Below are 72,089 nucleotides of genomic sequence, written 5' to 3'. Positions count from 1 at the left end.
CAAAGGGATGGGAAAGTTGCCTTGCAAGCTCTTTTTCTTGCTGCCATTTGTAATGAATCAATTAGAGTTTCTACCAATTCAGATTTGTTAAGTTCGATAATATAACCCCTCCCTCTCCCCCTTCCTTTCGGCTAAACTCATTCATCATGAGGAAAGGGAAATAATAGTAGTAGTAATAATAACAATGACTCACCCTATTACCCACTGCCTAACAAGTGGTCCTCCAGCTTTAAGCTCCAACATTGCATCCTGGTATGGAAAAAGGAAAAAATAACAGGGGGATAAATACAAAGAAGTCCTACTAGCTGATACATGTGGAATGAAACATCACAATAAATGTCACAGAAACTTCATTTCTGGAAAGTCCAATACATACCCACAACCTTTGAGGAAAGAGCTAAGAAGTTCACGTCTTTTCCACAAATCTATCCCTGCACCATTGAGCAATGGCAGCATCTGATTCTGACAATTCCTTCATTGAATATCTATTTATGTACCTTATGAATTAAAACATGACAAAAAGGTTTATATTTCTTCTAGGAGTTTTTTTATGGGGTAGTCTAAGACCATATATAGACATGATCACTAGACAACTAGCAGCAGCAATAACAACATTAAAAATGGTGAGGACGTGAATTGTTATAACCCTAGTTTGCTTAGAATAATTTATCAATACCTTTATAATCTACATTGTTATAATCAATTGTATCAAAGAAAACTATTTTTGGGGCACCAAACTATAATCAATATAGGTAGAATGCACAAAATTTCTCAAAACTGTACATGCTAATGATGAAGAAACTGGATATACCATATATGATGATGGTGGCAGTGGAGTCTTTTGGCATAAGCATTTCTTTCCCAACTGGTCCTGTAATCTTTACTTCAAATCCAGCTTTTAAGTCACCTGAAACAAATCTAACATTTAAGGTTGCGTTTGGATATTGAAGTGAGTTGAGTTGAGTTGAGTTGAGATAATAAAATATTGTTAGAATATTATTTATTATTATTATTATTATTTTAGAATTTGAAAAAATTGAATTGTTTATTATATTTTGTATTGAGATTTGAAAAAGTTGTAATGATGAGTTGAGATGAGTTGAGAGGATTTTTGGTTCCAAACGAAGCCTTAAATCTACTTGGGACCAAAATATTTTTTTTAAAACGAGTTGTCTCAACTCTCAACATCTATCTCATCCCAGATTTGCAGACAACTAATTTCTGCAAGTTTAATACACACTGGAGGAATATCTGAAAGTATTGAAATATATGCACATGGTCCTCACCTGATCCATCAACTCTTATCAATGTTCCACTAATTTTATTGGTCCCTGCACTCTATTCACTAGCATGCACCCTTGTGTTTTTTTTTTTTTATTAGAAATAGACTTCATTCATTCATGGCTTTACTCAACATTACAACATGACTCAACATTACTCATCATTACAACAGTAAGGAAAAACTCCTTACTCAACATTACTGGCTTTATTGAAGGTCATTTTCCTTTTAAATATTTGGGCATGCCTATTGTGGTTGGGAGACTTAAGGCCTCTGACTTTTGTGAGCTACTCAGAAAAGTTAAAAAGAAAATAGCGGGATGGAAAATGAAAATACTTTCTGCTGGTGGTAGAATTATTTTGATGAGAAGATTAAAATGGTGGGTATTCTCCCATTGCCTCTAAATGCAACTATTGTGCCACAGGTCACATTGAAGATCTTAATCATGTTCTTTGCACTGGTGACTTTGCTCGACAAATTTGGCCTCTGGCTGCGACTCATTTAGGGGTGCATATGGGTATGTTTCAAATTTGGCAAAAGCAAATAAATTTTTGGTTCTGTTGTGCTGGTAATATTCTCAATTATGAACAATTTTTGGTCTCCTCCCCTTGATAGTATCTTGGAAGCTTTGGCAGAGGCATTGTAAAGCCAGGTTTGAAGATAAGGCTAACACGATTGAGTCTGTTTGGCACGCTAAATTGAGGCTACCCAATCAGGATGTGGCTATTTTAAATTGGTTAGAGATCTCGATTGTACTTCCCAAACCTAGGAAGGTTCGTGTAGTTAGAAGGCACAAGCCCCAACAAGGTTGGATAAAACTTAACACAAATGGGAGTAGTTTTGGTAACCCTGGGCCGTCAGGAGCAAGGGGTGTTATTCGGGATGAAAATGAAAATTTGTGTGCGGCTTATTCTGTCTTCTTGGGTCAGAGCTCTAATAACTTTGCTGAAATGAGGAGTTTATTGGAAGGGGTTCGGAGGTGCTATCAACTTGGCTTTCACAGGGTTGAAATTGAGACTGGTTCCCAAACTCTTGTGGATAGGGTCACTAGGGGTAAATGTAATATTTGGTATTTAAAGGATTTCTAGGATGAGCTAATTGTTTATCTAGAGTCTTTGGAGTATAGCGTGAAACATACTTTTAGGGAAGGAAACGTCGTAGCTGATTCCCTTGCCAAGAGTCGAGCTAAGGGTTCAGAAATTGACTGGTTTGGAGATAATTACATGTTACCTAACACTTTCAGAGGCCTTCTTCACATGGACAAAATTGGCCTTCCTTATCTGTGGATCTCTTAATGTCGTTCCTGGTAGGTTATTCGTGCTCCTTTTTGTTTTGATAATCTCACTTGCTTGTGTCCTTTTTGCAGGTTCTTATATTGCTTATGTCACTTGCTTTGCCTTCTAGTTTTTCTTGTACTTTGTCTAGTTGCATTACGATTTTTTACGCCTGGCTTTTGGATTTTTATGCTTATTTGTATCCCCCAGGCATCTGGATGTAATCACGGTTTTCCTCTTCCACAAGTGAAGGCTATCAATAAACTTGGGATATCGTCATCTTCTTAAAAAAAAAAAAAAAGACTTTATTCATTCATGAAAGCGAAGTTACTGTTCTGACTGATAAAATAAGGAAAAACCCAGGTTACAAGCCAACTACTCATAGTTGAGGCTCCACTAGTACACAAATTTCTTTGTAAATGGTATGCTCTTAACTTCTATAACTCTCTGCAGACAAACCGTCTAAGAGACTACGCTCTGCCTAAAGTAGAGATTTCAAACCCCATCCTCCAGAAAAGGAGAGGACTTTCACTCTATGGATAAAATGTCCAAGAGATTATTTCTTTTTTATTATTAACCTAAAAAAAGGAAATAATAGAAAACATAAATGATACATGGAAAAATAGCGAAATACAACTTGGAAAGCTGTAGATCCGCATTTTCAACCTTAGAGGAAATAACAAAAGCAAACACTGAGACTGTGGTGGCGTTGATAGACACGCGCCACCCTGGAAGTACAGTGGACAATCGAGTCTGAAGAAACTAATGGCCCTGGTCATAGAAATGTTGCGTGTGGCGACAGTAGAGCTCCCGTTGCGGTGGAGCATGGATGTCACACTCGCAATTTGGACAGCGCGTGTGGCTCACTTGCTACTCCGTTCGACGAGATTCTTTACCCGTCTGAAGGATCAGGGCCTTGGGAATCTTGCGGTGGGATGCGTGGCGGTCACCCGGCTCTGGAGAACATTAGATCAACATTTCACCCTACTTTAAAAGAAAAACACAAAAAAAAAATCAGAAAAAATAAAAGAAAAAAAAATAGAGAGAAAAGGGAGGAGCCAAAGCCCCAACGGTTTCGACTGAGAGACCCATCATGCACCCTTGTTAAGATAATGAACCGCAACCAATTCCATGGCTAAAAATAGGAACACAGCTATGAGCTATGTATGCACCCTTGTTAGAGAGATATATAATTAAGACTTAAGGAACAAGACATTTTGGTACTTTACGCTTTTTTTTTTTTTTCTCTACCACAAATAGAACCCTGTTTTATTTTCTAGAGTAATTTTTTTCTCTCATGTACCCTTTTTATTTTCCTAGCAGATAGCTGCTTAGCATTTGTGCAATACAGTATAAAACCCACAGGCAAACCATAACCACCAAGGAACCCACAACAAACACGACATATCAAACACAGCAAGAAACATAAGCTAAGGATAAGGACGATAGAAAACATTAGGGCAACGTTAAAAATATAGAGCCAATCAGTATAGAAAAAACTAAGAAAACTATTTTCCAATTCGTGATAGCGTACGATTTAACTTATTAATTGTGTCCCTGAAATTTTATTTTTCCTCTCCTTTGCTATGTTCTTTGAGCTACAAACAAAGAAACCCACAACAAAATAAATAAAAACGAAAGCAAAAAACAGAAGAGAGGATAGAAATGAAAACATATAGCGCATCCCAGAAAAAATATATAATAGCCACTCACTGCATTCATCCAAAAGAAGAAGTACCCCTAGAGCTCTCTCTCTCTCTCGAACTGACTGCTTGATTTGAAGTATATTCCGTCTTAATCATCTTCCAGAAACTTATACTAATGGTCTAATTATCTATCTCTCATTAAAATTCACATAAAAATAAAAGAATACAAAAAAGAGAAATAGAAGAACCAAAACGTAAACCCTAAATACTTCATAAAAAAACCCATGTTTAACAAAAAATAGCAGATCTAGCAAGAGAACTCATACACTTCATACCCACATAAGATTTGTTCAAAGGCATTGCTCATAGATCGAGAGAGAGAGAGAAGAGAGAAGAGAAATCACACAGGGGGACTTAAGGCTTAGTTTGGATTGAGAAATACTCTCAACCCATCTCATCTTATCTAATCTCATCATTACAATTTTTACAAATTCTCACATAAAATACAATAAACCATTAAAATTTGTCAAATTTTAAAACAATAATAATATTAAAAAATAATATTATAACAATATTTTATTCAACTTTCAACTTTCATTACAACACATATCATCTCAACTTACTATCCAAATCTAACCTTAAAGTTAGATGGATTTTAATTTTTTTTTTATTTATAAAAACCAGGTACCGGGGTTAAAATTTGGTACCCGGGTGTAATACTCGTAACCAGCCCAGGTTGGGCCGGCTTGGGTGATGCGATTTTCAACTCGGGTTTTACCCGGGCTGGAACCAATAACCAGAACCCTGTTATTCAGGTTTCGAATAGTGCCGGATTTTTATTCGACCCGAATAAACACTCTTAATTGTTTATTCTACATTCCTAACCAAATATGGAAATGAACTTTTTCCATATTGCTCACAACCTAAGAACCTTGTTAAAGAGTACTAAAGAACTAAGAATTTCATTGGTTGGCTTCATCAATCACTTCCACAGTAGATCATTGCAAGATATAGAGTATTAGGAGAAATATGCCTTCTCTTTTTTTTATTTATTTCTAAAAATAATATATTGACATACTCTTATGACAACACTTAGTCCAACTAAATTGTAATGATACTAGGTAAAGTTCAGGTTGAAAATGGAGCAAAATTCGTAGAAATACCAAGTTTATTAGATTTAGTGATATAGACAAAGTCAAAGTAAAATAGTCATAATGTTGTCTAGTATTGGATGAAGATCATCTTGGTGTCATTGAAAAGTTCATCAAAGTCCTACAATTTGACATCATAAAGATAATAAAATTCTAATGTTTATTAGGTCAAAATGGCTTGTCAAGAGAACGTGATAGAATCTGAATTAAAACATGCTTCTGCAATCCGAATTTGGCCTAATCTTGACCCTAGCTATTTAAGCATAATAAGTGAAAGTACCCAAGTACTCCTGTAATGTAGCGAAAATATTTACCAATTCACTTAACAAATTGGTTAGTATTCAAGTATGCAATTAATTTAATAATTAAACAATAACATAAAATAAATTGCATAACGCTAAGATTGGTATCGAAGGGAAACCCTTTAAAAAACTATTTAAAGTTAAAACCCTACGGAGCAGCCAAACCCAGGACAGTCAATCTTATTATTTGAAAATCAATTACAAGTACTCATCAATTACAAAACCTTTGCAACTTGACTCTCTTACTTGCCTAGAAAAACGATCCGTTTGTCTTCTACCGCAGTAGCAGCCAGAACTTCTAACGATTTTCAAATATTGCCTTTCCTCTTAAAACTCTAGGGGCTAAAGTCCAATCACACGATCACACTCAAAGAGAGATCACAAATATGAAAATTTACGAAGGAATTTTCTCACCAAACAATGCACTAGAAAGTGTCTAGAACATATGTAGATCTAAATCGCTAAAAATCTTAACCAGTATAATTCCTTAAATAAACTATCTGGAAAGAGTTCCAATTTCAATAGGATTCTGCTGACGAATAGAATCTGTCGGATTGCTGACATGTCGCGATAACTCTTCTCTGTAGTAACTGATTTCTGTTCAACTTCTGTTCTGGATAACTTCTTAATAGTTCAAAATTTTTTCTGTTTGATATCTTCTTTTTGAATCTTCTATCCAGATCACTTGATATCTTCTATCTTTTCGAACATTCAATCTTAATCAAAAGTCTTTTGATCATTTATCTATTTAACCACTTATCTTAGAATTCAAATATTCATAGATAAAAATAAAGACAAACATTTATCTATTAATCTATTTATCTTTGAATTTAAATATTTATAGATAAAGATAAAGACAAATTACATTCATCTAAAAATTCAAATAGGTCATAGTCATCTAATCCTAGCCAGCAAACTTTTACATCAACAATAAGGCACGATTTACTTATGGGACTTCATCACTATTTCAAAGATCCTTACTTCTTGCCCTGAGAGAAAACCATTGTGAGTTACCGAGCCTAAAAACCAAACAACTTTCTCTACAATATATAGACCATCACCGTGTTGATCTTTAATCACCTTGTTCTTGGGTTATTGTTATTGAGTCTATTGGTGTGTACATGTTCATTGGCCAGAATGATTTTCGGAGCTGTCGTTACTATAAAGATCAAGTTGGTGCTCACGGTGAAAGTATAGAAAGGCCAAAAGGATTTCTGAGCTCCATTATTGTAGAAATCGTATGGGTATGTCACTCGTGGAATTACAAGACAAGTTTAGAGTCACCAAATGCAACATTTGATGATCCAAAAAACACGAGACATTGAAGACTTGAAAGAAATTAGTATTGTTTTGATGCTGAATTTGGAACTAAATTTAATATAATTTATTTCTTCTTATTATTGTTCAACTTTGTTAACAAATCAAAAGGTACTCATAAAGTTAAATGATATTGCTTTGGGACTTGAATGGGGTTTGGGATCTAAAACAGTCAATGCCCTTTCATGAGAAGTAGCGTCAACTGTAGTCATGAAGGCATATTTTCACTATCTATTTTTTTGTTGTAATTGAACTTTTTCAAGCTGCTATTTCTAAGCAATGGATGAAACCTCCCTACCATTGAATTCCTCCTCTTAGACCCTACAAAGCTCCACCTTCTTTGATTTTTCTTAACAAGTTATTCCTCTCGATCCCTAGTGCCTTTCCTTGAGAAACTTTGATTTATTACACCAAGAAAAATAATTCTCGTAGAAAATTATCATTTTAGTCGAAAATGTCTGGCCATGAATTTGATCGACTTGCACCAGAGCTAATAAAGTCAAGTAATTGTATATTATTTCCTCGCATATGCAAGTGTAAAATTGATGTGATATATACATAAAGCTCAAGAGAGTTGACCAAGCTATACTAGGAAAATAGATAGACATTGGTCTTGATTCACAGAGGCTAGTCTACATCATGTTGAGGCTTGATTTCAGGCATGTTATTGTGTTGTATGTTTACAGCTTGATCTTTTGACTTAGTGTCAATATTTGGTGCAGTTTCCGGGCTTCCTTCTTGGCTGCATTGATTGGTGCACTATTAGTCCCTCTCAAGCTCTATGGGGAGGAACAAATTACAATGAGTTTTTCTTGGAGTAGGGAAAATCTATGAGCTACCAAGGGTTTTGTGAGAATGTCAGCCGTTGATCCTTGCCGAAAATAAATTGAACTTTGGGAGAGCCATGAGTAACTCATTCCCGAACAGAGTGAAAGTAAATAGCTACGTGTTTAGTATGAGTTTGAAAAAATGGATTAACTGAGAGGTAGGTAGCCCCTATATTGTCGCACTAGAGAGTAGGAGCTTGGTGGAGAAAAATATCGAGTTCTTGAATGTGTCCTTGGAGCTGATTAGTTCAGCAATGGAGTTGTCGATTGCTTGATACTCACCCTCTGTACTAGAACGGGCAATAGTTTGTTGTTTACTTGCATTCCATAAAATGAGATTGTAGCCAAAGTAAATTAGATAGACACTAGTGGACCGGCAATCATCTGGACAGCTAGCCCAATCCATATCAAAAAAGACCTATAATGTGGGAGTATGGGCAGGAGTGATCAGCAAACCATGGTAAGAGGCGGCTTTAAGATAGTGAATAATTCGTGTGACAAAGGTTTAATGATTGACAGTGGTGCGGTCATGCATGTATTGACGAACACGATTGATGGCAAAAGACAGGTCGGGCCGAGTGAGCATAACATACTGGCGGGTCCAACAGTACTACGATAGAGTGGAATTGTAAAAAGGATCACTAAAAAAAAAGTTGGAGTGCATGGGCCGAACTCATGGGTTTGGAGACTCTTTTGGCATTGGACATGTTGGTTTTTTTAGTAGGTCCATGATATGTTTATGTTGAGAGAGGAAAACCACACCAGGTTGAAAATGGACTTCAATGCCCAAGAAAAAGTAAAGTTGCCCCAAGTCCTTAACAGGAAGGCTACTTCGTAGATGGTGGAGCAGAGTGTCAATGGTCGCTGAGGAGGAACTGATGACAAGAATATCCTCAACATAAATAAGATCAAAGAGTTCTAGAGAAGCTTGACGATAAATAAAGAGTGAACTATTTATAACGAAAAGAAAATAACTGGGTTAAACTCCCCTGCCTTGAATGGCTTCCGAGAGATAGTATTTATAGAGTAACAGCTTTACAAGATAGAGTTTGTTACAAGTTTGAATTTTACACAACAAATATTATCTCCTATAATCTTGGGCGAAGGCGTCAACATCCGAATGCTTTGGAGTAAAGTTGAACGTGGAGTAGGTGTCTTTTGAATTTGAAATTGTCTTATCCTTATCACGCCCCTGCAAGTTCAACGGAGGAGACCGTACGTTGAGCTTGTCTCGCAAATGAGAAAAATGAATAGAAACCAGAGGTTTAGTGAGGACATCGGCAATTTGATCTTTGCTGGACAAGAACCAGACATCCAATGATTTATTATGAACTTTTTCTCGGACAAAATGACAATCTATTTCCACGTGTTTTGTACGAGCGTGAAATACTGGATTAGCCGCCAAATAAGTTGCTCCTATGTTGTCACACCATAAGATCGGACGAGATGGAATAAAAATATGAAGTTCACGAAGCAAAGATAACAACCATAAGGTCTCAGCAGTAGCGTGAGCAACAGCACGATATTCGGCCTCAGTGCTTGAGCGAGCTACAGTGGGCTGCTTTTTGGAACTCCATGAAATAAGATTGTGGCCATAGTAGATACAATAGCCCGAAGTAGATTTACGATCATCAGGTGAGCCAGCCCAATCAGCATCGGAATAGACTGAGAGTTGTAGGGAGGGGCTCGGTTGGATGAATAAACCGAAATCAATGGAGAATTTAAGGTACCTTAGTATCTGTTTAACAGCAGTCCAGTGAATGTCCGTCGGCTTGTGCATGAATTGACACACTTTATTCACTGCAAAGGATATATCTGGACGAGTGAGAGATAAATACTGAAGTGCTCCTACCACACTGCGGAATAAAGTCTCACCAGGACACGGGTTACCATCAAACAGAGATAACTGATGGGAGGAGGACATGGGAAAGGAAACTGGTTTAGCCTCTAACATGTTGGTGCGTTTCAGGAGATTAAGGATGTATTGTCACTGAGAAAGAAGAAGACCCCCTGAAATCGAGATGACCTCCACGCCTAAGAAATAATTTAATGACACCAAGTCTTTTACGGCAAAATCACAGATGAGTTGAGCAAGAAGATGAGTGATGGCTGCTGCGTTTGAACCTGTGATTAAAATATCATCCACATATACGAGTACATACATGGTGAGTGAGTCTGAAACATAGATAAATAGAGAATTGTCGGACTGAGAATTAATAAATCCAAGATCCATCAGTTTGTCACTAAGACGTGAGAACCAAGCTCTCGGGGCCTGTTTTAATCCATATAACGCCTTGTTCAGCTTACAAACGTGCGTCGGAAATTCAAGATGCACATAACCCACTGGTTGTTGCATGTAGACAACTTCAGAAAGAAACCCATGGACAAAGGCGTTGCTTATGTCAATCTGATGAACAGGCCATTTGTGAGACACGGCGTGACTGAGAACAAGCCGAATGGTTGTAGGCTTGATGATTGGACTGAAAGTATCTTCATAGTCAAGCCATTGCTGTTGATGATAGCCCTTCGCAACTAGACGAGCCTTTCTTCGTTCAGGAGTGCCATCGGAGTTGATTTTTGTTTTGTAAACCCATTTGTTGCCAACTAAGTTCATGCCAGTTTCATAGGGGACCAAGGACCACGTACCTTGCTTCATAAGTGCAGAGAATTCGGCATCCATGGCCTCATGCCATTCTGAGAATTTCTGAGCTTCAGAGTAGCTTGTAGGGTCAGTGGGAATGGTGGAAATGGCAAGAAGTGCAGTGCGCAGGGGGTACCTGGTAGTGCCATCGAGATATTGCTTGGGCTTCACAATATTGTTCTGTGAGCGGGTCACCATCGGGTGAGAACGAGGCGGAGGTGGTTCAGTCAGCAAGGCAGCTGTAGATGACGCTGTAGGAGGCAGGGGACATGTCGGTGAGGAAGACGAAAACAGGGGAATGTGTGTCGGTGAGGAAGACAAATGCAGAGGAGAAGACTCGTTTGACGCAACAGGGGAGGAAGATAAATGAGTGGCTGTCGTTTCAGGAGGGTCCCCATGCGACGTCATACTCTGAAATGAAGGAGGGGCAAAAACGGTAGGACAAGTTTGGTCGTTTGAAGAAATGAGTAAAGGCAAGATTGCGGACGATGCTGGGCGAGGATTTTTGGCAAGAACGGAAGATGTTGTGAACAACGAAAACATAAACAAAGTCTCGTCAAAAATAACATGCCGAGACACAAACACTTTGCCAGAGTCAGGATCTAGACATTTATAACCCTTGTGGAGATTACTGATGCCAATAAAGACACATTTTTTTGATCTAAAATCCAACTTGTGTTTGTTAAAGGGTCGAAGATAGGGATAACAAGCACAACCGAAAATCTTAATTAGAGAAAAATCAGGTGCTTGATGAAATAATTTTTCAAAAGGAGAAATACTGAGAGGAGCAGTTGGAAGACGATTAATAAGATAAGTTGCCATGAGGAAAGCATCATCCCAAAAACAGTGAGGAGTTGAACTTTGAGATAATAAGGATAAACCAGTTTCAACAACATGACGATGTTTCCTCTCAACTGAGCCATTTTGCTGAGAGGTGTGAGGGCAAGAGACACGATGTTGAATTCCCACTTTGTGAAAATACCGATGAAGTGTTTGAAATTTACCACCCCAGTCTGTTTGGACACATTTTATTTGTCGACTAAATTGACGTTCAACCATTTTTTGAAATTGAGAAAAAATAGTTAAAACATCAGATTTATTTGCAAGAGGATAGAGCCAAACAAATTTACTGAAATGATCAACAAAATAAATATAATATTTATTGCCTTTGGTAGATAAAATAGGGGATGGACCCCATACATCAGAAAAAACTAAATCTAGGGGATGAGCGGAAATAGATTGAGAATCTGGGAATGGTAGACGATGGCTTTTTCCTTGTTGACATGCTGAACAAACACTCGGTATTTTATTTGAGGAAACTGGAAGGGAGAACTTAGACACAATACGCTTTACTGTTTGATAAGTGGGATGGCCCAGCCGGCAGTGCCATATTTCCAAAGGAACACGTTGACACAAAAAGGATTGGGATGATGATGAAGTCGTGTTGGAGGAGGGAAAAGGATAGAGTCCATCTTTAGGCTTGCCTTGCAGAAGGACCTTCTTCGTAACCTCGTCCTTCACAAAAAAATGAGATGAGTGAAACTCAACAAATACATTATTGTCTTTGGTAAATTGACTCACAGAGATAAGGTTCTTCTTAATTTGTGGAACATGTAAAACATTGTGAAGATTAAATGTAGAATTTGAAGATTTAATCTCAGATGAACCAATGTGAGTAATAGCCAAACCTGCCCCGTCCCCTACTTGAATTTGATCCACACCATTATAGGTATCGGCGTGAAGATTCAAGTTCTGAATATCGTTGGTAAGATGGTTGGTGGAGCCGGTGTCGGGATACCAATTGGTATCAGTTGGAGATTTTTGTGCTGCAAAAAATGCCGCCATGTTGTTTGGCATGTTTTGATAAGCCTGATCAAAACGATGGAAACATTTGATGGCGAGGTGACCAGCTTTGCCACAGATCTGGCACATTGGGCGATTTCCACTATATCGACCACCCCGGCCCCTGCCACGACCACGTGATCCTGAGTAAGATGGAGCACGAATTGGATATGGTGACTTACCATGAGTACCACGAGATTGATCAGTGCGGGTTGCAACATTGGCAGACCCGACAGTAGCTTCAAGGACTTGAGTATGTTGCTGTAGTCGTAATTCAAAATTGAGAAGATGACCAAATATATCTTCAAGTTCCATCGGAGCATCCCTTGTTTGAATAGACGTAACAATGGGATCATACGAGGAATCGAGGCCACCTAGCAAGCATGAGACAATCTCAGCATCTGGAAGCGGGTGTCCAATGGCTGCAAGAGTATCAACCAGGGACTTCACAGTTTGGAAATAATCTGAGACAGTCATGCCACCCTTTGTGACGGTAGAAAGTTGACGCCGAGTGGTTGATAGATGAGCTCGAGAGTGAGAGGAATACATTTTTTCCAGTGCAGACCAGACCTCCCGAGATGTAGTAGCACCAACCACTTTGGCAAGGATGCTTTCTGATAAAGAAGACATGAGGATACTCAATACAATCTGATCTTGATCAAACCAGTTAGTAAATTTTGGATTGAGAAGCAGAGGGGGGATTGTAGTTGACGTAGCAGCTGCTGGGTTTGAAATATATTGGGTGGGTTGATGGTGGCTCCCATCAACATACCCAAAAAGACGTTGGCCTCTCAGATATGGAGTGATTTGAGTTCTCCATAATAAGTAGTTTTCACTACTCAGCTTGATAGTAACCAAGCTTTGGATGCTAGGAGGTGTAATGGGTGTGTTTGAGAGAGACATTACAGAGGAATCGGAAGATGATGCCATTGACGTTAGTCACGATTGCTCTGATACCATATAACGAAAAGAAAATAACTGGGTTAAACTCCCCTGCCTTGAATGGCTTCCGAGAGATAGTATTTATAGAGTAACAGCTTTACAAGATAGAGTTTGTTACAAGTTTGAATTTTACACAACAAATATTATCTCCTATAATCTTGGGCGAAGGCGTCAACATCCGAATGCTTTGGAGTAGAGTTGAACGTGGAGTAGGTGTCTTTTGAATTTGAAATTGTCTTATCCTTATCACTATTTGCCATAGAGGATAAGAACCAAAGCTCGAGAAGTCGTGTACTGAGTTTGGAAAAACAAGATCGAGGCTCCTGATTTAGGCCATAGATGGTTTTGTGGAGATGGCAAACACGATGAGAATATTGTGGATGGACAAAACCTAGCGGTCGAGCCATGAATACTAATTTAGAGAGGTCTCCATGCAGGAAGACTTTTGTATGACTAACTAACAAATGGAGCAATGGCGGATTACGACAACGGAAACGATGAGCCAAATGGTCTGAGGTTTAGCACTGGTATTGTATGTTTCATCATAGTCAAGGCCAAGTTGCTGATGGAAGCCCTTGGCTACCAAGTAGGCCTTGAACGATGTCGTCAGCTTTATACTTCAGGCAGAAGACCCACATGTTACCGATGACATTCATATTAGAAGTCGCAGGGACCAGTGACCATGTGTTGTTCCAAAGAAGAGCATCAAGCTCCTCACTCATGGCGTGCCTCCAGGCAAGGCCTCTGTTAGCAGTAGTGACGCAAGTGGGTTCTAAGGGAGCAGTGATAGTGGTGGTTACCATGGCTTGGCTTGGATAAGGAACTGTCACATCAGTGCATTGCTTCGGATGCTGAATATTGTTCTACAGTCGAGTGTGCAGTGGCGGAGCAAGTGGTCCATTATAGGAAGCGGTTGGCATAGGCAATGGTGTAATAGGTGGTGAAGCTGATATATAATATTTGAGTGGCATTGGCATGGGAAGTTGAAGAAGATGAAGACATTGTGGGCTCATTTGGGAAAGCTGTTGAGGATGAGGGGGTTGCTGCCCGTACCTGTAAAACACAAGGGAAAGAGACACCAGATGGACTGGTCAAGTTAGAGGGCCTAGGTTCAATAGGTGGATATTCCCGAAATGGGAAAAGGGCTTCGTCAAACATGACATTGAGAAATATGTAGGTATTAGATATGGCCCGTTTCATGATAAAGGTACTTGTTGTTGAGGAATAATCCCACATTGACTGTGGACAAGGTCTTGGGCATGTTTATAAGCAATGAGCAATCCTCTCTTATACAACCGGTTTTATGAGATGAGTTAGGCCCATGAATTTCATCATGGTATCAGAGCCTGCCACAGGACGAATGTGGGCCTACACTACTTACCCCGTGACAAGGACCAGAAAAAATACTGGCCTGCACGTGAGGGAGGGTGTTGAGGAATAATCCCACATTGACTATGGACAAGGTCTTGGGCATGTTTATAAGCAATGAGCAATCCTCTCTTATACAACCGGTTTTATGAGATGAGTTAGGCCCATGAGTTTCATCACTTGTAGCCTTTATTAGGGCGAAACTGATTTCAACTAAGTGACAATGTTTTGGTTCAACCAATTCGTTTTGTTCGTGAGTGTGGCCAGGACAAATTAGATGGTGTGGTATAACATGATTTTTAAAATATTTATTCAGTGACCGAAACTCCGTACCCAATCAGTTTGGACTGCTTTGATTTTACACCCAAATTGACATTCAACAAAGCTTTGAAAATGATAAAATGTTGGTTCCACATCAAATTTGCTCACCAAAGTATATATCCGCCTACTAAATTTACTATAATCATCAAGAGAAATAGCATAATAACAGTCATCATCCACAGAGGAAATAGGTGCAGGGCCCCAAACATTAGAAAAGATAAGATCAAGAGGATGTTGGTGTGTCACAGTGGTGTCTGGATACCAACTTGAATCTGGATGATTTACTTTGATTTACAAAAGTGGTCATATTGGCTTGGAGACTGCTAGATGAGTCTGCTTGGTACGTAGGCAACCTCTGTTTGTCTGAGAAACTGTATTTGCAATACTGGCGTGAGCAAGCTGTAAAGATTGACACGAAATGAAGCCAGAAAAGTCGCACCAAATATTGACACAAAGTCAAAAGATCAAGTTGTAAAGATACAACACAATAACAAGCTTGAAATCAAGCCTCAAAGAGAGGTATGTTGTTGTTCCGAACGGAATTCAAAAGTTATTCTTATTATTATTATTATCATTATATATATATATATATATATAATATAATTTTTGAATGAGGTACCCTCATATATAATGAATTAGTGAGGTAGATATCAATTAAGATCTTTTTACCTGTTCATCTGGCCTCATTCATGCATAATACATGCAAAAAGAAAATCATTATTATTATTATGTATAATGTAGTTTGCGAACATGGCCAAATGAGCAGATGTAAGGATCTTGATTGATGTGTACATCACTAATTCATTATGCATAACGCATAACTGTTAGGAATTTGGACCTCCTAAATTCACCCCTTAGGATCCACCCTTTGGTGAAATATGAAGAAAAACAGAGAAATAATAACAACACAAGAATTTACGTGAAAACTCCCAAAATATGAGAAAAAACCACCAGATCCAGAGAAGAAAATACACTATGTGAAAAATTATTACAATCACACAATTTTTCTCATCACTCCAAATGACACCCACAAAGCTTCCCCACTAGCAAAACTTTAACTCTCACATCTTTCCTTTTTACAAGAAAAGACTAATAGAGGAATTTTACTAGAGTCACAAGTTACTAAATAAGCTTATGATTTTGTGTACTTAACTAAGAGGCTAGGTCCTCTTATTTATAGGCCTTGAGGCCTGCTCCTTACTTTTCACCCACCGGTGTGGGACTCTAAAGGAGCAAACCCAACAATCTCCACCGTGCGACTTTGGCTGATCCCACAGCCACGCTCCACCGTAATGAAGATCTTCATAGCTTCTGCTATCATGCTCCACCATAAAAGCATACCCACTCAGAATAAACCAATTTCAAGCATTTCAATTTCGGCACATGTCGAAAATAACCTTGCTAAAAATTATGGTGCAACTTCCACGTTTGGCTTTCCTAGAAGTTCATCAGCCATCGACATAAATTTCCACCACACACCCTACATTAATGCCAAACCAATGCTTGTGTGCAAATTTGTGGACCCGCTAACATTAACACATCCTTTATCATGACAACTTTGGGAATTAATGGCATGCCATGAGGATGTACATGTCCCTTTAACAGACATCGTCTTCCATGGAGAGGGACACAACGTTAGTTTCATTATCAGTATCTCCATTTACTGACTTGGAGCCACTTGCCGAACCTGCTCCTGCTTTTGGACAATTTTTCTTGACGTGCCCAGATTGTCCACACCCCCAGCAGACTACTTTCATCTTCATGGAGTTCTTCTTCTTCCCATTACCAGCTACTACCAATGCTAAGTTCACAGGTGGACCATTTCTTCCACCACCTAGTCTTCTCTCTTCAGAAAAGAGTTTACTGGTAACTTCTGAAAAAATTATTTTCTCCTTCCCATGTATCAAAATAGGCTTCATATGCTCATAGGAAGATGGAAGAGACCAGATGAGCCTCAAGGCTTGATCCTCATCATCAATTTTAACTCCAATAGATTCTAGCTCAGAGACAATACCATTGAGAACACTTAAATGATCTGAAATAGTCGTACCTTCACTCATATGCAGTGTATGAAACTGCTCCTTTAGGTACACTCGATTTGAGACGCCCTTTGTCTGATACAACTCTTCTAGCTTTTCCCAGAGTTCCTTTGCCGTAGATATTCCATGTATATTTGCAAGAACATTCTTGGCCAAGCACAGACGTATCGCACTTGCTGCTCTCAAATCCAGATCTTCCCAATCTTCATCGCTCATTACAGATCTGCTCTTTGTTTCATCAGTCACGCTAGTATCACTGCTGACTTCAGGGGTTGGTCTGCCCTTCAATGCCTTGTGTAATCCTGATTGAATCAAAACATCCTTGACTTGAACTTGCCACAAGCCAAAATTGATTCTCCCATCAAATTTCTCCACCTCATATCTGATAGAATTTGAAACCATACTTCCTGACATTGCCTTGATGAATTTTACCGTAGAAATGAATGGTACTCACTAAGTAAGTTCCCAGGAAAGATTATTCTTTTCTAGACAGAACTTCAAGGTTCCCAGGAAAGATTGGAGGGTCACACTGGACTACTTAAATACCAATCTCCTAGACAGAACCTCCTTAGACTGTACGTATCCACACTACCACACCAAAGCTCCACCCACCAAAAAGAACCTAGTGGCTCTGATACCACTTGTTAGGAATTTGGACCTCCTAAATTCACCCCTTAGGATCCACCCTTTGGTGAAATATGAAGAAAAACAGAGAAATAATAACAACACAAGAATTTACGTGGAAACTCCCAAAATAGGAGAAAAAACCACCAGACCCAGAGAAGAAAATACACTATGTGAAAAATTATTACAATCACACAATTTTTCTCCTCACTCCAAATGACACCCACAAAGCTTCCCCACTAGCAAAACTTTAACTCTCACCTCTTTCCTTTTTATAAGAAAAGACTAATAGAGGAATTTTACTAGAGTCACAAGTTACTAAATAAGCTTATGATTTTGTGTACTTAACTAAGAGGCTAGGTCCTCTTATTTATAGGCATTGAGGCATGCTCCTTACTTTTCACCCACCGGTGTGGGACTCTAAAGGAGCAAACCCAACAATAACTCATGCAAAAAGGAAAATCATTATCATTATCATTAACTATAATGTAATTTGAGAATAAGGCTAAATGAGCAGGTGAAAGGATCTTGATAAATGTTTACCTCACTAATACATTATGCATAACGCATAATACATGTAAAAAATAAAATAATTCTCATTCTCATTCTCATTATCAATAATTTAATTTTTGAATAAAGCCAAATGAGCAGGTGAAAAGATTTTGATAGATGTCTACCTCACTAATGCATTTGGCATAATGTATAAATATTTTTTTTATATATAAATCTCGTATTTATTATTTTTTTAAAAAAAAAGATTATACAATATTTATATACTTAAAAATTACAAATATGATTTTTACATAGTCTTTGAAACTGAAGCTGAAGCAGTTGCCAAAGAAGCATCTGAAGACTTGTTAAATGCTTGGCAGCAGTCACGGGCTTAATACTATGAAGCTCAATATTGGTGGGGTCACACTTGGAAGACACCGTCAATATTAGGACAGACACGTGTTGTAAAGATCGGAAAAAATCTACTTTACCGCACAAAGTTTATCGTTTTATTTGACCGAAACAAAATTAATAATAATATTTTTTATTTACTTAATTATTAAAAAAATAATTTTTAGTATATTGATGTATTTTTAATATTTTTTAAAAATATTTAAAAATGATAAAAAAAAAATATGAATAAAAAAACTGGATATAAAAAAAACATTAACTTTACACTAGCGGTCACCTGCTGCCGTAAGCTGCAAGCGGCACGCTAGCTTTACTCAAAGATGGCACACAAATGTCGGATACATCACGATTCTATCTAAAGAGTGGACGGAAGTTCGAAGTACTAACAAAGCAAAAGCATCTTATTCACAATTTTCCAGCATAGAGAGGTCGTATCGCTAAAACAAAGTAAGCTGCCAAAACACAAGTCGTATTTCAACAAAACTTTCTTGAATTTTTTATGACTAATTCGTCAAGAAGGAAGAAGGAAACTTTATTTGTGAACTCCGACAGAATATTATTTTTTGAATAAAAAATAGAAAAGCAAATCACCTGAAAGATCTGAAGTACGATATTCCATGTAATACGATGAAAAATATAAAAGGGCAAACGTGAGGAGCTGTGTTTTATTCGTTGACATTAATCACTAACGTATTCATGCAAACCGCATGTTTATTATAACCAAACATAGTTGATTGACAATCTTCAGCTACACTTTACCAGATCAAGTGGAACCTAGCTATGAAGAATTAGAATACATGCCCTGTTTAATCACCAGCAGTAGTACTCTAGTCACCTTTATATAGTTTATTCTCTAACATAGCTTAGCCTAACAAGAAACGCTGCTTAATCTCTCCAAGTCTCTCTCCTCATGTTCTGATCTTTGATATGGAACTCGGCATTGGGCTTCCTAGTTCCTAGAGAGAGCAAGGTGCACCCCAGGATCATGGTGAGTGCATGAACAATTGTAGAGGATGGAGCTGTTAATGCCCTGCACATTATTGTTCACGAACGCACTCATGGGCTGCGAACTTGTCACCTTTCCTTTGTGACTCTTGTTCTTCTTCGGATTCCCCTCCTTGTTGCTATCACTTTTCGAGTCACTGACATGGCTTTTTGTTTTAGGATTTTTATTCTTGTGAGCAACTTCATGTTTCGTTGCGGATTGGATTAGTTTCATGAAGGCACCTTTATTCTCGCCAGCAATTGATATAACCCTCATACCCGCCTCCATTGAATCCAAAATAGTTTTGCCACTACTTTTCCCCTTCTCCTTGGTTTCATTTTCATTCGACACTTCTTCCCCTCCAATGGTCTTTTGAAACACGACGGTCTTCTCCTGGACCTCCATTGGGATCTTCTGCTCAAGTTCAGTCTGCGACTTCAGTTGGGAAGGCAAAAGGGTTAAAACAGGTGATGGCAAAGCCGAAGACTTGGGATTAGGTGATTGAGGTGAGGTTTGAACGGTAGGCTCAATTGTTTTGGGAGGTGGGACAGGGCTAGGCACACGGGTTGCGGGGATAGAGGTTGCAGTATTGGTAGTGGAGGAAGTTTGTGGTGGTGCTGCTTTAGAAATTGATGAAGTTGGAGCTGAAGAGGGGGATGGCGCTGCTTTAGGTGCTGGAGAAGTTGCATCTGAAGAGGAAGAACCTAAACTTTTGGCACTAGGTGATGTTTGCACTGATGACGAGAATGCAACAATTGGCACTTCGGAAGAAGAGGAAGAAGCTCTTGGAGTTGGAGATGATGGAATTGATGCAGTGGTGGCAACAGGAACTGTTGCTGCAATGGAAGGTATTAATGGCCTTATTCTAGGCCGAGCCACAGGTGGGCGTGGCTCCGCAGGAGGGGCAGGGGCTGGGACTGGGGTAGCTTCTTGAGCTATTGTAGGTAAACGGAACAATGGACGAGGGCGGGGGGGCTGGTTTGCCATTATTAAGGTTATTTTTGCAGAACTGACTTGAAAACAACTAAACAAGAATACTTGTGATGGGCACAAAGATAGATGGTTGATGTTTATTGTTATTTATAGTTGTACAATAAAGAGGGAGGGAGGCCTGGAGGGGCAGAGAAAGAGAGGAACATCTCGAAGGCATCGAATCAATTCTGCACTACATACAACAAAAGTACACAGTAAAGATTCCACTGCATTTAAATCGTTCGAATGAGTTTGCCTTCTAACCGTGACAGAGTTTTACTAATTATAGTACCCAGGTAGGACTTATTGGGACAAATAATTCCTCTACACTTAAATCCTCAAAACTGCTAGATGGAAGCAATACAAAGAAGGAAGATTCGGGAACGTCACGCAGCACTTCACCTGCAGCAGAGAATATTTTGTTATAACTCAATGTTGAAGTGCCTGACCACCATTGGTTCATTTATAGGAATTATTGTATTATTTCTTTCTCCTTCATAAACCACAAGTGTATAAATATACACCATGGTAAAGCTTCAACATACAAGGATATAGAATCAGAACAGTTTCGTTCCTGAGGAGTTTTACTCTTTGTTTTCCATAGTCTTTTTATCAAGCACATACTGTGCAAAAGATTTTATATGGTATCATAGAGCCACTCGGACCAACGTCCCCTCTGCTACAATGGCCAACCCAGAAAACTCAAAGAAAACCCCTTCCCCAGCTAACCCAACCATCATTGGTTCCTCATCTCACTTTATTACTATTAAACCTACCTTGGAGAATTATCTCCTATGGAAGGCACAAATCGTGCCCTCCCTTAAAGGCCATCAGCTTCTCGGCTATGTGGACGGCACCATCCCTATGCCGCCTCCCATGGTTGACAATGCTGTAAATCCTGAATACAAGTGCTCTCCTGCGCAACCTCCTTTGCGATTTGGAACACTTTGGAAAGTCTATTTGGTGCCCAATCCTCTGCCCATGTTACGCAAACTAAGCTCCAACTCGCCACCTTGTAAAAGGGTTCAGCTGCCATAACAGAATATTTTCAGAAGGTCACCACTCTAGCTGCTACTCTTAGCGCCGTTGGCCATCCATTACCCACGTCTGAGTTCACTATCTACTTGTTGGCAGGTTTAGGTTCAGATTGTGAGCCCCACGTGACCACACTTACCACTCGGCCTAATCCCCTGTCCACCTCTCAAATATGCAGTTATCTCTTGAACCATGAGTCACGTATTTCGCATCAAACCAACGCTCTTCTCTCACCCACTCCTCTTACTGCCAACAACACAACCACCCTAAACACTCGTACAAATTCCTCTTCTCACCATGCTCGAGGTCAAAACTCTCGTGGTCGCTGGGGTTGTGGCTTTCCTAGCGGTGGCAACTCTACCTTTCCTCACCCACCTAACTCTCGCTCGTGTGCCAATTATGATAAACCAAGTCACGCTACCATGACTTGTTATTTTAGGTTTGACCATTCCTACCAAGCCCCAACACCCTCTTCCTTCTCAGCCAATCTCACTGCCATGAACGTTGTGCCTCCTTCCAGCTCTTGGTTTCCTGATACAACTGCTACGAACCATTTTACATCTGACCTTTCTAACCTTCATTTGCATGTTGCAAGGTACCAGGATCCTAATCAGGTCAGCGTTGGGGACAGTTCCTCCTTCCCCATCCATCATACTAGCTAGTTCTTTTCGTCTCTACTTTACTTCTCAAAATTTTCTTCTCAATAAAATTTTTCACGTTCCCTCTATAACTCGCAATCTCCTTTATGTACGACAATTTTGCATTGATAATCCAGTTTATTTTGAATTTCATGCTAATGCTTTCTGTTGATGTCGTGTTTTGCAGGCCTGGACAACTTTACACCCCCGGTAATCCAAGCGCGATCCTGCACACGGAGACAAGGGACCTCCCCGATCCGTTAATCATCCGATGCTTGAGTTTAGTACTTGAAATCAGCGAGAAGGTCAAATGGAATAATAATGCATGAATGAAGACGACTGTGTATTCTATATATTTTACCTGTCGTGGGATTCACTTCTATTTATATTTACCGTGTTGGGTTTTGCCGCAAACATGTTCTGGGATGGTGGGGTTACGTGTCCTACGTATTCCATTGCCGAGCAGCCTTAGCGTTATTCTTTTACCAAGCAGCGATGACCCCAAGGCCCTCTAAGTTCGCCACTCTGATCTGGGCTGTATTTAATGCCGCACACCTTGCATCCTGGGTTGCATTTAATGCGACGGGGCTTCTGCTCTGGGCTGCATTTAATGCGATGTGGCCCCTGCCCTGGGCCGCATTAAATGCGATGTGGCCTCTGCTCTGGGCCGCATTAAATGCAACGTGGCTCCTGCTCCGTGCCTCCCTTTCATCTGGCGAGGCATGTCATGGTTTTTCATTCTTTCTTTTTGACCTTCCTCCAAATTTCTTACCCGCCCCGATCAGCAAAGCCCAGCCCCAAACTGACTTTACTTTATCGGCTTGGACTCCTGTGACTAGGTCGGGCCCTATTGGTGACCTAATTCCTTTATTTAACACCTCCCACCATCGTGGGCCAATACCAATGATTTTTCCCCATCACACTTTCTTTGTGAAGGATTTGAAAACTCAGGTGGTACTCTTCCACATCATGTTAAAGATGGTCTCTATACACTGCCACTTGATGTCACGACTCATCCTCCATCCAACACCACCTCTCCTTAACCCTATCTTACTAAACATACAACACCAACAATTTGGCACACTCACCTTGGTCACCCATCAACCCGCACTACATCTCTCATAATAAATCGGTTTTGGCTCCCAGTTACAATGTCAACCTATGTGTCTCCTCCTTGCTTCGCCTGTCCTCAAGCTAAAATCCACACACTTTCACATCCAAGTTCTCCTTCTCGGTCTACTGCACCTTTTAATCTTTTGTTTTTGGACGTATGGAGGCCGGCGCTTGTGCCTTCCTCCTCTGGATGTAAATTTCATCTTAGCATTATCGATGACTTTTCTAAGTATCTTTGATGTTTTCCCCTGCAATCCAAGTCCGATGTGTCTACTTTCTTCACTGCTTTTCTCACATATGTTGCAAATTATTTTTCCTCCAAAATTCGTGAAATACAAGCAGATGGGGGTGGGGAGTTTCAACCATTGAAAAAATTATGTCAAACTCATGGTATAGTTCATCAAGTATCCTACCCCTACTCTCATGCCCAAAACAGCACAATCGAAAGGCATCATGCCAAATTGTGGAGTCTGGGCTCTCACTACTAGCCCATGCCTCAGTTCCTCAAAAATTTTGGGCCGAGTCATTTCTCACTGCTGTCTATCTAATCGATAGACTTCTTGCACCCATTCTCCACAACAAATCTCCCTTCCAAGTTCTTTTTAAAAAATTACCTAATTACAAATTTTTAAAGACCTTTGGGTGTCTTTGCTAGCCCAATCTTAGGTCCTTTAATCGACAAGAAATGGATCTACGATCCAAACCTTGTGTCTTTATGGGCTATAGCCCAGACCACAAGGGCTATCTCTGCATTCATGAGCCAACGGGCCTGATTTATGTCTCACGGGACGTCCAAATCACAAGTGTATAAATATATGCCATTGTAAATCTTCAACGTACAAGGATATAGAATCATAATAGTTTCATTCCTGTGGAGTTTTACTCTCTATTTTCCTTAGTCTTTTTATCAAGCACATATTGTGCAAAAGATTTTATAGGACTAAACTTCGTGAGGGAGTGGTATAGCATCCTTGAGTCGGTGAGATTGATCCAGTGGCATTGTCTGTAATACCATGGCCCAGTGCTGAACCCAACCCAACTTGGTGCAAAGCGCACCATTTAAAACGCTCAGTAGATTTTTCAAGCAGTTCCTCTCTATTCCAAAAATCCCTCATTTTTTTATCTCCAACTCCCCTCTACGCACAACACTATCTATGCACGTCTACCCCTTTTCATTCTCTAGGGTTTTCATATCACCTATATAAATATACACATATATCTCATGCCTTTGGAAACTGCCTATTTACTGTTGCCACAAGAATCACCCAGCCTCTCCTCGTTCAACAACAATCTCCATCTCGCTGAGTCCTCTCCTGTAAGGAGAAATCCTCTAGCCCACTACCTAGCCAATGTATAACCGCAGCACCCACTACCATCGCCAAGACCTATATCGGCCTCCATCTTCACCTGAAAACTGACACCACCACCGTCCATGACCCGCGCCACTACAAATCTCCACCTGAAGCAACAAGCCCAGCTGTCACACATTGCTTCATCGCAGAAGCCTAACTCGAGTCGGCCACCGCTACTCTACCCTGCACTTCTGTGCCTAGCCATCGATAGGCTTTGGACGTGAATGGCTCTATTTTTGCACGCCGAAACAAGGGAAGCAACCCCACCATGAGACACGTCGTCAACCCCCTCCACTTTGACGCCACTACCATCAGAGATCTCCAAAGGACAAGCCTCCCACCTTCAGACGCTACCCTGGTCAGCCCCCATACTATCACACGCCTCGCTGCCTCACGATGAGCTTCCTCACTATTCCTTCTAGTGCATCTCTCTCCTCTCTCTCTCTCTCTCTCTCTCTCATCACTCTCTCTCTCCTGTGCCCAGCCCTTTAGGTCAGAGGCATCTTCGCCGCACCACCCAGTCTGTCATCTCGAGCAGCTCTCTTCGGTGGACTGCAACGCCTCTGTAGCACAGTTTCCCTTCTAGTAAGATTCTTCCTTTAGAAAGTTACGGTTGCATGTTACGTACAGTTTTGATAGGGAAGGTTAGGTCATGATATTACATTTTTACCCCCAGAGTTATAAGTCAAGGCATGAGGTTTGAATTTTAGATTTGAGACATGTTTATTTTTTATGGAGGACCTCAGTCGGATTGGGATAAAAATTGTCTTTATATTGTGATGATATTATGGTGTTAGAAATTAGTTGAGTGGGGGCCGAGAATAGTTTTAGAATTTAATAGATTAGTAGGTGAAATTAAGTGAAAATTGATGTATTTGAGAATTGTTGACATCTTAGGGTTACGAGAATGTCAGATTTTTTTTTAAGGATAATAGGTTATTTAGCATTTCAAGTTTAAATATCGAAATACGTGTTCGAATGAAAATTTACAAAATTTACATGATTATTTTATATGTGACGAATAATTTTCGTTCGGCATTATTGAAGAAAATTTCTGAAAAGTTAAAAAGTCCAAGTAAGCGGGGTTCCTACACTAGACTTTGCATAAAAATAAAATAGACTAAAGTTGATTTTTAGAAAATATGCATATTTTGTTATGAAAAGAAATTTGAAACAACCTTAATTATTTGTTCTCCACTACTCATGAAATTATGTATAAGAATAAGGTATTTTTCTGGCATGACTGGTGCAGACATGAACTTATCTTTGGTATTCTGTTATTGAACTAAGAAAAATGAGCGAATATGAAAATTTGATAAATTTGCATGTGACGTGAAGATGTTCTGAATCTATTTTGAAAAATGTGAAATGATCTGAATTTCAGTACTCTGTTTTGATATAATGACATCTGAAAAACCTTTGACATGACTTTCTGATTCTGTTCTGATTCTGAAATGGTGATTCTAATTCTGTTTTCCTAATATGTGGCCCTGTCACCAGATATAATAGTGACCTCTAGCCCTGTCATGAGATATAATAGTTACCTTTAACCCTACCTTGGGATGCAATAGTAATCTCTTACCCTGTCATGGGATATAATAGTGACCTCTGACCCTATCACGGGATACAATAGTGACCTCTAGCCCTGTCACGGGATATAATAGTGACCTCTGGTCCTACCACGGGATAAAATAGTGATCTCTGCTCTGATAACATGGTGATTTATGTTATGCTTAGTTTTCTGCATAATGCACAACCCTACCAGAGGGTTAAACATGGCTTCTGTTCTGATATGATGCTCTGATATGGTATGATAAAACAAAGATGTTCAGTCATGTTGTGCCAAATGGGTCTTTGAATAAGAATATTTTTGAACTTTCACTCTGATATTTTTTATAACATGTTCTGACTCTGCAAAAATAAAAAATGTTTTATTTCTACATTCTAAACTTGGTGAAAATTCTCGTGTTTACATACTAGCATATTTTCTCTGCCTACTTCATAACATTTTTTCAAATCTTTTTATGGTTTAGCTGGAGAACAAGAGTGGGAAGTATTGGAAAAGTCTAATGATCATAGATGAATAAGTGCTAAGGGTACAAGTATTTTTCTTGGAGGATTATATTTAGTAGTTTTATCTTTAGCAGTTTTTGGTACGTCAAGTTATGAATAATTTGAGTCTTTATGGAGATGTTATTTTATTTTATTGAAGTTTTTGTTCAGTATTTCAGTGGAGGGACACGGATTTTTGGATCAAAAAAATAAGTTAAGTATTTTGTGGAGTTTCTATTTATTCATTATTGATTATTGGAGATATTTTTAAGTAATAGGAGCTGACTCTCCAAACCTCCGCGAACGGGACGTTACATTTTCAACTCAGTGGGGGCTGCCAAACATGTTGGGCTTTACATCGACAAGTTCTTGATGGGGCTAAGGCTCCCCTTCTATCACCTAGTTCATGACATGTTGGACTACCTACGCATGGCTACTATTCAGCTCTTGCCCAATGCTTGGAGGATCTTTATGTCCTATTGCATTGTTAAGAGGCAATAGCTAGGGTAAGAGAACCCTGACCTTACTACATGTGTGTTCTTCCATGTCCATGGTGTAAGAAGGCATGACGGAAATCAGTGCAGATTCTGTTTGTGTACCAATTATCAAGTTGTCCACCTGGAATCTCGCTACTCCCACATCAAGAATTAGGACTAGATATTCTTTCTTGTCTCAGGATTCGGTTCCGAATTCCCTATTGGTGAGGCAGTCTGCCGCAAGTTCCCAGTCAGGGCCTCTAAGTGTTCCTTCCCTAACAGTTGTAACTTCAAAGTGACACCCACCAAGTGGGAGATGGTGTTTCTAAATCTTATCTACGCGTGGATCAAGGTGATCCCAAGTTTTGTTAGTTCAGAGCTTGTCCTTACCTAGGAGAAAGTTGATCACTCATTGGTTTTGCCAGACTGGTGGCGTGTTCTGGGCTGTCAAGTTCCAGTCTCGAAGGGACCAGGGCGTGCCTGTGGGCACAACAAGTCTGCCCCTACCTTTTCGAATGCCAAGGGAAAGAGACTGTGTACAAAGGGCAATGAAATCCATGGTGGGTCATGTGCTCATCGCGACCCTGCTTGCCCAGAATAGACCACACAGAGTTACTAGCCTCCAGCCATCCCTTCCTCTGAGGATTAACAAGACACACGGCATTTCCCTCCACCGTTGCACTCTCATCACCTCCTGGATGTGATTGGCCAATGGGCTCAGGATCTGGACTCATTTCTGGATTCCAACTTCTTCAACATGATTCCGACGTCTTCTCAGGATCTTTTCTTGATGCACTATTTGAGTAGTTTGGCTCACCGTTACTTCTTTAGCTTCGAGCTGATCCGTTGAGGTGTTGGAAGTTCTAGAAGAAAAGCTCGCTCCAGGCATTCTTGAGGTCATAGTGAGGAGTGCAGAAGTTGTTGAAGACCCGTTTGCATCTATGGCACAGATTGTGGTCCCGGCTGAGGTCGTTCCTTCTGCTGTTAGAAAGACAATTGTGAGCAAGGGTGGCAACCTCCATAGAGAGCAAACCTGCACCTATCTTTGTGGAGCTAGTGGAGTCTTCTCACTAATTCATGGAAAGACCCTCGCAAGCCATGTCTGCAATGGTATAGGAGAGGAAATAATGGGAGGAGGCCTACTACCAATTGGGCACCCACTCGCACATGCAGAAGGCAAATATTGCCGCTCTAAAGGCAGAGGTGTTGTATTTTCAATGCACTTTGGCCTTCAGAGGGATCTCCATTGGCGAAGGCCCCAAGCGACTTGGATCGGCCCTTAGAGCATCAGTGGGAGACCGCCCAAGTCGCATTGTTTCTGAGTATGAGTTTGTCATAGAGTATCAACGCAATGGCGAGCAGAAAGCCTAATTAGAAAAGGCAGTAAGGTCTGCTTTTGAAGTGTAGGAACATTGTTCCGCCTATACAGAGAGAATTGTGAAGGCTGAAGAGTCCAACCCAAAACCTCGTCTTGACCTCGACACTGCCCTGGGAGTTGGCGCAGGCTTACACTAGTCAGCAAACTATTAGGGAAGAACTTCACAAGGCGGATGGGCATTATGTTAAGCCTTCCAAGATTATTGAAACATTGCGGGGGAAACTTGCAAAGTCTAAGAAGCATGCCAATGAATTGGATGCCCAACTTAAGCCATTGAGGGATGGGGTTGTTTGCCTTTCTCTCCAACTATCCACAGCTCTTCAAGTTTGCAATCGGGCATGAGGAATCAGGTACAACCTTGGTCTCCAGACGTAGAGAAAGTTCTTGCTAGCTCATGCTAGAAAAGATTTGAGGTCTTTTGAGTTGTGCAATCTCCTCCCTGATGTGCTAGCTTTGGCCATCTTGGACTGATTGGGAGCCAACATGATGCCCGATGCTTTCTTCACTCAACTGCTTCCTTCCCCTCATAATGGTGGCCCGAAAACCTTGGTCTGGGGCTAGTTCCTTTGTTTGTTTGCACTAGTTGCATTATTATTTGATATATCTTGTAATAGACCTGTTTTGTAATGGATATACCTTGTTATAGATGTCTTTTTGTTACTAATAGTTGTTACGGATTTTCTTTCATGCTTGTCACCAATCTAGTTTTTGCCCTTTCTTTTTCTATTGTGTTTACCCTATTAACTACCTCAACTGCGAGTGTCACCAAGGAGGGTGTTAACCTTGGTCACCAAAGCTGAGCCTGCACTTGGTTAGACTTTACTTTTTAGACACACGTTGGTCACCAAGGTCATGCTAGTCTTGGTCGCCAAAGCTGAACCTACATTAGGCTAGGCTTTGCGTTTTAAATACATGTCGGTCACCAAGGTTGTGTTAGCCTAGGTGAGTCTGCACTTGGCTAGGCATTACATTTTAGATATGCATTGGTCGCCAAGGTTGTGTTAGCCTTGGTCGCTAAAAGCTAGCATGCCCTTGGCTAGGCTTCACTTTTTAGATATGTGTTGGTCCAAGGTTGTACTAACCTTGTTCGCTGAAGTTCAGCCTACACTTGGCTAGCCTTCGCTCTTTATATATGCATTAGTTGCCAAGGTCATATTAGTCTTGGTTGTTGAAGCTTGGTCTGTACTTCGCTGGGCCTCATGTTTTAGATACGCATTGGTCACTAAGGTTGTGTTAGTCGAAGTGGTGTGTTGGTCACCAAAACTCAGCTTGCACTTAGCTAGGCTTGGCCTTTTGGATGCGCATTACTTGCCAGGGTCGATTTAGCCTTGGTCTTTGAAGCGCAAACTACACTTTGTTTGTTTATGCAGGCATTAATAGTTTCTCTGAAACTTGCCTTTATCATTTGAAAACTCATGAACGTGTCTATGTGAATAAAAGCGATCTTTATTCATCACTTGTTTTGGTTACACAGAGTTATTTAAACAAGATATTTTCTCACGTTCCACTGGTGTGGAAAATTCTTTCTATTCATGTCCTTTAAGTGGTACATGTTGGGCCTCTTGCTAGCTACAACAACATACAATCCTTCCCAGCTTGGTCCAAGTTTGCCTTCTCCTTCTTTTCAGGTGGTGGTGTTGGCTTTCCTTAACATGAGGTCTCCGACTTTGAATTCCCTGTGTTTGACTCTCTTATTGAAGTAATATGTTGCCCTCTTCATGTAGGCTATTGCTTATACCTTGACTTCTGCTCTCTTTTCTTCTAGCAAGTCAAGGTTTCGTTCTTGACCTTTCTTATTTTCTTCATCCTTGTAATACTAAGTTATGTGGCTCGGCACTCCAATCTCCACAGGTATCATTACCGTATGTCTTTGCATAAGAGGTCTCTCCCATTAGGGTTCTCACAGTGGTTCAGTATGCCCACAATTCTCTTGGAAGCTCTTCATCCCACATTCTTTCTGGTCGTCGAGCTTTTCTCCACTATCTAAAACAATGTTTTGTTCTTTGCCTCTACTTGCCAATTCGCCTTCGGGTGACTAGAGGATGAGTACTTGACCTTGATTCCAAATTTCAAGCATCATTCTCTGTATTGGTCATTGTAAAACTAACGTCCATTGTTTGAGACCAAGGACCGCATTATAAAGAACCGACATACGATTGATTTCCAGATAAACTTTATGATGTTCCTCGTCGTAACTATTGCCAAAGTTTCCGCTTCCACCCATTTCTTAAAGTAATCTATGGAAAAGACCATGAATTTCACCCCTCCTTTTCCTAGCGACATGAGTCCCACAATGTCCACGCCCCATTGTATGAAGGGCCATGGTTCAAACATAGTGGTTAGTTCCTTATGGGACTACAAGGTAAAGTAGCATGTATTTGGCACTTGGTACACTTCTTACCCAATTCCTCCTCGTCTTTGGTTTCATTCCGCAAATAAAACCCACCCTCGTAGCCTTCTGTGCCAAAGCTCTACCTATTGAATAATTCCAGCAAACTTCTTCGTGTATTTCTGCTATTATATATAGTGCCTCTTCTTTGGACATGCAGCAAAAAAGGGGTGAGAAGAAGCTCCTTTTGTACAATACTCCATCCATCATGGTGAATATGGCTGCCTTGAGCTTCACCTTCCTTGTTTGAGTGTTTCCCTCCAAAACTTCACCACATCAGGCCACTTCGGGACAATCGCCCCTATCGTCAATTCTCCTCCAGTGGCATATGATGAATGTTGAAATACTAGAGCATATCATGCCATTCCCATACTCATTGTAAATACAACTTTAGTTTAACCCCTAGCTAAATAATCCTATGTCACCTGGTTCACTATTAGCTGAGAATCTGCGTGCTCTTCAACTTGCTTGCGCCCAATCCTTTTGCCACGGCAAGTCCTACCAATACTGCTTCGTACTCAGCCTCTTTATTGGTCTCCTCGAATGCCAACTTCACACAGTAGTATGTCTCTTTTCCCTATTTTGTTACCAAATATAGGCCTATTCCCCCCACCATTACGGCAGGAGAAGCCGTCGACATATGCTTGCCATGGCTTTCCCTTCGGTGCATTCGGTGGTTCTTCTAGGAAGTTGCTGAACTCAGTAATGAAGTCTTGGAGAAGCCAAGAACCTAGCCTTTCACTGCACTCCTTGGTAGATAGTCTAGATCAAACTCACTAAGCTCGAATGACCAATTCATAAGCTTGCCTAACGTATCTAGTCGATATAGGGCCTTCTTCAGTGAGGCTTCCATCATGACCCTTACAATGTGAGCCTAGAAATAAGGCCTCAACCAGCGTACCATCCTAACTACAGTAAAAGCCAGTAACTCTATCCGAGGATAACGCGTCTTCGCTCCTCTTAGAACCCAACTTGTGTAGTACACGAGCCTCTATCTCTTTCCTTCTTCCCCCGCCAGTGCCTCTTACCACATCTGGGGTAACCAAAAAGTACAGATAAAGCGTCTCTCCTGACTTGGTTTGGCAAACAGGGGCAGTCTAGATAGATAGCCTTTTTATTGCTCAAACGTCTTATCGCGTTTGCCATTCCAATTTCAGGTATAGTTGATCTTGACATGAACCTGTTCAGTGTCGCTATTCTGTTGGCTAGTTTTTTACCTCATTCATATTCTAGCGAGGCTTTATCGTCATTATCGCCTTGATCTTTTCGAGGTTAACTTTGATTCCTCACTCCATCACCTCGAAGCCTAGGAATTTGTGTGAACAGATTCTGAAGGCACATTTGGCCGGGTTGAGCTTCATGTTGTATTTGGTAACACAGCGAGGGTTTCTCGCGGATCTACTATGTGGTGGTATCTTAACTAGCAAGTTGTCTACATACACCTCCATGTTGCTTATGATTTGTGTTTTAAACATGCAGTTCACTAGCCATTGATGAGTTGCCCCTGCGTTTTTCATGTCGAACGGCATCACTAGAAAACAATAAAGCCCCATGTCCGTTATGAAGGCCATTTTTCTTGGTCGCCTTCACACATCTATCTCTAGTTGTAATCTGAGTCAACATCCATGAAAGCCAACATTTGGTGTCCTGCCGATGAGTCAACTATCAAGTCGGCCAGTGGCAAAGGAAAAATGTCCTTCGAGCATGCCTTATTTAGGTCCATGAAGTCTATACACATTCGCCACTTCCTGTTCACCTTCTTTCACAATCTTCAATGCTATTATCTACCTGGCATTGTAGCAGTCTTCAATGCTATGATTTCCCCTTTTGTGGTAAGAGCAGTAAAGGTTGGACTCGTGCCTGTCCGCATTCCTTCCATTGCCTTTTTCTCCCATGCTTCCTCGCCTCCCTATACATTCATACTCAGTGTGCTACTCGAGAGCTTGGGTGGGTCGTATGTGAGTCACTTCCCTGCTTCCGATCATCACACCAACCACTTCTCATTCTCTCCTCCTTTGCTCTCCCCTTACTGCCTTCAGCTGCCTTCTTCGCCTTTCTATCCACATCATTCACTTCCTCTTTTCATGGGTTTGTTTGCACTCTCAATGTGTCTTCCACATTGTCAAAGTCATCTACACGGTCCATGAATCCCCACAAAGTTGTTGGTGTTTTCTTTGCCAGTTTTACCATAAAGGGCCTTATGAGCCATACTCCTACCTAGAAATGCCGCCAGCATTATCTTCTCATCTTGATTTTGCTGTTAGACGCTCTTCGTTGAACCAGCTAACATACCCTTTTAGGTTTTTGTCCTACCATTGTTTCACTTTAAGGAGGTAGGCTGCTAGTCGTGGTCTCCTCCTGCTTGCAATGAGTTATGTGAGGAACTACCTACAAAGTTCCTTGAAGCTGGTGATTGAGCTATAAATTATCGTACCACCCTCTCACCACGCCTTTAAGATAACGTGAGAGCCAAGCATAAAATCTCCCCTAGGAACCTGTGTAAAGTCTATTTTTGAAACTTTAAACTTTGGAAGGATGAGTACAACCATGATCTCTACACTATATAGCAGGTTCATGCTATTGAGCAAGTTGTCGACTGATGACAATGCCCCCACTCACTTCACCATCTCCTCATATTAGTCCATGAGATCTTGCAGGTTGTCATGCATCATCTTCTTCTCTTTCTAGTCGTTCGGGGTTTGTCCTCCATCGCTTTCAAACTCCTCATCGCACTATTTGTTCCAATCTTGGCTTCCGCACCCTTAGACTCTACATATGTTCACTTTAAAGCCTCGGTCTCCCTCTACAAGGCCTCTATCTCTAGCGTTATTCTCTGCAATCATTCCTCCATCGTAGTTGCTTCCTAATTAGGGATTGTATAAAACCATGTGGTCTTGCGTTTGAATTCCACAGACGGCACCAAATTGTTTATGCAATTTCTAGCGATGCCTTCCACATACTCTACGAACTTGAAACTAGGATAAAGTCTCATGGAACCCACGTACTCCACCAACTTCTCTTCATAATCAAAAAAACTAGAAGCCATTTAGAACATAACCGGTGCAAGTATCTCACCACTGATAATGTCCTTCTGATGTGAGTATCTAGCTTGGACCTATCTCTGTGGATCCTGACCTCATAGGGATATGGTTGCTTGGATGTCTTCCTGTGCTTTACTTTGGGCCTATGCGTCGTCCTATCTTTTGCTTGCCCGTTGTCACCTGAATCTCTCGTGATTTTGCTTTTCTCGCTAGTTATATATGTGTTTGTGCGCGCGCATGCCCAACACTTAGGTTCTGTTTGGATATACAAAATGTTTAAATTTATTTTCATTTAGATGAGGATACTCTCATTTCAAATGCACACAACTTATTTCATCTGAACTAATCTCACATTTTTCATCTTTTTTCATCATTATTGAATGAAAAGACAAACCAAACAAACCATGGCACATGGAAGCCAGGAAGAGGAAAGAGAAAAAGCCTTACTTGTTTATGCACCCGGCTTGGCAAAGGGAAAAAAAAAAAAAAGACAAATCACTTCTCGTACGGGATGGCAGAGGCATTAGCAAATTCTAATCACTTCGTACGGCATGGCAGACCAATATAAATAAAATAAATAATTATGTTTTATTACTAAAACATATAATAAAATAATTATTCTGTTATTATAAAAATAAACTAATCAATTCATCACTTTTTTAAATTTTTATAAAAATAATTAAAATTATTTCTACTTAATTTATACATCCATAAACATCTCATTAATACCTACAATCTAGCACAAAACTCATCAAACATTGCAAGTCATTTCTATTTACAAATATTTTAAGATACTTTAGACCTCCAAACTTTAATGTATTGATGCCTTTTTCAATCTTATTATTTTCAATCCTTATATTAGAGGTTGATGGCTTTGGGATTTTTGGCACCTGAGTTTTATGTTTATCTTGTTTATTTTGTTGTAAAAATTCAGGTGTTCTTGATTTATTTATAGGTATTATTTCATCATAAGTGAAGATTTATTAAATAAAAGTGGGAATGGATTATTTTTAGAGATGTGATCTCGGCTTTTTAAAAAAAAAAAACAATCTTATTATTTTCAAGGAGTGTACTCGTCATTTAAATGTTAGGAAAGAGAGCAGCAAAGGAACGGTGGAGATCCCAATATTATTTGAGTAATTTTACGTACAGTCTTGAAATGCGTAAATATCATGTAGTTGCTTAGAAGAAAAGTAAAGTTCATTATTAAAAAATTAATTTCCTTTTATGTGAGTCCCGTATTTATTCATTTTTTTTAAAGTGACTACACGGTACTTGAACACTTACGACTGTAAATATCATTTCTCATATTATTTCTAAGGCGGTTCAAAACAAAAACCTAAAGCATCTCCTAAAATAATACTCAAGAGGTGGACGGTTTTGGACAATAGAATATCTCTCTTTTTCATCTTCTTTTATTTTATAAATAAAAGGTTATGGATTTTAGTTACGTATGGTATGGTTCAGAATTTCAATTCAACTTTATTTCCTTTCACATTGATACTCACCTCCTCCTTTTGTACAATCACTATCATTTTTATTTTGTGGTCAATGCAAGCTACCGAATAAGGACAATAATAACCTTTCAACTGAATAAATCAGTTTATAATTAAGATAATAAAATTATTTTGTAAAATTATAAAATATTTTTTATATTAATTTTTTATTAAAAAATAATATTAAAGACAGTCATAAATTATACAAACGTCATCCACTTTTATTTTTGTAATAAAAAATACTAATATTCCCGCTCAATCTTCTTGCTCGAAGTTACTGTTAGGATTTTTTTTATTATTTTTATTTAATGATTAAGTAAATATTTTTAATAATATTTTAATTTTTTAAAAAATATTTAAAAGCATTAAAATATATATATAAATATATATAAAAAAATAACTAACGACAGCTCCAACTATGAGAATAGCACCGTCCTTTTATAAATAGTTGAAGAAGTAGAAGTTCATTGTTAGGCAGCTCCATCTATTCAATGCACCTTCGTCATAATGCAAATCAACGGCACGCAACTGCATATGAGGCATTGAAATTTATTGGAAAAAGCTGGCATATATTGTTTTGCGGCTGGATTTTAAAATATATTCAATAGAATTTATTCCTTCTTGTTATTCTTTAATTTAAAGGCATATTTTCACTATTTATTTTTGTGTTGTAACTGAATTTTTTCTATCTCTTAGAGCATTTTCATCCGTTTCTTTATAAATTTTCTTATAATTTAGTTAAAAAAATATATTTTTTAAATTTTACTCATCTTTCAAAAACTTCCTATATTACATTCTATATTTTTTTTCTATTCTATTAAAATAATCATTTTCTATTCTTTTTTTATTATTTTTTTTCTCAAACTTCCATTTATATTTTTTTTTATTCTATTAAAATATAAGTTTGGAATAAAAAAAATCAAAAGAAAGATTTAGGATGTGTACAATTGCTTCCCAAAGAATTTGGAAAATAACTGTACACATTCTAAAATCAAAAATTATTATAGGGAATCGGATGTAATTCAATTTTCTTCCTTTTCCATATTTTTTCCCTATAATTTAACTAAGGATTGCATATGAAGAAGCGGATGAGAATGCTATTAGACCCTACAAAGCTCTCTACCTTCTTTGATTTTCCTTACAACTTATATATACCTCTCGCTGTGAAATTTTTATTTGTTCATTTGATGTTGTCTTTAATAGTTTTTCCTAAGAAGTACTAAACCTAATCTTATTAAAAACAAAGATTGAGTTTCTATATATAGCTATTGAATTTGATCGACTTACACTAGATCTAGCCCCAAAAAAAACATTTATTGAATATTATTTGTGGTGTCGATTTCACAAGGAATACTTTCAGGATTAATCACTACAAACCAACACAAGAAATCGTACGTTTTTTTTTCAAGTTATAAGCTATATTTTCTACTGCAATTCCAAACATTATTCTACGTACCCAAACTCTTACTTTCCCTCCAACCCTACCCACCACCCCCTTTACCAGAATCGAGCATGCAACCCTCTTAATAATAAAGCTAAAGCTAAATGCTTTGAAGAATCTGATGCAGATTGCTAGCTAGTAGAACAAAAATGGAGAGCAAAGAACTTAAAAACTGCAAAGAACCTTTGAGGACTATGAAAAATGAGAGTAATCCTGATATTATGTATTCTCTCTACAGTAAAATCTATTTGTACACTTGTATGCTCTAAAAGCTTTCAAGTAACAAACTGAGCTAACTAAGTCGGCTATATATACGTGTGATTACATTCACATCATAATAAATAAACTCTTATACTCCCCCTCAAGGTGGAGCATGTATATTAAGAATACCCATTTGCCAAGTAATCTATGGAAAGTATCACAGCCAAGTGGTTTTGTGAAGAGGTCACTAAGTGACAATTAATCCAGCTTGTACTTTCTCTCTCACTAAGTGACAATTAATCCAACTCAATGTGTTTTGTTCTTTCATGGAATGCATGATTTGCAGCTATGTATAGAGCTGCTTGATTGTCACAGTATAGTATAGCAGGTTGTCATGAATGTGGCAATTTCAGCTCATGAAACAAAGACAACAACCAACTGATTTCACAACAAGTGACTGTCATAGCTCAGTATTTAGATTCTGCTGCGCTTCAAGAGATTGTGGTTTGTTTCTTGCTTTTTCAAGAAATAAGTAAATCTCTTATAAGAACACAATAACCAGTAAGTGATTGTCGTGTATCTGGTTTGTTTCTTGCTTGTCACAGTATAGATGCTTGTTTCAAACCATACAAAGACTTGTGTTACGGATGGCCAAAGGGCCACATCAAGTGGGTTGCACGACACTTCATGACTATCTCTACCACCCCAGCCTCGACACACAACAAGAGTGGCAGCAGGCCAACTAGTGGGGATCGAAGGCATCTTCACTTTCCTCGGGTGTCTTGCTTGCTTCTGCTTGCCAGTCTAGGGGCTTAATGGGTCACCGATGGGAAGGGAATCCCCCTCTCCATCGATGGCGAAGAAAAGTTATCCCACTCTTTTTTTAGAACTTTTTAATTTTTTTTAATTTTTTATTTCTCTTTTTCAATTATTTTAGAACTTTTGTAAATTTTCTTTTTTGAATGAAAAAATTAGTGGATTTTCTAATTTTTTTTTATTACGGTTCTTGTAAATATTTAAATGTTTTAAGCGTTTTTCTTTTTTAATCATTTAATTAGCTCATAAATGTTTGTTCATTTTATTTATATTTTTCATTTTTTGGAATTTTTTTTTAATTTGTTTCTTTTCAATTTAGTAGGTAGGGATATTTTGTCGTTTTTGTAGGTTTTACAGAAATAATTTTATGTTTCTAAGTGGAAAAGTAAGTAGTTAGAAATTTTTATTTATATACTCTTAGGTGATTTGCAACCACAACCACCAATTGCCCTATAAATTCACTTTTAAGCTACAGAGTATGCCCCCACTTGAGAGAGGCCTTTTAATTCCACCAATTAGGGAGGCTTGGATGATCAATTTCCTTTTACACTATATAGTTCGAGTTTAAACTTGTTAGAACCCCTTTTACACTGTTTCAACTATTTTACAATGTTAAGCATGTTCAATCTTGCTTTTTAAAATATCAAATTCGAAGGAAATTAAGAATTTTTTTATTAATATTTATTCAAAAATCCTTTAAGGCCAGTTTTAATCATGTATATTTGCATCATATTATATATGAGACATTTAAGCATTAATTAATACATATTTAGAATTGAGTAATGATATATATTGTTGAGGAATAATCTCACATTGCCTATGGATAAGGTCTTAAGCATGTTTATAAGGAATGAACAATCATATCTTGTAAAACCGATTTTATGAGATGAGTTAGGCCCATGAATTTTTTTTTTTGTATCAGAGTCAGGTTTCGATCTTGGGACCTATGGGTTATGTGGTTTTATAAGATATGATTGTTCATTCCTTATAAATATGGCCAATACCTTGTCCACAGGCAATGTGGAATTATTCCTTAACACCCTCCCTCATGTGTATGCCAGTATGTTTTTTTTTTTTTTTTGTCCTTGTCACATGATAAGTAGTGTATGCTCCCATTCATCCTATGGCAGACTCTAATATCATAAAAAAGAAACAAAGAGAAGAGGAATTAGAAAAATGATTCACACTTCATTTCAAATATTACGTATCCTTATACACATCATGTAGCCAATGATAAATTAAATGCATGATCATAAACAACATAAATACAAGATTTACAGAATAATACAATAAAAGGAAAATTCTCACAATCTTCTCTTTCAAATCTTCACTATATCGGAATTGGTAGGTTCCATGATTTTAGCAGTTTCAGCTTGATGTTGGGTGGCATACTTTCCAACTTTGGCAGACTTGATTTCAGACTTGATTTTGTCTAGCACAATTGCTGCATCATAGTTAACATATACAGTCCTAGAGTGGGTAAGCCATATGCACTCTTTTTCAAAAAGAATTTGGTTCCCTATTAAAATATGAATTTTTTCATATGAATTCTATATTTACCTTTTTTTTTCAAATGAAATGCGCATGACTTGCACATTCTGAGACTGTATATATCAAAAACACTAGAGAAGAGTATCATTCTTCTTGACTAAAGGTAATTAATCGTGTTTGTAAAAAATATTAACCAAAAGAGAGTGTAGCAATATGTTTTACTAATTAACAAGCCCGGTGTGTCATCACACTACTAACAGCTTGTCTATATAATGTTTGTAAGAACAATTCTATTTATCATTCTCAAACCACACACTACAAATAAATTTTTTATATTTTTATTTTTTTCTCTTATCAAATGTGTAGTGTATGGATAATGAGTAGAAAAAATTAATTAGTTTATAAAGAATAAAATCAAAAATAATAAAAATAATTTTAACAAATTAAAAAATAAAAATTAGTGTGGTGTGTGGTGTGTAGAAATAATGAGTAGCAAAGCTTTGTCTTTAAAAGGTAAATGCGTGCCATATTTCTCCTTGTTTGTTTATTTTAGTTGAGGAAATTTTTTCGAGAATGATTAAAAAACAGGTGGATATGGGTAAGATTATTCCATTTTATCATTCGAGGGGATCCCCTATTATTTCTCATCTACTTTACTCTGATGATATGGTGCTATTTTGTAATGGAGGAAAGGCTTCTTTAAGAACTATTATGGAGGTTTTAAAGACTTATGAACGATGGTCGGGTCAAGTTGTTAACCAAAAGAAATCCAATATATTCTTTTCTTCGCAGATTTCTTTGTCTAGACGTAGGGATCTTATCCGTTTCACTGGTTTTGTGGAAGGATGTTTTCCTTTCAAATATTTGGGTGTTCCTATTACTTCAGGTAGACAGAAGATTGTGCATTTTGATGATTTGATTGCAAAAGTACAGGCCAAGTTGGAGGGTTGGCAAGCCAGATTGTTATCTAGTGGGGCACGGTTGATTCTTATCAAACACGTGCTCCAAAGTATTCCTATGCATAGTCTGTCTATATTAAGGACGCCTAAATCCGTCTTTGAGAAAATTCAAAGAATCATTAGTACTTTTTTCTGGGGAGTAAAAGATGGTAAACCTAAGAAAAAATGGCGTTCCTACGAGGATATTTGTAATCCGATTTCGGAAGGTGGTATGGGTATCAGTAATCTGAGAGAAGTACAGTCATCTTTACATATGAAGCTAGCTTGGAATTTATTGCAAGGTAATTCTCTTTGGTCCAATTTTTTCATGCTAAATATGTTGGGGATAGACATAGAAAATCCAAAGAAATGGTCCCTTTTTTGGAAGTTGATGTTACAGAATATTCCTCTTGTGCAAGCTCATTCTAAATGGAAAGTGAGGGAGGGAAACCTAATCTTTTGGCATGATAATTGACATGATCCTTCTCCTTTAAGTAAGAGTACTCAGATTTCCGATTTGCCGAATCTTAAATTGGAAGATTGTAAAACTGAGTTGGGTTGGAACTTGGAGTTATTTACTCTGTTGATTGGTCATCAAAAAGCTGAAGATATTATCTTGCAGCTAGGGAGGATTAAAGATGGGCGAGATGTTCTGATATGGCTCCCGAATGCTGATGAGAAATTTTCTTCTAATTGCGCGTGGAATTGTATTGTTCGAGAGGTCTAGAATTTCCTTGGGCAAAATGGGTCTAGAACCCAACTCTTCCAAAAAAAATTTCGATTACAATGTGGAAGGCCATTCATGATTGTCTGCCGGTGGATGATCGCATACGGAAAATTGGTATTCCTATAGTTTCCCGTTGTGATTGTTGTTTGTCATATGATGATGAGGACCTTAATCATATTCTTGCCAGAGGGGAGTTTGCAAAAAAAATTTGGAGAATTTGCTTAGTTGTTTTGGGAGTACCTTTGATGGTAGGTAGTTCATGGAGACATAGAGTGGATTGCTGGCATAGGAGGGCAAGGAATTATAATCGTCCTGGGCAATTATTTGGTATTCTCCCGGCTATCATTACTTGGAGGCTATGGGGGCGTAGTTGTAAGGCTAGGATGGAAGGTGTGAGGGATTCGGTCCAACAGGTTTGGTGTTTCATAAAATATTGGGTGTCTTGGATTGCTTTAAAGCTTAGGGAGGTAAATGTGCTCACTCGGCGAGATGAAGGTATTTTACAATGTTTCAATTTGCCCTTAACTTCCATGAGAAAAGAGATATTTCGGTTATGTGGAAACATCCTAAGCCAGGTTGGGTTAAGTTGAATGTGGATGGTTGCTATCTGGGAAATCCCGGTGCTTCGGGTGCGGGTGGAATTATTAGGGATTATAAAGGGGATTTGATTTGGGGGTTTGCCGCTACGATTGGTTATAATTCTAATAACTTTGCTGAATTGATGGGTTTACTCCATGGGCTTATGCACATTGATCAGTTGGGTTTTTTATGTGTGGAAATTGAATTGGATTCCTTGTTAGTGCTTAACTAGTTGAGGGCTCAGAGATGTGGTCTATGGTATATGGTGGATTATTGGGAAGAAGTACAACAAAGGCTAGCTGGACTTCAAGTTTCTTTTGTTCATTGTTACAGAGAAAGTAATTCGGTTGCTGATGGTTTGGCTAAAATGGGTGTGAAAGGTTTAACTAGTTCTTGGGCTACGTTATCTGAGTTGCCTGCTCCCATTAGAGGAAACATTAGACTTGATAGAGGGGGTCTTCCCTATATTCGAAAAGTTTGCAAAGTTGGCTAGGGGGGACATCGATCCAGGTATGTTTTTATTGCAGGTTAATACATTGGGTCTCGGTTTTGTATCCTTTGATTTTTTTTGTACCGTTGTTAAATTAAGTTGAATTTTTGAGGTCTAGTTTTGGTCTTAGTTCTATATTTGTAATCCCAGACCTCTAGATGTAACCACGGTATTCCTCCGCCAAAAGTGAGGGTATTAATAAAATTGGGACGGGGTCACTATTAGATATGTGACATTCGGCTCTTTCTTAAAAAAAAAAAAAAGGAAAGAAATGCGTGCCATATTTAATTCATATAATATCAATTATGACAGTCCTTCGATTTATTTTAATATCATATTAAATTACTATTTAATCCGATAAAAAAATAAAAAATAAAAAAAGGTAAATTTAATGGTTCAAGTATTCTCAAGTATAAAGGCCAAACATAATAACATATTTGGTTAAAAGTATAATTCATTTTTATACTTTGCGGTTTTTTGTACTCACAAGTGCAAATATAGTTTTTTATTTAATTATTTTTTATATATTTTTAAATATTTAAAAAAATTAATTCACTAGTAGTCACTTTATTTCTTAATCATTAGACCAAAAAAAAAAATCAATTGGTCACTTTTATCGATTCAATTATCATTTTCCTATATATATATACACACTAGTTAAGAGTTCACGTGCAAGATACGTATTCTCTATCAAAAGTTTTACTACATTTTTTATATGGTAAATAGGAGTTTTAAGACGTATATCAATTAGAATAATAAGTATGATAAATGTAAAGATAATCATAAATCTATTAAAAAAATTTTACAAATAATTATAATTATACTTGAAAAAAATGAAGGAAAAAGAAAATGTAAAATTATTAAACACATATCAAATCAAGTATTAGAATTCCTTATATTGAAATCATAATAGAACATGCATTGCTCCAATCATTATAAGACCAATTAGACATGTACATGATAATAATAATAATAATTGAAAAAATAAAATATTATTATTTTAATTTTTTATAAAATTATTGGATATAATTGTTATTAGAATGATAAAATATTACAAAAATAGACTATTCATTTGAAATTTAAAAAAGATTAATATTCTATTCAAATGAAAATAATATTAATTTAAAAGTGTCATTAGTATGATTTATTATTATGAGAAATAATATGAAGATAATTATTATCTTTTTGAAACGATATCCTATAATAATAAAATATTATTCTTTAAATTTAAAGACAATATTTTCATTTTTGAACTTAAATATTATATTATTATTCTTTTAAAATTTAGAATTGCAATATCGAGCTTAGAAAATAAAAACATGCTCTTATCATAATAAGTTTTAAAGGATAAAAAGTGTTATTAATTCTTTTACCACAAAAAGTAAAATAGTAAATATGATAAATTAAAGAAAAATTATCGACTGATGCATAAATTAAAACCTAAAAATAATAATTGCATTTTATAAAATGAAAATATTATTAGCCCAATGAATATGATTTATTTTATGAATTACTATGAAAATTAATAAGAAGATAATTTTTATTTTTTCAAATAATATTATATACCAAAAATACTATTATTCTTAAATCTAAGAAGATATATAAAAAAAAAAAATCCTAAGTTCTTAATTTGTTCCACAAAAGTTCAATAAATTAAAATCTTCAATTTAAATTATTTGTAAGTTCATTAATATTATTATTTTATTATTATATTCTAATTAATTTTAGAATAATAGAAAGGTTTAATGATGAATGAAGACAAAAATGTGCCAATGAGGCCAAAAATGTAACTGTGCAAATGGGAGACAGTGTGAACTTAAACAAAATCTATTCTTCATGTGGAATTAATATTAGAATAATAATAGACGGAAAATGTTGAGTCTCCTCTCTTTTTCTCTCTAGAAACTGAGGTGGTGGAAAACAGTTATAACTAACTGTGAGGAAGGACTGCGTGAGGTGGCCATGGAAGAGTCCTCTGGAGGAGGAATGAAGAATCTGGAAGCACAATGGGAGAAGTTTAGGCTCTCGAAGGAGGAGAGGCTTGTTGTTGATGTTGGAGAAAAAGCAGAGGAGGATGTATGGGAGTGTGGGGAACGAAGTATTGTAGGGAAGATATGTATGGAACGAACAATCGGAAGGGAGATTTTAGCAGTCACGATGGGGAAGATTTGGAGGATTAGCAAGCCTGCTGAATTTCGTGAAGTAGGCGATAATAAATTTGTGATTACCTTCCAATCTTTGAGTGATAAACTGCGAGTGCTAGACGGTAGACCGTGGTTGTTTGACAACCACCTGTTTGCACTTAAGGCATTTAAGGTTTTTGCCCAGCCAAATGAGTGGAAGTTTGACAGTGAGTAGTTTTGGATTCAGATCCATAATTTGCCAATGTTCTGCATGACGAAAGAGAAGGGAAGAGTGATTGGAGAGTCACTTGGAAGTTTGATAGATGTGGATGTGCCAAGTGATGGAATAGGTTGGGGGGAATTCCTACGGGTAAGGGTGGAGATACCTCTGAGAAGGGCTGTGGTTAGAGGAAGGTGGATTAAAGTAAATGGGGCAAATGTATGGGTTAATCTTAAATACGAGAAGCTGCCCAAGCTATGCTTTCAGTGTGGTTGGTTAGTCCATGGAGAGAATGGTTGTGTGAGTGAGGGAGAGGGTAAGGGGTTTGGGAATGTAGCTCAGGAGCAGTTTGGCTCGTGGCTAAGAGCGGGGAGGGGCTTTAAGAGAAGGAATTATATGGGAGGGGGTGTAGGGAAAAATGGGGGATGGAATACTAATACTAATACAGAAAGATCCTTTAGGGGTGAGGAAAGTGAAAATGATATGAATGTTAGGGGGGATTAGCCTCTATGGAAGGTAATGAAGAGGAGGGTGAGTCAAAGGAGGTGAGGGTCAAGGTGTGGAAGGAGGTTAGGAAAGAAAGGGAGTGTATGGAGAGCCATGAGGGGAAGAAAGAGAAACTTGAGGGTGAGGTATCCATAATTGAGGTGATAAGGGGGGGAGGGTTTGCATAAATAGAAGAGGAGGGAAGAAAAGTGGTGGATGGCGAAGGGCTAAGTCAATTTAAGGAGGGGAGTGTGAATGAAAAGAAGAGTGGGGTTAAAAAGACTTGGAAGAGGAGAGCAAGAGAAATGGGGAAAAAAGATAGTGTAGGACCAAGGTTGGTAAGGAAAAGGTTAATGATTAAGGATGAGGATGAGGTGGGAGGAGATGAGGATTATATTAAGAAATTAAGGGTGGATACAAAAGAAGTTACTATTTCACTTTCGAGGGCAGGATCTGCTTGGCAGCCCTGCCAAGATCAATGAGGGCTCTAAGTTGGAACTGCCGAGGGCTTGGCAGCCCTCAGACAGTTTAGGTCTTTTGTAAGATTACAAAGGAAAAGCTGCCAGACTTTGTTTTTATTATGGAAACAAAGTTGAGATCTAACAAAGTTGAAATAATTCAAAGGAAATTGGGTTTTGATGGTTGTATGATGGTGGAACCGAGAGGGTTGAGGGGTGGTCTATTAATGCTATGGAAGAATATGGAAGAGGTTGAATTGATGAACTTCTCTCAATGGCACATTAGCCTTTGGATGAAGATGAATGGGGAAAGTAAGGGGCTTCTGACAGGATTTTATGGGCATCCAAAAACTGCCAAAAGAAAGGGATCTTGGGAATTGTTGCAAATGCTAAAACCTTCATCTGAGGTGGGTTGGTGCGTAATTGGTGATTTTAATGAGTTGTTTTCTCAAGATGAAAAATTGGGGGGGGGGGGGGGGGGTAATGAGAGGAGAGAAAGTCAGATGGAGGAGTTCAGAAATGCCTTATCTCTTGGGGGTTGAGTGATCTTGGATGGAGGGGTAACAAGTATACGTGGAGCAATGGCCACTCAGATGGGTCTTTTGTAAAAGAGAGGCTTGATCGTGTTGTTGCTAACCAAGAATGGAGAAGGGGTTACAGCAGGGTTGAGGTTGAAACTCTGGTTGCATGGAGCTCTGACCACCTTCCTATTTTACTATCTTGTTATAATGACAACAACTTGAAGAGAAGATTTGAGAGACCCTTTCGTTATGAAATGAGCTGGGATCAGGAAAAGGAGTGTGGAGACACTGTGAAAGAGGTTTGGAAGAGGGAAAAAGGGATGAGAGGTAGTCTCTTAAGTGTTCAGAGGTAACTAAAGTCATGCAGTCAGGCTCTCAGAAAATTGTATATGAGGAAGAATTCAAGGAGAGGGAGAGAGATCAAGATCTTTTCTGAAAAACTCAAAGAATTAAAAGAAGAAGAAGGGCCTTCTAATGTAGATGAAATAAGATAGGTGAATAGGGAGTTGGAGGAGTTGTTGGAACAGGAGAATTGTTGGTGGAGGCAAAGAGCTAAGGCTCATTGGCTGCAACTTGGGGATCGTAATACTAAGTTTTTTCATGCATGTGCTAGCCAAAGAAAAAAAAAAAGAATGCTGTAGTTGAAATAGCTAATGTGCATGGGTGTACTGTGAGGAGGCAGGAAGCTATTGAAGAGGCTTTTGGAGAGTATTTTATAGGAGTGTACTCGTCTAGTAATCCCTCTGAAGTTGATATTGAAAGTTGCATTTCAGACATTGAGCCTAAAATCTCCAGTGAACAAAGAATGGGCCTTGAAGGAACCTTTAGAATAGAGGAGGTAGAAACGGCACTGAAACAGATGTCACCTTGGAAATCCCCTGGACCAGATGGTTTTGGGGCTGGGTTCTATCAGAGGCATTGGGAACCAATTGGCTCTGAAGTTAGTGATGCTATGTTGGAGTTTCTCAACAGGGGTACTATGCTGGCAGATTTAAACCACACACTCATAGCATTGGTCCCAAAGGTCAAGATGCCGAGGACTGTGATGGAGTTCAGACCAATCAGCCTGTGTAACATCTTATACAAGCTGATTTCCAAGGTCCTTGCAAATAGAGTGAAAAAGGTATTGCCTGATGTTATTTCACAAACTCAAAGTGCATTCATCTCTGATAGACTTATTTCTAATAATATTATGGTTGCATTTGAATTACTTCATTCAATGCAAACCAAGCATAAAGGAAAGTTGGTAGTATGGCTGTGAAGATTGATATGTCTAAAACCTTTGATAGAGTTGAATGGTCATTCTTAAGAGCTATGCTATTCAGATTGGGCTTTGGGGAGAAAATTACTAGATTGATTATGATATGTGTCCAAACTGTTAGTTTTTCAGTGGTGGTTAATGGAAAACCAGGGAAGCAAATCATTCCTTCGAGGGGGTTAAGGCAGGGAGATCCCTTATCTCCGTATCTGTCCTTGATATGTGCAGAAGGATTAAGTCACTTATTTGAGAAAGCTGAAAGGGAAGGGGTGATTAAGGGAGTGGCTGCAACTAGAGGGGGTTTAAGGGTAAATCATTTGCTGTTTGCAGATGATTGTGTGATTTTTGGGAAGGCTGCAGTAGAGGAATGGAGGAACATGTATTCCATCCTTGAGTGTTATGAAAAGGCCTCGGGGCAGAAGTTAAATAAGCAAAAAACCTCTATCTTTTTTCAGTAAAAACACGAAGGAATGTATTAGAAATGAGATATTCAATGAAGCTGGTTCCATTATTTGTGACAGTTATGAAAAGTACATTGGTTTACCAGTTGTGGTTGGCAGATCCAAGTATAATGCATTGAGGGGCCTTAAAGAAAGGGTGTGGAATAGGGTTCAAAATTGGAAAAATGCTTTTCTCTCAAAAGCTGGAAAGGAAGTCCTTATTAAGGCAGTGTTGCAAGCAATTCCCACATATACTATGTGTGTCTTCAAATTGCCTAAGAGGTTGTGTGAGGAAATTGAACAGCTTTTTGCTAAATTTTGGTGGTCTCAACATAAAAAAGAGGATGGAATCCATTGGTGGAAATGGAGTAGATTGGAGCAGGGTAAAATGCATGGTGGGTTGGGTTTTAGATTGCTTGAGGATTTTAACTTGGCTATGCTTGCCAAACAAGGGTGGCGGGTGCTTAAATACCCTAATTCTCTAGTGGCTAGAATTTTTAAAGATAAATATTTTAGAGATTCTTCATTTCTTGATGCCTCATTGGGTAAATGTCTCTCTTTCATTTGGAGGAGTGTGTGGGCTGCTATGGGAGTAATTAAGAGAGGTATGAGATGGAGGGTAGGTAATGGTGAATCCATACATATATGGGGGGACATAAATGGTTGCCTAAACCTGTGACTGGCTATGTTCAATCTCTAGTAAAGGTGCTAAATGTTGAAGCTCGAGTGAGTGAGCTGATTAATGACTCAGTTAAAGGGTGGAAGATGGAGTTGGTGAGACAGGTTTTTGATGAAGATGAAGCTGAAATGATATTGGCCTTGCCTATTAGCCCTATGGGTGCAGATGATAGACTAATTTGGGACCAAACTAGTAATGGTAAGTATTCTGTTATAAGTGTCTACCATATGTTGCAGCAAGTTAGGAGGATGGGGGATGGGGAAACCTCAGAGGGAGACAGAGAGGAAACTATATGGAAGCAGATATGGAGATTGAATGTCTCAGGGGCAGTAAAACACTTTTTGTGGAAACTTGCAAACAATATTCTGCCTACAAGGCAAAATTTATGGCAGAAAAAGATAGTGAAGGATGGCTTGTGTCCAGTTTGTTAAGTGATGAAGAATCTGCTATGCATGCTATTTGGTGGTGTCCAGCAGCCACAGATGTGTGGGCAGAGAGGGGAAGCCCAGTGCAAAAATGGAGAGTGGGTGTGGAAAGTTTTTTCCAGTTATGGAAGGAACTGTACAGCAAACTCACAATGGAAAGCATTGAGAAGATGGTTCTAATAATGAGGAATATATGGCATAGAAGAAATAAAGTGGTCTTTGATAAAAAAAAATTTGCAAGTCCTACTAGGGTGGTACAGTGGTCAGTATCAGGATATGAGGAATTCAATAGGGCTAGAAGGAAAAATGAGAGGGAAGTAAATCAAAGTGCAGCTGATGTTGGTAACAACTGTGGCAGGGGATGGAAGAAACCTGGGGATATGAAATTAAAGGCAAATTTTGATGCAGCTATTAATGTGCCTTCTAAAAATATAGGTATTGGGGTGATTATAAGAGATGGAAGGGGTGAGGTGTTTGCTGCAGCATCTATTATCAGAGAAGCTATCTTTGGTGCTTTTGGGGCTGAGTGTTCTGCCATGTGGGAGGCTATGGTCCTATGTGAAGAGTTGGGAGTGAGAGAGGTCATAATTGAAGGAGATGATGCAAAGGGTGTGATTGAAGCCGTGAAGATGGGAGAGGGGAATGATTCAAGTCTGGATCATTTGGTGGAAGATCTACAACAGAAACTGAGACTCTATCCAGAGTGGGAAATTGGGTTTACTCATAGAGAAGGTAACGAGGTGGCTCATCAACTTGCAAAATGGGTTGTACATGGGGTAAATGATTTGTATTGGATTGAGAAGGGCCCTGGGTATATTACTAATCAATTGAGGATAGACAAAATGTATTATGATACAGTTACAATTTGAATTGAATACAAGGAGGTTTGTTTCAAAAAATATATATATATTAGAATAATAGAAAATCTAATTGTTTTTTTAACAATGAATTAGAGGACAAAAATGTAAGAAAAATGCTAGAAAGCACGCCGATCATGAGACACGAAACACACACCCAACATCAATAATGAATGTCTATTTTGCCCTTGAATCATTTACTTTTGTTTTGCGCCACCAGAGACCATCTCATTTCTCTGCATTTTGTCTCCATCACCGAATGCAGTGCCATTAACTGCCATATCAGAATAACATGAAAGTTAAAAAATTAATATATATTTTTTTAATAATAAATAAATATTTAAATTATAATTAGAATTAAAATAAATAAAAATATTAAAATTAATATTTTAATAAAATAATAATAAATTTAAAGAATCTATTATTTAATATTAAAAAATAATTAATTAAATTTATAAAAACGAATCCTCTAACCAAATATGCTCACAGACAATAATAGCAACTGTTAAACACCCTGCTTCGTGAAAGCCACACTACAAGAAATAAAGCTTTTTACGACGATTTTTTGTCTGTTGGAAATAAAATCGCTGCAAAAAACCTTTATTACAGCGATTTTTTACATCGTTGCTGTTTTTTTACATCAAGTTAGAAAATGGTCTTTTGCGGCGATTTTTTTTACTTTTTACGACCGATAAATTCGCCGTAAATGCTAAATTGGTCTTTTGCAGCGACTTGTGACTTTTCGCGATGAAAAATTTGCAGAAAAAATCACTTTTTTTTGCGACGAATTTTTAATTGCTGCGATTGTGAAAGTGGTCATTTGCAGCGATTTTTTTTATGTTTAAAAATCGCCATAATAGATTATTTCCAGCGATTTTAAAATCGCCGCAAAAAATAACTAGGAATACTGCTATGACTTTTCCTATTTGCGGCGAGAATTTTGTTATTTGCGGCGATATTAAGACGCCGAAAAAAGATAATTAAATTAAAATGCCCGCTCGTTCTCCATTCATTTCCCTCCAACCCTTCCCCCCTCCCTCCCCTTCTCTCTCCCACGGTTTTCCTTCTCGAGCACAACCCACGCCGGTAAGCACAGTCCGTCGCCACCGCCACCACGCCACCTCCACCTTACCTCGACGGCAACCCCCTCATTCTCCCCCAGCCCCCCACCGATCTCTTTCCTCCCCGAATCTGGCCTCACCTCTCTCTCTCTCTCTCAGATTTCTCTATAACTTGAATGAATGGAGAGATTTTAGAGATTTTCTTGGTTATATAAGGTGGTGTGGTTGTATATATATTATTATACAACAGATGATGAAAGATGCATCCAACTATTTGGCATTCCTTATTTGTTTCTAGGACTCAACTGCTGTTATAGTCGATGCTGCAGGGTAATTTTTGTTGTTAGTTCTGCTGCAGGGTAATTCTTCCCCAGAAGAATTTCGACCGCTGAATGTTCCGTGTACAAGTGTGTTTGATTGTTTACTTCTATAGAAAAGAGGTATACCTCTCTGCCTCCCTCCCCGCCTGCTTTCCTTTGTGTACTTACTCTTAAAACCTTGATGTGGTCTTGTTATAATAAACTCTAACGTTCGTAATTAGAGTTGTGCCAACGTATATGGAACTAATTTTCACATTGAATAAATTCATGAAATGTTGTAGTCTCGCATGGTTTTTTCAATATTCAGATAATTTACAGTGAGTTCTTGATTTGAGCACTTCTAAATTCTAAAAATGCCCACTTGCATCATCTGTTGGAAGTGGAAGTGGTGGAAGATTAATATTCCAGGCATGCCCTTTTTGTTTATAATCTTCAACTCTCTCTGTTAATCCTGAGTATTATAATTTTTTCGTCATAGAAGACTATTTGCGGCATAAGTTCATTGTGTTCATACTTCATATTTGCACTAATCTCACTGCTACTTTGTATTGTTACAGAATCAAGCAGTATATTTGGATGCTTTGGGTACTCTTGTTCCAGTTAATGCCAACAAGTTCTCGCTGGAAATCAAATTAATTTAATTTATTACTAAAAGGTTTATGAGGTACCAGACTACACTGAACCCAAGCAGAGCCCTTGAGGGTGTCCATGGGGTACATGTGGTGCCTCATTCACCGTGTTTGCTTTGTCTGAGAATAATAAAGATGGGGACTTTCCTGAAGCAATCAGTAGAAGCTCAGCTATTGAAGCAAATCAGCGGCTACTAATGCAATGAGTGAAAAATTCATGCTTGTTAAGTATTCAGATATGGTAAAGTAATTTGTATAATTTCGTAAATATAAGAAAAATAGTGAGGAATTTGTCTGTAATTCTTGGGAATTGATTTCTCCAATGGGGAAGTCTGATTGCTACCTAGGTACATAGCAGATCAATGGATGCTAAATTGATCGTGAAGCACTAGCTAGCCATACTAACTTTTTGTTTACATGTTTCCCAAATGGATATGCAACACAGACCAGCCTATTTGAGACCCATCCAAGGGTGTTGTCATGGTATTGCAAAGAAAAAAACATTTTACTTTTCTCTTATGCAACCCAATCTCTAGGGAAACAATTGATTTACATGCTATATCTTTTGCCAGGTGACAAGAATCTGGCAGAAACAATGGCTAATGTGCTTACTTCACTTGCTTTTATAGCTCTTGGAATACAGGCCCCAAGGTTATATTTTTCTGTACATAACTTGAAGTGCATGAAAAAACCGTGCATATTTGTTACATCTTGTTTATTTGCTTTTGTTGGGAATGCAGGAAGAACCTGAATACTAAGTTGTATGCTAATTCATTAGTTGGAGTTGGAGTTGCCTCCAGTTTGTACCACTCTTCAAGAGGAAAATTGAGGCAGTATCTGAGATGGGTGGATTACACAATGATAGCCACGGCATCAGTTGTAAGTCAGACTTAAGTTATTGATTAAAGACAACATAATGGCCTTGACATTACATTAATTCTGTCTCTGATTTAATTTCTAGAAATTAAGCTGTCACGTCATGATCATCATGTGAAGCTTGAAGATTTATGAAAAGTGGAGAACCAGCTTGTAATGGTTCATCTTTTTGCTACCAAAATGTGGGGTTTCTTCAAGGACATTATATATACCATATATATATATATATAGTTAGTTAGCCCGTAGCAAAAGCTTTTTTCCAAACAGGGGAGGATCCACAAATATTGGTGCTTTGATTAATTCAATCTAGTTGTTCAGAAAAAAGGAAAGGTAGTAGACCCTTTCGTGTGTCAGTGGTCCATCCAAAGATTAGTCATGAGCTGGGTTCACAAAAGAAATGCCTGTATGGTTTTATTTCATGAATATTGGTACTAGCTAGCATGCATGCCTCAATTGTGACATTTCTATTAATTGTCCTTTAAATTTTCTACTTATTTATTTATTTTGTTTTTATTATACTGTAATGAAATCAGGCATGCAAGATTTTAATAGCTCATAGAATATATATAAAATCAAATATATATATTTGATCTTCTTTAATTTGTGCATATATTTCTGGCATGCAATTAACAGATTGAGCTGAATTAATCAAAATCATACCTTTATTTAATTGAGCATCCACATGATTTCTTTTCTTTTTGTTTCATCTTGGTCTACATGAGTTATTTGAGGGAGAAGGAATATAAATATATATAGGAGGGAAATGACTGGATTTCCCGCGACTGAAACTAGTACCACTCTCATGTAGTAGTACTTCTTTTATATATTAATATATAATTAATTTCTTTTCATATCCAGCCTTGACCTGCACTATATATACTTGCTGGCCTGCATGTTCATGGTATAGTAGCTAGGTCCTCCTACTAATTAATCAAGGATTTCAATTCTATTTTGGACGCCATTGATATCTTCATAATATATATTAGAATGATCGTGTATGTATATGCTGGAACACATGGGTCCGTTTGTTCTCCATTGGTAATATTTTCTGCTTTGCTTCTGTTTGTTATTCATTCTGTTTTGTGCATTTTTTTTAATTACCTGAAATTATTTCCGGCGAGTATATTTCGCCGGAAATAATATTTTTCGTCATAGAACATTATTTCCGGCGACTACATATCGCAGCAAATATAATTTTGCAACGACACTTACTCGCTGCAAAAGAGACAACCTTATTTGCGACGATTTTAACCGTTGCAAAAAATATTATTCACGGCGATTTTTTAACATGCTGCAAATAATATCAAGGTATTTGCGGCGATATTTTGTGTATTCGCGACGATAGAAAACGCTGCAAATATTTTTTCGCAGCGAAACGAGACTAAAATCTCAACCTTATTAGCGGCGAAATTAATAATATTAGCAGCGAAAAAAATCGTTGTAAATAAAAATTTTTTGCGACGAATTTTGTAATTCGCTGGCTAATCTTTTAAAAGGCTCTACAATTGCGACCAACGTCCGGCGCAACATAAATCGCTGCAAAAACTTATTTGCAGCGATTTATGGGGTTATTTGCGGCGAATTTAAGCGCTAGTATAAGGGTCTGTTTCATTTATGTTTTAATTGTTTTCAATCTTAAGGGAGTTGTTTGATTTCATGAGCATGCGGATGGTTTTAGAATTCTTATTTATTTTCCAATTTTTCAAAAGTTTTTTTTTTTTTTTGTGAAGTGTTTGTATAGTTTGTTGAACCGTGTTCATCTAGCATTTTTTTTTTATTATTATTATTTTGAAATGGTTTTGTTAATTTGAGAAGTGACTCCATACTAGAGCTAGGTCTGATGCTCATTCATGGTCTGAGACTCTGATAGGAGCTAGGTCTGCGTATGAGTTTTTCAAAAACAAATCTCCGCATTACTCTTTCACGACTGCTTTTGAGCGATGGATCTTTCAGAAAAAGAAGAGATTCTTTAGAGAGGAAGGCAACAGAATGCAGAGAGATTTGTATTTCACACGGAAATCATGAGTATATCCCTTTTCCATATATATATTTCTTTAATTATTTATTTTGAGGTGACTGAATATAATATATATATATATATTAACGGTCAAATTTTGATGATCAAGAATACTTGTGAAGGTTTTTGATAGTTGGAAGATTTAAATGTGCGTTGAAAGTTTTAATGGGATGTTTGAAATGAAGGAAGTACAAAATCTAACGAATAATGCTAAATACAGTTATAAGTTGTGTAAATATCGTGTATTTATTTTAAAAAAAAGTTAAGTTTATTATTAAAATATTAATTTTTTTATGTAAATCTCATTTTTATTCATTTTTTTTAAAAAGAATGTGAGGTACTTATAACTTCCATGACTACAATTATTATTTTTTAAATCTAATCTAAATATATATATATATATATATATATATATATATATATAGAATAGAATCCAAACCGTGTGAATTTGAAGTAGGGCAGTTGGCTTGTTCAACTTTGACAGTTCATTCACGATGATTCTATGGATTAACTCCTACAGAGGGTTTTGTTTTGTTATACGTTGTTATACGCGCATTGTACACGCTATATCGTCCGTCCGTCCACGTGCACAAGAGAATTTCTACAAGAAAGTGCCGCCTCAAGTTTGAAAATTATTTATATAGTGTTCCTACGGGTAAGTCTTGCAATTTTTTTTATAAAAATTAGAGTATACTTTGAGATCTATACCAAAATGGAGCAAGGATATCTAAGGACGATGACATGTCTGACAAGGCCCCGAGACCAACCAACGGAAGAGCCAAGAAGGCTCTGCATGTCCTTCTCTTAAGAGTGACCTAAATGGCAGAATTTCCAAAACTTCAGTGCATGATAACTTGGCCGGAATTTGGGGCTAACTATTGGGAGTTGGGCACCAAATCAGGACATGTAGCGACCTATAAGCAGGCGAGAGGAGTGAGATAAAACATGCACAGAAATGTGCAGTCACTTTTTTGTATTTTTTGTATATTCTACTAATGTGATTGATTGTGTGACTTTTTCTAATATAAAATAACTGTTTTAACTAATCACATTATTAGAATGTGTAAAAAATATACAAAAGTGACTGTATATAACATAATTCTATAGAGTCGCATTAATAATGACATGACAACAGAGAGCATACAACATTAATGAAACTAAAGTCTGGTACAAACCTTTCAAACAATCTCATTTTATATCATTTCATCTTCACAACCAAACATAATTCAAATACAAATATTTTTTAATTTTAAATGTTTATCTTTTTCATCTAATCATTACCTAATTATTATAATTTTTTCAAACTTTAATTTTTTTCAAATCACAAAACAAAAATTACATTAAAAAAATTATGTTCTAGCCCTCTTTTAACTTGATAATTTTTTTATTTAATTTTTTCTCTTCTTTTTCAAAATTTCATAAAAATCTTAATTCAAATTATTTCACTATTATTTCTAAATTAATACATTATTATTCATAAATTTTTTATCTCATCTCATATGTGAACTAACAAGGCCTAAGCCAAGCTATTTAGATTGTGTTTGGATGTTGAAGTGAGTTGAGTTGAGTTGAATTGATATGATAAAATATTGTTAGAATATTATTTTTTAATATTATTATTATTTTGAGATTTGAAAAAGTTGAATTATTTATTATATTTTGTGTTAAAATTTGAAAAAATTATAATGATGAATTGAGATGAGTTGAGATAAGTTAATCAACCAAACGAAGCCTTAGAGAGTAGAAAATGATGGGACACAGGAGAGCACTTGGAGAAGAGATTTCCTTACGAGACACGCAAGCATTTAGGAGATTTTTGGAAAATGAAATGAAATTATTTATGAGAATTTTGTGAATAGTAATAAAATAATTTAAATTATGTATTTATTGGATTTTGAGAAATAAGAGATAAAAATTAAATAAAAAATTATTATAAAATTAAAATATTATTTTTTTAATATTATTTTTATTTTAAAATTTCATAAAGTTGATTTTTTTTTTATTTTAAAATTTAAAAAAATTATAATAATTAATTTAAAAATATTTATATTTAAATAATATTTAAAAATATATATATATATATAATAAGATGAGTTGAAAAGATATATATTATCAAACATCTCCTGAAAAAGGCAGAATGGCTTTTGCAGGAATTAAATGTTGTGAGAGAACTTCACACAAAAAATGGAGTCGCCACTATAAATACCAGAGATAAGTTGAAGATTGCTTTCTCTACAAAATTGCAAGAGGGTGGTAGGGGTGTAAATTTAAACCGGGAAACCGGAAAACCGGTCCGGACCGGACCGAACCGGACCGGTTGGTCCGGTTTTGAACCGGTCCGGTCCGGAACCGGTTCCTATTTTATGAAAACCGGCCGGTTCCGGTTCCGTAGTTTTCGGGACCGGACCGGACCGAACCGGACCGGTTGGAAAAAAAAATATAAAAATTAATTTGATATATTATACAAAATATTTATATATATAATATATAATTATATGTTAAATTTTTATATATAATATATATAATTATATATTATATATGAAAAAATTTCATATTATAATTTATAAATAATAACATAAATGTTTATCTTAAATATGAATATTTGTAATTTATTTGATCATATGTTATTAATATAATTATATATAAGATAATGTTGTTATAATTTATAAAATAAAAGTTTAATCTTAAAAATGAAAATTTAATTGATCATATGCTTTAAGCATAATATATATATTAAATTATTAATAACATTTTATAATAAGAATTAATACTTTATTATATATTTTTTACATTTAAAAAAAATGAGAAAACCGGACCGGACCGGACCGGAAACCGGTAAAACCGGAGGTACCGGTTTAGGAGGGTAATCGGGACGTAATCGGTTTTGAAAAATACAAAACCGGTACATACCGGTTCGGTCTTAAATTTTGTCCAAAACCGGACCGGACCGGACCGGTTACACCCCTAGAGGGTGGTATAAAGTACAAAAATTAAATATGTCTACACACTTGACACATCAATGATGTTAATGATTGTCGCATCACCTAACAAAAATGCTTTTGCATTTTATTTATATAAAATATAATAAAAATTTTAATTTTTTTAAATTTTAATTTAATTTTTTAAATTTTAAAATAATAATAATATTAAAAAATAATATTATAATAATATTTTTTTTAACTTTCAATTTTTATCTTTCATCTAAAATCATTTCATTTTATTTCTGAATTCAAACCAATCCTAATCATCTCAACAAAATTCCAAATGGGTAATGGAAAGTAACAAAATTTTTGAAAAAACAATGTAAGGACGAGTTTGATGAGATCTTGATTTCGAGATAGATGTTCCAAGTATCATAAAAGCATCATATCTTCCAAGTACCCATACCATGACTCGGTTGTGTGGATGCGTAGAGATAGATGTTCGTTCTCGTATGTTAAAATTGCGGCGTCCGCAATCCACTCAACTCTCTAGTGCTATCATACTGATTGCCACTCATTATGCTTAATTTCGATCTCTATCCTTTTACGTATCGGTATTTATCGGATTTCGATTTCTCACTATAGGTTGTTATTGACAATGTCGAAGATAGTATATCTAATCATTTTTTATAGATAATTATTTAAAAAATTAATAAAATCAAAAATCAAACGCCAATCTTATAGTATAATAAGAAGGCATGTTTGGGAAACATTGAAAATTTCTAAAATTCTCAAAATTTTCTCATAACTTCATTCACAAATATCACTTAAATACAAAATAATTTTCAATTTCAAAATTTTGAATTTTTTTATCTAATCAGTACTCAAATACAAAAATAAATACAACTTGAAAAAAGCTAGGGATCCCGTTGGGAGTTCCCGCTCTAATTGTTTTTTTAAAGTTTTTTTCCCTTAATCATAAAAAAATGTTATTTAATAATATTGTATTTTTTTTAAAAATAATTAAAATTGTTAAAAAAAACTTAAAATGAATTAGCGGGAGCCCCCAACGATGGGTGTAGATCCACCTGTACAACTTTTATAAATTTCAAAACATAAATAATATTAAAGCATTATATTTAAATTATTTTAACTTTATCTATTCACTTTTACAAACTTCAATACAATACTTACTTTAAATATATGTTTATTCAATATTTTCTATCTCATTTTTCAAAACCAAATAATACATTTTCATTTAGATCATTTTACTATTATACACAAAATTCTAAGATATTACAAAAATACAAAGATGCCCTTGCTCTTATTCACTATTTTTTAATGAGAAATAGACTTTATTCATTTATGAAAACGAAATTATAGCTGTGACCTGAGACATACAAGGAAAATCTCATATTACAAGTCAACTACTCACGGTTGAAATTCCACCAGTACACAATATCATTTGTGACTGGTATGGTCTTAACTTTTATAATCCTCTACAGACAAATCGTTTGAGAGACCACACTCTGCCTAAAATAGGGATTTCAAATCCCGCCCTCCAAAGAAGGAGATGACTTTCACTCTATCAACAAAATGTCCAAGAGACTATTTCTTTTTTACATTTACTTAAATAAAAGAAAATAACAATAAACATAAGGATAGATGTGAAAATGACAAATTACAATTGTATATTCAAATTTTTAGCTTGAAGAAAAGTAAAATACAAGAAACAAAGAGACTGTGATTGCTCGTGAGGGACACGCGCCACGCTAGGAGTGTGGCGGCCAGTCGAGTCTGAAGAAACCCCCTGCTAGGGGTGAGTCTCTGGAGAGAAAAGGGAGAGAGAGCTCTGACCAAAAGTCCCTATAAAACTTCTGAATCATCGGTCTTATTTGTTTTCACAACCATTTTCAACTCATCTCATCTTATTTAATATAATTATTATAAATTTTTTAAATTCCTACACAAAATAAAATAAACAATTCAATTTTTTTAAATTTTAAAATAAAAATAATATTAAAAAAATATTTTTTAATAATATTTTAATTTTAATTTTAATTTATTTTAACTTATCTTATCCCATCTATAAAAGTAAATCAGGCTAATATTGGAGGCTCTCATCTATGTATATAATATATATATATATATATATATATGTATATACTTTTGATTTTAAGAGTATTGGAGGCTCTCGCTCAAAAAAAAAAAAAAAGTATTTGAGGCTCTCCAATTGGACCATCCAGCTCTTCTTCAGTTCACCTATTTCACGAGATGGCCGGTAGAGTAACCAGGAAACTACTTTATAAAAAAAAGTCTATAAACAGCGAAATTAATTAACATATAAAATTAAATTAAATTTTGAAAAACTCAATACCATCCGGAAAGTTTCTCGAAATGACGGAGAAATAAAAGGATTTCCTCCCAGTCAATATAAAAGGGCTCTTTCCTCGTAGGGCATGAATCATAATGCAACAAAAAGAAAGAGAAACTCTCTCTCTCTCTCAATCAGAAATATTACCTTTGCCGGCAAGTAGCCGTCTCCCATTATAATTTTAAGGTAAGTTATATATTTATAGAATTGAAAACCACTCCCTAATCCCTATCTTGTCGTCTTCGTTGCACACAATTTTCAGACTTGCGTTTTCTTTAAAAAACAAACACTCTCCCATCCACCTCTCTCTCTCCGTCACATATTTTTCTCTCTGTTCGCTCAACCCAAAACTCAAAAGGAAAATTCGAAACACCCATAAAGAGATTTTTTTTTTTTATGGGTGTTCGAACCCTGATTCTTCTCGGTGTAGCACTTGTTTGTTTTCTCGTGTTGATTCGGGTGCTTCTATTCAAAACCGGACTGATTTTTGTCGTGAAGAAATGGTGGAGATGGATTGAAGATTGCTTTCATGTTCACCAATTCCTCAAAGTCCCCGAATTCAATGAAAGTATGCAAGAGAATCAGCTTTATCGAAGAGTTTCCCTCTACCTTAATTCCTTGTCTAGTCTCGAAGACTCCGATTTCACCAACCTTGTCACCGGCAAGAAGCCTAACGACATCGTTCTCTGCCTCGACCCCAACCAGACCGTCGAGGACAACTTTCTCGACGCCGTATTAACATGGACCAACGCTGACAAGACGCTACGAAACGACTGCAGAAGCTTCCTGCTGAAGGTCCGAAAGGCAGACAAGCGCAGAATTCTTCGGCCGTATCTCCAGCACATCCACTCGGTGGCTGATGAAATTGAGCTGAGAAAACAGCGAGACCTGAAGCTGTACATGAATATCAAGCGCGGCGAGGACGACGACGATCATCACCATCATCATCATCGCAGCGGGGGTGGTGACGGAAGGTGGAGATCCGCTCCCTTTACGCACCCTTCGACCTTTGATACCATCGCCATGGAAGACGACCTCAAAAACAAGGTGAAGTCCGATCTCGAATCCTTCGTCAAATCCAAACAGTATTATCACCGTCTTGGCCGCGTTTGGAAGCGAAGCTTTCTCTTATACGGTCCGTCCGGAACTGGGAAATCAAGCTTCGTCGCTGCCATGGCGAATTTCATATCCTACGATGTCTACGTTATCGATCTCTCCAAGGTTTTGAATGATTCGGATCTGAATTTGCTTTTGTTACAGACAACGAGCAAGTCCATCATCGTCATGGAGGACCTCGATCGGCTTCTGACGGAGAAATCGACGGGTGTGAGCTTGTCGGGAGTACTGAACTTCATGGATGGGATATTAAACTCGTGCTGCGCCGAAGAGAGAGTGATGGTTTTCACGATGATGAACAGCAAGGATCGCGTCGACCCATCTCTGCTTAGACCCGGTCGTATCGATGTCCATATCCATTTTCCTCTCTGTGATTTCTTGGCTTTCAAAACTTTGGCGAGCAGCTACTTGGGGCTCAAGGACCACAAGCTCTTCCCTCAGGTGGAGGAGATTTTCCAAACCGGGGCGTGTTTAAGCCCGGCCGAGATCGGCGAGTTGATGATTGCAAACCGGAATTCGCCGAGCCGGGCTATAAAATCGGTTATGACGGCATTGCAAACGGACAGTGAACGGAGGATTGGACAACGATTGGGGAATACCGACGGACCGAGGAAGTCCGTGGAGGAAGCGGGCGCGTCCTTCCGAAGTGAAGGAGGCCATGCCGTTCGGGAGTTTCGGAAACTTTACGGTTTCTTGAGGATGAAAAGCTGCAAAGTCTCTCACTCTCAGTCGTTCGATGAAGGCTCGGTGCACAAGGAAGGGTAACAATCACATCGGCTTCGAAACGTTTCAGGTAAAAAAATATCGGCGCTTCTTGGACGTGCCTAATTCCATTTGGGTGTATAGGATGGTTGGAATTCAGATAGCTAGAATTGTGATGGGGATATCATCAATTTTCATTTCAAGGTTGAGATTTTTTTAAAAAAATGCAAAGCAATGCAAAAGTTTACAAGGAAATGATATTCTTCCTCTTGAATTTTATGATCTCCAGCTCTACTTGTAATGTTTCACATTTTCAGTAACTATTATTTTCTTGATGCTGATATTTCCTAATGATATATGATATTGCGATGTTTTACAATTCTTCAAGGGGGAGGAGTTTGCTTTGGAATGTTTTATTTGTTTTTTAGCTAGCTTTGTGGGCATGTTAATGGCAGCATTAGCTCAATTATTAATGGTGGATACAATTGAACAGATGATTATGCAGTTTTTTTTTTTTTTCTTTTTTTTTTTCTATCAAGAATATTATAGAACAAAAAACTACAGTAAATCTCGATATACAATAAATAACTAGGTAGATTATCTAAGGATAAGCTTTCAAAAACATGATTGGTTGCTTACCATTGCGTCACTAAGTGCCCACGTCGATTTTGAGATCGATTTTGGGCATGTTAACAATGCCGCACTAGCTTCTGCTACTAGAGAATTTGAGGTTTAAAGCTTTTTCATCATGATTTCTAGAATATCTCCACTTTTTTCTTCTCTTCTATATTGTTTTCCTTCCCAGGCTTTCTTGTATTATGCAGCTTTCTTGTACAGATTTGTTGAGTTGTTTTTATTCATTTTATTTTAATGTTGCTGTTGTTGTTAAAGAATTGTGGGATGAAAGCATATGACCAATTGCATGAAGCAGTTTCATATGAGCTATGAATGTTGCCACAGTTTATATTTAGCAATCATAAAATGCTTTGGCAAGTTAGAGGCATCTTTTCTCAAGAATGTTGCATTCAAGGCTTGTGAACAGACAAAGTAGTGCCTTCTCAATATAAGAGTTTATTACTTGCAAAGTTGCAAAGTTTTATTTGGGTATCGAGAATATTTCAAGTATTCTCAGAATAATTTATTATTATTTTTTCAATACTATAAACAGAATACTTCAAAAAATGATTGGTATATAGAATTACAAATTGATGCGAGCTATGTTGGGTTGTAAAGTAGATCTGATATCTCTTGCCTGATGCTGTGAACAAATCTGTCTTCTTTTCTTTCTTGCCTGATTGATTGCAAGTGACCAAAGTAACTGGCCACTGAAAATCAGTGTCTTTTTATGATAAGGGTAGAGGAGGATTTTAGCTATATTTTTGGAGAGCAGAGGAAATTCCATTTCCAGATCAGAAAAAAAAAAAAGGGACTTTGTTTTCTTGCTCTGATCATCATCATCATGATCATGGGTGATGATATACTTTGGATCCTTACTGATAAAGTCAAATTGTCATTGCGCACAGACTCAGCCAAAGTTGTTCAATTTGCTCTGTTTGGTGATGTTGATCCATCACTTGTCAATAAAAGCAGTTTCTCTTACTTTCCCCCACTACCGTCGACTATGGTCCCACTCAACCCTATGATCCGTTCTGTGGTCAATTCTTCACTCCAATTTTATTAGAGTAATGCTGTAGATAAGTTATTATAACAGTATACACTTTATACTCACTACATAGTTATTTTTAATTGATTGTTTCCAACAATCACTTGAGAAGATGTGTGGTCTAGATTATGTCATATTATGTGTACAAAATGTATGCTACTAATAGTGATTTTTATCTATATTTATTCATTTCATTATATTCTTTAGACAACATATTCTATAAAAATAAATTTATAAATTAATATTAATATTAATATAATAATTTTATAATCTAAACATGACAATGAATTACGTTAATTTATAAATTTTATTTTGTAAAATCTCTTATCAAATCAAATATTTCTCTTGAGAACGTGTTATTTTCTAGCCATTCTTAGCTATTCAATAAAAGTAAAATTTATGAATTTATATGATTATAATTTATATTTTTGTGTGATTTGTTTGTAAATCATTTTTGTTAAAAAGGAGATTTCTAGAAGGGAAACAATAGACCTATAAGTTTTTTACAATCTTTTAATAATTTATAGGAGGAATATTTTAATAAAATAATTTATAAAAATATATTTATTTTAAAATATAATTATATAAAAGATTGCTCCAATATTATTACTATTTTAGATCACTTTATGTGTATAATAATAGATAAAATAATGTTAGTATATTTCCTCATTTTGTCTCTCATTTTGATTATTTATATATTTTTTTTATTAATGATTAAAGAAGTGATTATTAATATTTTGATATTTTTTTATTTTAAAAATATTTAAAAATATTTTTAAAAAAATAAAATTTATACTAAACAATAAATAAAACAAACAGAGAGAGGCGGAGAGTAAGACCACTCTAATGGATATGGATGCCCAAAACACACAGCTGGATTTAGTTGTAGATGCATTTGGCAGGGTAATCCTGAGTCTATCGAGGAGCTTGAAAAATATTGACACATGGTCAATGATCATGTGCATTTTTCCACCAATATATATAATATATATATTTATATATATTTATATAAGTCTATTAATCCATCCCTATGTATTAGAATATATCTCTCGAGTTGGACAGGTAGATATGAGGAGAGTTTTATAGTATTTATTAAATATATATCTTTTAAAATAATTATAAATGTATTTTATATAGTTTTTAAAAGAAGAATTAAAAAACTGAGGCTCTTCTCCCAATAATATAATTATAACCCACATATTTTAAAAAAAGAAAAAAGAAAAACGAATTCAGATCCCCTGCTTTGATCATGACATGCCTTTGCTTTCTTCACCAGCAACCAAAGTAAGACATTAATTTCATGAAAAGAGCAATCATGGAGGGTGGCTGTATTCCTTGTCTGCCCAACTGCTTCTCTTATCATCATTAATCGAAAAGCTTAATGCCCAGACTGGATTCTGGATTCTTGAAATCGACCCAACAGTGGAGACTAGAATCGTCAATCCATTATTTACTTGCTTTTTTAAGTAAATTAATAAGCATCCAATTATACATCACACCGCCATAATTTTATTAATTTCACAATCCATTAAACCATATTAAATTAAATTTTTTAGAAGGGAAATTCTAAAAATCCTAAACGATCGAAGGCGGGAGCGTAAGTCTAGACGAAGTGAGAGTCTAGGGAGAAGATAATCACCTAAAAAGGCGTGGAAGTCGCAGGAACCAATAAATCACCAACCCAGACAAGATACGGATCGAAGAAACCCACCTTTAGGGAAGAGAAATGCCAACCTCGTCAGGAAGGAGAGTCCATGCAAGATGGGTGAGATTGATGAGATATATAGCGTGGATAGGCCTGTCAAGCAAGCGCAAGTACAAACCTCTCCCCCAATCTCTTTTGACGATGATGACTTTCAAGTAGTGTACCCACACAATGATGCATTGGTGGTAACAATGCTGGTAGCAAATTACACGATGCGGAGGATATTAATAGATCATGGAAATTTAGTAGACATCCTGCTTTGGGACACTTTCACGAGAATGAGGTTAAGTATGGGCCAGTATGAGGTTGAAGGGGTTCACGGAAGATGCAGTTCAACCCATATGATCCATTACGCTACCTGTGTCGGTGGGAACTGGCCCCCACCTAACCACCACCTTGACAAAATTCTTAGTAGTAAAGACGCAGTCGGCGTATAATGCCATTATAGGCTGACCAACGTTGAATGCCTTAAGAGAGATCAAGTCCACTTATCATCTGAAGATGAAGTTTTCCACAAAAGCGGGAATTGGCGAGGTACGCGATGAGTAGGTGCTTGCCCAGGAGTGTTACGTGCAGGAATTGAGGAAAAGAAAGCAAGACGTGAAAGTAGTAGAGTCGCGGGCATGCGACGATGAGACCCTCTCGCCACCACCCCCTAAAGTCTTCATAACGAAGGTGGAAAAGAGGGATGAGGAAACACTAAGACAGGGAGAAGTCGACGAGCCATTGGAACTCGTCCCTTTTGATCCTACCCAGCTGAGTAACCATGTGAGGATCGAAACTACAATGGCGAAGGAATAAAGGGTCCAGCTAATCTAGCTCCTCCTTGAGCACAAAGACATCTTTGCATGGAATCATCAGGATATGCCAGGGAAAAGAAAAGAGGTTATAGAGCACCGGTTGAACGTTAACCCAGACGCAAGGCATGTTAAGCAGAAGAAGAGGAATTTCAGCACTGAGAAGTATAAGGCAATGGCAGAGGAGGTGGATCTATTGTTGGCGGCAGGATTTATCAGGGAAATTCAGTAACTTGACTGGTTGTCGAAAGGTGTTGAGTTTCATGGATGCCTACTCCAGGTATAACCAAATCAAGATGGGTCGTGCTGATAAGGATAAGACGGCCTTCATAACCGATAAGGGCCTATACTATTACACAATCATACCCTTCAGACTGAAGAACACGGGAGCAACTTACCAAAGACTGGCAAACAAAAGGTTAAAAAATCAGATAGGCAGAACATGGAAGTATATGTGGATGATCTTTTGGTAGAGAGCATAGAGTTTGGGCAGCACATGGAAGACCTGAGAGAAGCTTTTAGTGTGCTACATCAGTACAAGACGAAGCTCAATCCAATAAATGTGCATTTGGGGTGCAGTCGGGTAAGTTTTTGGGTGTCATGGTGTCTGAGAGGGGCATCGAGCTGAATCCGTAGAAGCTTAGGGCAATCATCGAGATGAAGTCACCCACGACTCTTAATGAGGTCCAAAAATTGGAAGGGAAAATAGCAGCCCTCAACAAATTCGTGTCCCATTCAACGGACAAGTGCATTCCCTTTTTTCAAGTACTAAAGAAGGCCTAAGAATGGGATGCATAGTGTAAGGAAGCATTTACACAGCTAAAAGAATACCTGACCCACCTGTCGTTGCTTAGTTAGACCAAGCAGGGGGAACCCTTATCATTGTATATGGCTGCCACCCCAGACGATGTTTCAGTCACTCTAGTCAGAGATGAAGGCAAGGAGCAAATGTTGGTGTATTATGTCAACAAAGCATTAAGAGGGGCTAAGAGGAGATATCCGAAGATAGAGTTGATCGCTTTCGCACTTATGACGTCGGCACAACGATTGCACCCTTATTTCCAAGCCCACCTCATAAGGGTCATTGCCTCCACACCCTTGCAGAAAGTACTCTAAAGGCCTGACACTTCGGGGCGACTGGTGAAATGGTTCAATGAGCTGAGCGAGTATGAAATCAGTTATATCCTCAAAACTGCTATCAAGGGACAAATCCTAGCCAACATTGTTGCGAAATTAACGACACTTCCTGATGAGACACTTGAGGCACCTGAGAAGGAACTGTAGCTAGTACAGGTCGACAGTTCATCCTGTTGAATAGGAGGTGGCGCTGGCATCCACATGATAGTGGACGGAGGCATGGAGTCATTTCATGTTGTTTGACTGAAATTCAACATGATGAACAATGAAGAGAAGTACCAGGCGGTGCTCACAAGGTTGGTCGTAGCTAAAATGTTAGGTGGAATGGCGGTAGTAATGAGAGCAGACTCCCAGGTGGTGGTGGGCCAAATCATGGGAGAATATTCGGTAAACGAACCAAAGCTAATAAGGTACCTTTGTCATGTCCAGGAGAGATCCCGTCAGTTCCAGTATTTTCGAATCAAATGGATTCCTTGATGGGACAATTGGAAGGTGGATTGGTTAGCACAAGCGACATCGACGAGGCAGGAGGAAATGTTTCCATGGGAAGTAACTCTCAGGACAATAGACACGGCAACCATATGAGAGGAAGTTTTTGAGATCGAAGGGAGGTCACCAGGATGGGCAGATAACATCATTAGGTACTTGAAAACTGGGGAGCTACCCACTTCCCTAGAGGAGGCGAGAAAAACCAGGATCAGAGCAGCTCAGTTCACCTTGATAGACAGAACATTGTACAAGTGGGGTTTTTCGAGCCCATTACTGAGATGCATATCAAAGGAAGAGGCTGAGTATGTGATGAGGGAGATATACAAAGGCGTTTGTGGGAATCATTCAGGAGAAAGGTCATTGGCGGCGAAATTCATGAGAGCAAGCTACTATTGGCCCAGCGCTCTGCAGGACTCAAAGGAGTTCGTAAAAAAGTGTGTCTAGTGCCAACTACACGCGCTAGTCCCGAGCATGCCCCCTGAAGAATTGAAGTTGATAACTTTCTCATGGTCGTTTGCTCAATGGGAGATAGATTTGGTCAGTCCTATGCCCTTGAGCAAAGGAAAAACCAAATTCATCATTGTCGCCCTCTAGTACTTCACCCAGTGGGCAGAAGCCGAGGCAATGGCGACAGTGACTGCTTAAAGTGTGACAAAATTTATATGCAAAGCATCATCTTCGACAACAGCAAGCAATTTGATTTAGAGCACTATCATAGGTGGTGTTCAGAACTCTGGATCAAAGACAAGTATTCATCTCCCGGACACCCATAAGCAAACGGACAAGTCAAAGCAACCAACAAGACCATAGTGGGGATATTGAAGAATAAGGTAGGAGAGAAGAATGGGGCATGGGTGGATGAGTTCCCTGAGATCTTATGGGTGTACAGGACAACAAAGACGTCAATGGGCAAGACTCCTTTCGTCCTGGCATACGAAACTGAAGCCATGATACCAAAGGAAGTGAGGATTTCAAGCCACAGGAGGTCTTCGACACCAATGAAAATGGAAGGAAGTTGGAAGAGCATCTAAACTTACTGGAAGAAAGAAGAGTGAGCGCAGAGACTAGGGTGGTCGCCTGCAAGAGGAAGATGGAGCAGTACTTCAACAAGAGAGTATGGCCGAGGTCCTTCAAGGTTGGCAACCTGGTGTTAACAGAAACTAGAGTGACCACCGCAGAAGAAACAAAGTTGGGCCCAAGATGGGAGGAGTCATACGTAGTCACAAGCAATAGTTGCCAGGTAGCCTATCGCCTAAAAGACGCAACAGAACATGAACTGCCTCACCCTTGGACTGTTGAACATTTGAGGAAATTTTATGTTTAAGTTATTTATGATGAAAATTTCAGAAAAAATTTATTAAGACATTTTCGACGAAATATTCTTACCGAAGGAACGTCGTTAAGCTTAGTTATTCATGTCATATTCTTTCTTTATATGTTATCTTGCCACTTTATGATCATATTCAGAATACTCCACTCGCCAAGGTTATGCGGTCAAGGGACTCTTCCGCTATACCTTCTTGCCAAGGCTACACTGTCGAGAAACCCTCTCGTTACGCCACTCACCAGAGTTACGCAGTCGGGCCACTCTCTCGCTACACTCCACTTGCCAAGATTATGCGGTCGAGGGACTCTCCCGCTACACCGTCTCGCCAAGGCTACACGGTCGAGGAACCCTCCCATTAAGCCCCTCGCCAGAGTTACACGGTCGAGCATCTCTTTCGCTACACTCCACTTGCTAGAGTTATGAGGTCGAGCAACTCTCCCGTTACACTCCACTCGCCATGGTTATGCTGTCGAGGGACTCTCCCGCTACAACTTTCTCGCCAAGGCTACATGGTCGAGGAACCCTTCCGTTATGCCACTCGCCAAAGTTACCCAATCAAGCAACCTTCCTGCTGCACTTCATTCGCCAAGGTTACGCGATAGAGGAATTCTCCCGCTATACATTCTCGCCAAGGCTACAAGGTCAAGGAACCCTCCTATTATGCCACTCGCAAGAGTTACGCAGTCAAACACCTCTCCCACTACACTCCACTCGCTAGAGCTACGCGATCGAGGGACTCTTCCGCTACAACTTCTCGCCAAGGTTACATGGTCGAGGAACCCTCCTGTTACATCACTCGCCAGAGTTATGCAGTTGAGCCACTCTCCCGCTACACTCCACTCGCCAAGGTCACGTGGTCGAGGGACTCTCTCTTTTCACCGTCTCACCAAGGCTACAAGGTCAAGGAACCCTCCCGTTACGCCACTCGCCAAAGTTACGTGGTCGAGCATCTCTCCCGCTACACTCCACTTGCCAGAGTTACGTGGTTGAGCAACTCTCCTGCTACATTCCACTCGCCACGGTTACGCAATTAAGGGACTCTCCCGCTACACCCTCTCGCCAAGGTTACACGATCGAGGAACCCTCCCGTTACGCCACTCACCAGAGTATGTGATCGAGCAACTCTCCTGCTGCACTCCACTCGCCACGGTTACGCGGTCGAGGGACTCTCCCGCTACACCTTCTCGCCAAGGCTACACGGTCGAGGAACCCTCCCATTACGCCACTCGCCATAGTTACTCGGTCAAGCCACTTTCCTACTACACTCCATTAGTCAAGGCTACACAGTTGAGGGACTTTCCCACTCCACCTTCTTGCCAAAGGCCACATGGCTGAATTTTGGTTAAGTTAATTATATCCTTAGTTTTCCTTAACTTGAGTATATGTAACTGAGACCAAAACTAACTACATTCATACTTCGTTAATCAACAAAAATCCTTCTTTTCATTCTCCATAGTTGGAAAAAAACAAAGGTAGCAATCCCTTAATGAGGAAATTTTCATTTCACTTAACATAAAAACCACAGTTCAAAATATACAACTACCAAGGATCAATTGTCCAGAGTTCAACAAAACAAAAATACAAGAAGAAAACATCAAGCGCGACGAGGAGGAGGGAAGGCGTCCGGCATGACATCTCACTTGATAGAGTCAAAGTAATGGTGGGTGGCAGGACTGGCTCTTATCTCTCTCCACTTCAAGTTACGAAGATTTGTCTTAGGATGTGCAAGCAGAAGCTCCCGTAGCTGCTTAATCCCGAGCTTGAAGCCAAGGCCAAAACCACAGTCTTAGACTGCACGGGTGGAATTAACTTGGGGAAGGAGGCGACTTATCTGTTCTTGAGAGTGGCCTAGCTCTCCATTCAACTTGGATATCCTCGATTCCGAAGCAACCAAGTTCTTCTTACAGGTCTCCAAGCTCTGATTTAATGCTAAATAATGGCGATCGTGCTCCCTAAGAGCACTCTTAGCCTCGTCCAAATCCTGCTTTGCCTTAGTTTTCTCGCCCTGAGTTATGCTTAGTTGGACAATGGATTCCTGACGTTCATCCTCTAAGGTAGTTAGGTGTCTAATGTAGTCAACTTTCGCTTTCTGCAGTCCCTCCATCTCTTTTTTCACTTGACTCAGGTAGGCGACTAAATTATCTCATTCAATCTCTGTATCCGTTTTAGCCTTGTGCAGTGCAGTTTCTTCCAACGCGCTCACCAGTTCAGATCGAAGAGAGGCAATATGGTCGCGAAAGGTGGCTTCAACTCGGGAGAGCTCCCCAGCCAATTCTTCTTTCTCCGCTCTGGCAGAGACAACAACCCCGTGAACTTTTCCAATGAATGCGCGCATGGATTCATTTTTCTCCTCGAGCCTTGTACTATCTTCCACCAACGCCACAACCAACTTGTCAACTCCTTGCAAAAGTCAAGACAAAAAGGTAACAGCCTAATAGAAAGTTAAACTAAAGAAAAATGAAGCTCACCGGCGAAAAGGATACTACGAAGGTGGAGGATAGTGGAACGAAAAGCCTCATCACGACGCGACTTGGAGGCCTAAGAGGAGTCTTCAGGGCTAGAAGAGGAAGCACCGTGACGAGCACTTGGAATTTGGAAGGAGACCCCAGCAGCACCTTCTAGGGTGAACGGCTCCCGAATAGTTTGAGGCGACGTGCCACCACTCACCTAAGTTGATGTCTCGGCTATTTGATCGAATTGAGCCACGACAAGTTCCTCCCAGAATGGAGATCCTCTGGGAGAGCTATTTTGGAGATCGCCTATAGGAAAGGTTGGAGAAGGTTCATCACCCCCCCCTCCCCCAATAGCGGGAAAGTACTGAAGGGCGAGGAAGGGATTGACACCCTACTCCCGTAGGCAAAAGATAGGTTTGGAAAGATAAAGGGCAACTCAGGAGTATCCCCACCTGAGACCGTCAAGGTAGTAGGAGATGGCTCGCCAACATCTTCACGATGAAACAAGTCACCAAAGCCGTCCAGTGAGGAATGAAGGCCGCTCATGGGAGGTGCATTAAAGAAGTCTGGGTTCAAAACAAAGACAAAATCATCCCCCTCAAGATGAGGGTCACCTTCGGGGTTGACTACTTGCCCAGAAGTCTGGCCCTCCTTTCCAGAGGGAGCCTCTGACCTCATTCCCCCCTCAGCCTCCAGTATGAAATCCAATTCAGCATCTGTCTGGTCCATGATGTCATCTAACGAACTGGTCTTGGGCACTGGAGGGTAACCCGGGCCCTCTCCACCACTTGTCGGAGGGGGCAAAAGGACACCCCTGGAAGAGTTGGACGCGTCCAAGGACTTGGCCCAAAGGCGAGCTTTCTTCTTTTTACCCATGCCTTCGAGAGTGATCCCCTTTTGAAGTTTTCCGTCGGCGATGGGGTGCCTAGAATTTCACGACCAAGTACAT

The 72,089-nt window shown here is 38.1% G+C and overlaps 3 protein-coding genes across 4 annotated transcripts; 2 read left to right on the top strand and 1 right to left on the bottom strand.

Moving 5' to 3' along the window:
* Positions 1 to 19,425: 19,425 nt before the first annotated feature.
* Positions 19,426 to 20,448, bottom strand: LOC109010383 (vegetative cell wall protein gp1-like). Its single transcript, XM_018991210.2, has one exon. The coding sequence runs from the start codon at positions 20,446 to 20,448 to the stop codon at positions 19,426 to 19,428; it is 1,023 nt and encodes a 340-aa protein (XP_018846755.1).
* Positions 20,449 to 21,703: 1,255 nt separating this feature from the next.
* LOC109010384 lies at positions 21,704 to 22,440 on the top strand. The gene is made up of 2 exons (XM_018991211.2): positions 21,704 to 22,063; positions 22,294 to 22,440. Exons 1-2 carry the CDS (start codon positions 21,891 to 21,893, stop codon positions 22,433 to 22,435), a joined length of 315 nt encoding a protein of 104 aa, XP_018846756.1. The 5' UTR covers positions 21,704 to 21,890; the 3' UTR covers positions 22,436 to 22,440.
* A 37,408-nt stretch (positions 22,441 to 59,848) lies between these two features.
* LOC109010382 (AAA-ATPase At2g46620-like) lies at positions 59,849 to 61,948 on the top strand. Of its 2 annotated transcripts, XM_018991209.2 has the most exons (2): positions 59,849 to 60,798; positions 61,012 to 61,948. In XM_018991209.2, exons 1-2 carry the CDS (start codon positions 60,148 to 60,150, stop codon positions 61,630 to 61,632), a joined length of 1,272 nt encoding a protein of 423 aa, XP_018846754.1. In that variant the 5' UTR covers positions 59,849 to 60,147; the 3' UTR covers positions 61,633 to 61,948. The 2 variants fall into 2 exon arrangements, with proteins under 2 accessions (XP_018846754.1, XP_018846753.1); XM_018991208.2 differs by having other exon boundaries at positions 59,849 to 61,948.
* Positions 61,949 to 72,089: the final 10,141 nt, after the last annotated feature.

Source organism: Juglans regia, chromosome 12 (genome assembly GCF_001411555.2).
Source record: "Juglans regia cultivar Chandler chromosome 12, Walnut 2.0, whole genome shotgun sequence".
Taxonomy (NCBI): Eukaryota; Viridiplantae; Streptophyta; class Magnoliopsida; order Fagales; family Juglandaceae; genus Juglans; species Juglans regia.
This window is presented reverse-complemented; position numbering and strand designations above follow the sequence as displayed.

Coding starts and splice junctions, on each gene's coding strand:
- LOC109010383 (XM_018991210.2), bottom strand. CDS start 20,448: ATGGCAAACCAGCCCCCCCGCCCTCGTCCATTGTTCCGTTTACCTACA.
- LOC109010384 (XM_018991211.2), top strand. CDS start 21,891: ATGACTTGTTATTTTAGGTTTGACCATTCCTACCAAGCCCCAACACCC. Junction 22,064..22,293: donor CTTCATTTGCATGTTGCAAG/GTACCAGGATCC, acceptor CGTGTTTTGCAG/GCCTGGACAACTTTACACCC.
- LOC109010382 (XM_018991208.2), top strand. CDS start 60,148: ATGGGTGTTCGAACCCTGATTCTTCTCGGTGTAGCACTTGTTTGTTTT.